The sequence below is a fragment of the Gymnoscopelus braueri genome (genome assembly GCF_963280865.1).
Source record: "Gymnoscopelus braueri genome assembly, chromosome: 7".
Taxonomy (NCBI): domain Eukaryota; kingdom Metazoa; phylum Chordata; class Actinopteri; order Myctophiformes; family Myctophidae; genus Gymnoscopelus; species Gymnoscopelus braueri.
The window spans coordinates 9,549,691-9,607,078 of NC_137608.1; the positions used below are offsets into that span (position 1 = coordinate 9,549,691).

Here is a 57,388-nt window from a genome sequence, read left to right on the forward strand (position 1 = left end):
ATCCCCAGAAGCAAAGATTTGAGCGGCCGGAAAACAAGAGCCCTTTGCTGTTAGGCATCTCAGGTGTTCCCCGTTACCGCAAATGGTTTGTGGCTTGGGTGTTCTGTCGTTCAACAGAAACTTCCTCATACCAGGCTACAGTAGGCCTACAAAAACAGTCTGTGTTGGGGCTACAACACAGACAACACAGCTACATTCACTCACTACACTCACTCACCAAAGCATGTGTCTCTTTTCAACACCATTCCTGTTGCTGTTGCTCTGTGGAGCTCAGGCGACCCACTTTTATGGAACGGTCATAACCTTTGACCCAGAGGACCCAAACCCAGATGGATCTGTCTCGGTAGGTAATTAATTCTGTTTTCATTATTTCACACTACTGTAAATGTGTTTATTTTGTGACTTCATTGTACAAACTAGAAAAAGTGCTCCTCGGAGCACAGTTCTCCGGCAGGTCATGTAGGTTATTGTGGCCTAATGGTGGTGCTATAATAGGCCAATGTGAAAAGGGTGCCATTTCTTCTTAGGCCTTTCACGGCAAATCGCACGCTGCGTTCATGATTTGAGGCATTTTGTTCAAAACAGACTTATCCTGTAAACGTTGGAAGCCAATGTTATCCAATTAGGATGGAATATGAAATATCGAACACATCCGTCTTGATCACATAACTGGAGATACTGTGTACCGATTTGTGGGATTTTTAGACAGAATCTGAAGGTGTAATAGCAAAATAATTGTTTGATGTGCCGGTGAGGTAAGAAAACCTAGGGGGCTACCTCACCATTTTACATTACGTACAAATGAATTATTTGATATAAAATAAAATAAAAAGAAACAATCAAAAAACAAAAAATATAAAAACATGTGATAAAGAAAATAGGACAAACAATAAATATAAAGTACATACGAGAATTAGAAAATCCATACGTGACAATATGGATGCCTAATCATCTAGTTACCCATTCAGGTATTCAATTTCGTATTAGGCTTCTTTTGTAGGTAGGTAGGGAGGATGTGGTACTAAGATGGAAGTGGGCATTCCATAGTGAAACACCATTATATTTTATGGCGAACTGCCCCCTGGTGGTGGTATATAGTGGGACATGTAGTTGATTTGCTTGCCTGGGTGGATAAGAATGAAATCTGGCATTTGGCTGGAAGTACTGTTTTACAGAAGTCAGCTTCCTGGTGGTGCTCTAAAAGGCAGATGTAAAAAATGCAGGGCAAAGGTTTTTCCTTGGCCTCTGGGGAGTGTGCATGCAAAGTTTCACGCAGATTGGTGCAGTTATAGGTAAAAACGCGGATTGGCCTGTTATAGCGCCACCATGAGGCTGATTTGAAAAATTTCAAGTGCCATTTCCTCAGCCTAGCTTAGTGGGAATGTCCGTGCACATTTTCATTTTGTTCAAAACGAACTAATCCTGCAAACTTTGGAAGCTAATCTTAGCCAATCAGGATGGAACATGGAAAATCGGACAGATCCGTGTTGATCACATGACTATAGAGATACTGTACATGACCGCCGTCCTCACGGACAGGGGCTCGTTGCACGCACGGAGATCAGGTAGCGTCGGGGGGGAAAAAAATAGCCGGCCGCGATCCTCCATTCCAGAGCTATGGCCGTTTGAATGTGGCTTGTAAAACAAAAAACACTTTAAAACAACAGAAATCCGAGAAAATTTTACTTTTGTAAACCCTTTAACATGGAAGCAGGGGATCTTTTTGTTGTTGTTGTGATCACATGATTTCTGGGTGTACTCTTCTTCGGTGGTGCTCGGATCATTCACAGGCTGCAGAACAGATATTGATGCTATAATATAAAATCTTAGTGATTTGCCAATTATTTGGGGACCCACTTGCAATATCCTGATGGCCCACCAATGGGCCTCGGGCCACAGGTTGGGAATCACTGATCTGACCTTCTCCCTTCTTCTCAGTTTTTTGCTGAATGAGTGAAACTTTTTAAATGTATTACTTCTGTGTCCTAACAACTTACTGTAAACAGATAGAACAGAATCAGAATCAGTTTATTGTCACATTACAGGTTTACAAGGTAAAAAAGTGGGTGAAATTTGTTTTCGTACATCGTTCCCAGTGGAGTGTTCATCATGTAATATCTAAAGTTTATGTCATCATGGTAATTATTATAATTACAGGTGGTCCTGCGGTACAAGACAGGCTCTCGTTCATGCTTAGATCCTGACACATGGGAATGCAGTAGCGGGTCGTCGTGTGGCAGTCAGACAGCCCTGGGAACGTACACGGTGCAGAGCGCCACAGAGTGGTGTCAACGAGAAGGAATCATGAAACGACTGCTTAACAGCAACGTTCCCTTCCAGATGGAGTGAGTGAAGAGGGATGCATGACACAGCAAAAAATTATTAGTCTATATAGGTTAAATCCCTGAAACAGGCAGTTTGTCCATTGAGATGTCATGTGGTAACTGATACTAGTAGATCCTGTGTTATATAATTTACGAATTTGTTTATATTTAGGTTCAAGTTTTGTTTCTCAAATGCTTTATCTGAGTCAGTATAAGAATATAAGAATTGCCCTGGACGGCTGGCATAGCGGTCCAGGCACCTAGGCTCAATGTAGCCTGACAGCGCGTCGCAGGTTTGAGTCCCGAGCCTGATGGCCTTTGCTGCATGTCACTCCTCATCTCCCCATTCAATATATATGTCACAGGGAAATTGGAGAACCAGGGAAATTGAAAACGGAGCGCTCGTTTTTAGGCGCGGGGCTTCGGGGCGAGGCGGGTCTTTTCGAGACAGGGTTTTTTACGTGAGGCTCGCGAGGAGGAATAGGAGGAGGAGGAGGAGGAGGAGGAGGAGGAGAAGGAGGACGCGGCGCCGCGAGGCGGGGCGGGGCTTTGATGCAAGGCGGCATGATGAGGAGGAGGAGGAGGAGGAGGATGAAGAGGAGGAGGAGGATGAAGAGGAGGAGGCGGCGCCGCGAGGCGGGGCCTGGATGCGAGGCGGACCTGGTTTTTGTTGTTCCCCCCACATAGCAACCAGGAAGCTACGCTAGGGGAACGCTGAACACGCGTTCACACGCACACGTGATAATAGTTATTGTCCATGACGGAGGCGCGCCAACTTAGCAGAGCTTGAGTCCGAGGAGGCACGCCCGAGCGCCTCCGGGCGCGAGTGCCCACGCCAACCGGCCGATGCTCTGCTAGTCGAATCAGCGCCGTCCGAGTTTTAAACCGATAGGGAGAGAATAGATCTTTTCATGGATCACTATCCATGTGTGTGTGTGTTTGTGTGTGTGTGTGTGTGTGTGTCAGGGATAAACTAAAACAAATGTTAAAAGCCAGAACACAGAGTATTTTCATAAAGTACTCCCCCAGTGCCAGCAATTTTCGTGTTTTTTGATTTTTATATTTTGATTTTTTTTCATGAAAATAATTTAAAGACACATAATTTAAAGGCACAGCACAAATCCGCCACTAGAGAGCAGCACATGACAGCTTGATCAGGTCGTTGGGTCACTGTCACCCTTCTTGGGAGATTAGACAGGGAAAAACATGAAAACGGATGTGACGTAGTCCCAGATTGTCTGATCGGCCAAAATTACGATGTGATACACGACGGCGATGACTGATCCTCACCCAGACCATAGATTATAGAAGAGAACCTGTCCGTTTGTCTGTTATACCGTGTGAAAAACCGTTTGTTTACCTATTTTGGACGAAAATGACCGGGGAAAAAAATCTAAAACCGGAAACGGAATCCAGGTCATGAAACCGGATGCAGATGTGGGTGAAGTAAGTGGAACTCGAAAATAACATTGAATATTAAGCAGCATAGCGCAATCAGAGATTAAACAATGAACGCGCGTCCAGCGCGTCGAACGCGTCGACGGCCAACTGGACAAAGTAGCACTTGACGCATTATCGCGTCGTCCACAGTCAAAGAGTTAACAGTCATGCTTTCAATAAACCACATTGAAAGCATGAGCGTGTGTGCGTGCGTGCGCGCGCACGTGTGTGTGTGTGTGTGTGTGGTCGGGGCCATATGTGTTAGTGCACTGTGGTTGGGAAGCCTCGTGGCTTGCATTGCCTTCAGTGTTGGTTCTACAGAATTGCTTGGGGGGGCGGTGAAAACGAGTGCTCCTTCTCCAATTTCCCTGGTTCTCCAATTTCCCTGTAACATATATATCAATAAAGTCATAAAAGCCCCCCCCCCAAAAAATATATAAATAGCCTACAGTAGGCTACAACTTTGGTTTTTAAACCAAACCCCACAACTATAACCTTATCTTCCACAGATTAGCAGGGGGCGACTGGATGACTAACATAAATGGCATTGTGAACTGGAGAGCTGTAACGCTGGTGGACCTCAGGACCAGATCTGACACTGGGAAAGCCAACAGATCTCCTCAGACCACCATCATACCGTCACTACGGTAACATAGAACTCTTCCCTTTTGTTCTTATACTCAGTAATAGCATTTATAGCCTGCCTATTATTATTATGAATCTCACTCTCTCTAATTGGGCCTGGTCGTAAATACTGTAGCCTACATAACCTGGTATGGAAGCGAGTCGCAAATACTCTATAGTGCAAATAAAGCAATTGCACTTGCCCTCTAAAATTGCACCTGCCCCCTAAAATGATGCAACCGTATTAAAAAACAGCTACATTAAAAAAAAACATGTGTTCAGTTCAGTTCATAGTGCAGAGTTCATGAGTAATCTTACAGATCAGATCACTAGTGCAATAATCACAGTTCATGGTCTAGAGTAAATCATTCTCACAGCTTCAGGGAAGAAGCTATTCTTTAGCCTGTGATTCTGGCTTTAATACTACGCGGCCTCCTGCCCAAAGGGAGAAGGGGCAAACCGACCGTGTGCTGGGTGGGGGGCATCTCTCATGATGCTGGTAGCCTTTTTCCTGCACCTGCTGGTGAAAATGTCACTGATGGCGGGTAGGCCGCTTCCAGGGATTTTCTGTGCAGAGCCGAGCAGTTTCCATGCCACACTGTGATGCAGGATGAAAGGATACTCTCCACCGCACACCTGTAGAAGGAAGTAAAGAGGTAACATAAAGACGCTGGAATCCAGGAACACTGGATGGTCCAGATCGCAGACATTGGAGGTGTGCCTGTTACCTCCTGCAACATGATGCATGTGGCCACACTTACAGAAACGTCAAACACGCAGAGAGATCTAATTACAGGTCTAAATGCATCAACTGAAAATACATAAAAATCGGTTGAATTTGCATCATGTCTATAATATACATCCAAGCAATAGATTGTTGTCTCCGCCAGGCCGAAAGGCATGGCGAGAGAGTATGTTTTGCACCCTGTCTGTCCGTCCCTCCGTCCGTCCGTGTGTGTGTGTGTGTGTGTGTGTGTCCGGTCCTGTCCGTCCGTTAGCAGCTAATCTCCGGCACCGATGGACCGGTCGCTGTGAAACTGTGCACACACACTCCCTGGATGCCAATTCAGAACCTCTGCCCCAAATTTTTCACATGGGCCTGTTATAGCGCCACCAGGAGGCCGATTTGTGCAAAACCTATTTTTTTTATATTACTCCTACAGATTTTATCCAAACGTCATTCAAGTTCAAGATCAAGTAGGTACACAGTATCTCTATAGTCATGTGATCAACACAGATCTGTCCCATTTCCCATATTCCATACTCATTGGCTAAGGTTGGCTTCCAAAGTTTGCAGGATTGGTACGTTTTGAACGAAATGCCTCAAACCATGAACGCAGCTTGCGATTTCTGTGAAATTTCACACGCACATTCCCTCTAGGCCGAGGAAGAAATGCCACACTTTTCACATTGGCCTGTTATTGCGCCACCAGCAGGTCTAATTTAGCAAAACACATTTTCGGAACAAAATGACTCAAATCATGAATGCAGTGTCCGATTGCCGTGAAAGGCCTAAGAATAAAAGGCACTCTTTTCACATTGGCCTATTATAGCGCCACCAGGAGGCCACAATAACGTACCTGACCTGGCGGAGACCTGTGCTCCGAGGAGCACTTCATCTAGTTCGACATCTTTTTCCTTTTGTTTTTATAATTGTTGAGTAATGTTGGGCACATAAATATTTTATTTGAGGTTGGGCACTATTTTAATTGATTTCGCATGAAGAATAAGGCATTCTAATAAAATATGGTTTGAGGCATATAAGTCTGCTTCTGAGCAGACATAAGTTTGAGTGTATGTGTGACGCACACAAAATGTATGGTCACATTTATGTTGTTTTATTTTGAAGATTATATTTTTGTGAAAAGAATGTTTCTCATATGCACCAGCAGGGATAAGAATGGACAATTATTCTTGGTTGAATCCAAGGTTTCAAAGTAACACTACACACAGTGGGACTCTCCTAGTGCTGCCACCACTAGGGGGCAGTGTGGCGATTATTTCTCAGAGACACATGTTGAATGGAATGACGTTGCTTCCTCATTCTGCTGAGGAAGGCTGACTGGAGAAAGATCGTCTCATTGTGTCTTAATTCTTTCATTCCTGTTTTAACAGGTTGGTACAAAACCAAAGTGTCATAAACTAAATACAGTTGTTGGTGAAGTTCTTAGTTTCGTTTTTGGGCTCTAGATCATTCTATTTTTGTCTTTAGATTAGTTTAGAAGAACAACTTTTGATTAACAGTATTATTGAATTAAAACGTTTTGTATATTCTAATGCACTTTAAGCATGCAAGCTAAAAACGTTTTTCCAGAGCCTGATTATTTTAACTCAGTCATGCACTACAAATACTTACCTGATACCTAGAATCTGATGGTTATAGCAAGATGCTAGTTATGTCCATACAGTGGGCACTTCTGTCTATGACAGACATTTAAAGGGACATTCCTTGCATTTTTGTGTTTTGGGTGAAACAGATGCAACTGATAAAAGTAACTAAAGAAATGTGGTTATTATAACTAAATGTGACACCCATTGAAATGTGATATAATGAAAAGAAAGAGTATTGTGAGAAAAGAAAGAATATTGTGACTATGTAAAAGTTTAGTGATGAGAAGAAGAAAATGACAAGATATAAAGAGAAAAGTAATACAGTCTGTGCAGTAATAAATATGCCTGGATTCTGCTGAGGAAGGCTGACTGGAGAAAGATCGTCTCATTGTGTCTTAATTCTTTCATTCCTGTTTTAACAGGCCTTACCAGGGCTTTCCAGCAGCAAACCTTATCTGCATATGGGTCTCAAATCTGGGACGTGTAACAGATTTGTGGGGGCTCGTCCGGGATCGGCGCCACCTGTTGGTCGGAGTTGGACGTCGATCTAGTGATTTCTGAACCTGTGGGCCAGGGTGCTTCATCATCAGAGCCAGCAGCTGTGAGAGTCGAGAGCGTCTGACTGTTGCCAGAGCAAGGACTTCACGAGCTGAGGGTGTCTGATTGATGTTCACGATGGCAGACGAGAGGAAGAAGCTGACCTGGACCATAAAGAAAAAGCTTTTCAACCTTTCTTCAGATGAACTGCTACAGCTTGCCAAGTGCATCTCACAAGAGCCTACTCAAGCTAAGTTGGTCAACCAGGATGAAGAGAGCTGTATTGATTATGTGTGTGCTTACATGGAGAGCGCCACTCTGCTAGAGTTAGATGATCAGGGCATATCACAGTTATTAGATATGCAAAAGATTATTGACGAAATTATTGCTATGCGTACTAAGAGTGATGTTACAACAGGAGTTGGAGCAGATGTTGATGTACATGTTGTATCTGATGCTAATGTTTTTGAGAGTGTTCACACTAACCCACATGCTGTTTCTGATGCTAATGTTTCATCACACTTATCTGAAGGTGTCCACACTGACACACATGTTGCAGATACACACTCTGACATTGCACCATTTGATTTGGCCGCTCAAACTGATGCCCTTGAATTACAAATAAGTAAGCTGATGTCTACCTATGATGATTTGCGCCAAAAAGTTAAACAGGGTGGGGCTTTACATACTCTACACACCATAACTGACACACAACCCACTGACACTCACCAGTCCCGCAGTCCACATGTCATAACATTCCCCCCTCCCAACCATAACCAACATCCCACTCACCATGCTGAAAGCATGATTTCCCTCAAAGACCTCCCTTTCCTCCAGAAGAAGGAATTCAAGGTACATGGAGGACAGATTGGCGATAATGCATCCGATATAACCTACAGCAATATCAGCAAGCAGATTGATCAAGGACTGAGAGAAATGCACACTGAGGGTGAAATCATACGAGCAGTGTTTCGCATTATAAAGCCTGGAAACTTCAAGGATATGCTCTCCAGCAAGGATGACATGACCATAAGCGAGCTGAAGAGTTTCTTACAATCCCACCTAGGAGAGAAAAGCAGTACTGAACTGTTCCAGGAACTGATAAGTGCCAAACAGCATGATCATGAATCACCGCAGCAGTTCCTCTACAGGATGATGGGGCTCAAACAAAAAGTGATCTTCATGTCAAAATAGACCGACTCTGATATCAAGTACGAAGCACAAACAGCACAGAATGTCTTCCTTCGCACAGTCTGTCAGGGCCTGAATGAGAAGCATGATGACATCAGGTGGGAGTTAAAGTCCCTCCTCTCAAACCCTACAGTCACCGATGATGCACTGCTCAGACAAGTTAACAAAACAACAAGTGAAGAGAGTGAGAGGAAACGACGCTTGGGACGCAGTACTCGCCCCAAGACAGCTCAAGCTCACAGTGGTGAAGTCACCACCAGTGAAGTGAACAAAGAAAAGCCTGCCCCTGACACAAAAGTTAAAGATGAGCTCATCCATCAGCTAAGCGCTCAAGTACAGGCTCTGACGGAAGTAGTAACCGCCCTACAGTCAAAAGCTGCAGCAAAGCCATCAACACCTGAGCCTCAGCCCCAGTCCACCTGCCAGTGTTCCAATATACCGAGCCAAAGTCGACAAGTAAGGAAAGAGAGACCATATGGCTGCCTTAATTGTGTTACAAATGGCCGTCCCAACTGCAACCACTGTTTCGCCTGTGGAGAAGATGGACACCGTGCTATCGGTTGCCTGAAGAGACCCAAGCCATCGGGAAACTCCCCCCGGTCACAGCAGAGAGACAACCTGTGACCGGCACCAGCCTTCAGTCTCATCCAGACAGAAGAAAACCAGTACCAGAGCAGTTCAATCACAATCTCGCCGCCCCTTCCCACTCATCAGCTGATGACAAGTCACCATCACAGCGAGTAGCTAAGCTAATTGGAAAGAAATGCTTATTGAAATGCAATCTAAGTGGACATGCTGTGACTGTCCTTCTAGACTCTGGGGCCCAAGTTAGTATTATTGACAAGCCATGGAAACACAAATACCTACCCCAACAGCAAGTGCGCCCTCTCAGTGAACTCATAGGAAGCAGAGAATTGGATGTCACAGCAGCCAATGGAGGACAGATCCCATACGATGGCTGGGTGGAACTCACCTTTAATCTACCTGGCAACGATGATCCAAATCTCGCCATCAGAGTACCCTTCTTGGTCAGCCGTGTGAGCCTCGGGAGGCCGATATTGGGCTTCAACGTCATTCAAGAGCTCATCCTAGGGCAGGAGGGCGAAATTGAAGTTGTTGCGGTTATTGGCAAGTTGCTGAGAGAGGCCATGCAGATTGAAAATGACCAAGCAGAGACAATTGTGAACTTGATACAGACCCAGGAATCCAACCAGCACCATGCAGTGGTGAGAGTTGGTCGTCAAGACATAGTCGTCCGCCCAGGCCATGTTGCCCGCATCAAGTGCAAGGTGCCGGCTGATTTCACCTCCTCTGTGGCACTGTTCGAGGTCAACCATCCAGACCTGAGACTGGAGGAGCTAGATATTGGTGATGGCTTGGTCGAGGTCCACCATGTCAGACAGCCCTATGTGGAGATTCCCGTGGGTAACCACACCCAACACAACGTGACATTGAACAACTTCACAATGTTGGGCAGGATCCAGTCGATCGACAAGATCGTGAAGACGGATCAGATGGATAGTGTCGAGATCAACAATGTTGACTTACCTGTTCCTGTCAATGAAGATAACAGTGACCAAAAAGAACAACCATACAAGCGGTGGTCTCCCCCTGTTGATTTAAGCCACCTAAGCAATGAACATCAAGCAGTAGCGAAACAAATGCTCTATGAGGAGTCAAGTGCGTTTGCTCAGGATGAAAATGACATGGGGTGCATTCCAAGCCTCCAAATGGGAATAACCCTGAAGGATGACATCACAGTACAGAGAACCTATGCTGCAATTCCCAAACCACTGTACAAGGAAGTTAAGGAGTACATCCAAGACTTACTGGCAAAGAAGTGGATTGTGAAGTCCAAATCTCCATACTCCGCTCCAGTGGTCTGTGTCCGCAAGAAGGATGGAAGCCTGCGGCTATGCATTGATTACAGGCTCCTGAACCAAAAGACAGTCCCAGATAGACACCCACTTCCCCGTATTCAAGACCTCATTGACACGTTGGGTGGGTACAACTTGTTCTCGATTTTGGATCAGGGAAAAGCCTATCATCAAGGCTTCATCGCAGAGGGGTCGCGACATATGACAGCATTCATCACTCCATGGGGTTTGTACGAGTGGGTGCGCATCCCCTTTGGGCTTTCGAACGCCCCAGCTGCTTTTCAGAGAAGCATGGAGGAAATGCTTGACTCCTTGAGAGACGAATGTTGCATCCCATACTTGGATGACGTCCTCTGCTACAGTAAGACATTTGAAGATCACGTTGAGTCACTGAGACAGGTGCTGAAGGCTCTCCAACGCCACGGTGTAAAGCTCAGGCCAACCAAGTGTGAGCTCTTCAGAAAAGAGGTCCGTTATGTGGGGAAGCTGGTCTCTGCTGATGGAGTGCGGCTAGACCCCAAAGACCTGGAAGCCATCCAGGCCTTGAGGAGTAAAACCCCCAACACCGTTGGAGGGGTCCGGAAGCTGCTAGGATTTTTAAGCTACTACAGAACGTACATTCAAGATTTCTCTAGAATTGCCAAGCCGATGTATGAGCTCTTACAATCCAAAAACCCTGTCACCACCATGCCTCAACCCAGACAGAAAAAGGGAAAAGGAGCCCAGCTGTCATCCAGAACCCCAATACAGTGGACTGAAGAGCACCAAAGAATCCTCGACCAGCTCATCCACACTCTGTCCAACCCACCAGTACTAGCGTACCCTGATTTCGAGCTCCCTTATGTGCTGCACACGGACGCGTCACAACAAGGTCTTGGTGCGGTGCTGTACCAGCGCCAGGGAGGGAAGCTCAGAATCATTGCATACGGGTCCAGGACGCTGACGCCTGCAGAGCGGAATTACAACCTTCATTCAGGCAAACTTGAATTCCTGGCTTTAAAGTGGGCCATATGCGAAAAGTTCAGAGACTACCTCTTCTATGCGCCCCACTTTGTTGTGTATACAGATAACAACCCATTAACCTACGTGCTGAGCACCGCTAAGCTCAATGCTGTCGGCCACCGATGGGTTGGCGAGCTAGCGGACTTCCGGTTTGAAGTCAAGTATCGACCGGGGAAGGTTAATGTGGATGCTGACACCTTGTCTAGGATGCCATTAGACATCAACAACTATGTTGACTCATGCACACAGGAGCTGTCCAGAGACATCATACTGGCAACGTGGGAAGGCAGTCATGCTGCCAAGCAGAACGATGTGGCTTATGTCGCTGTCCTGAACCTGTCACAAGATAACTCAACCTCCCCGTCACCAGAGCTACTCCCAACCATCCCCCATGATGAGCTCATTAAATCTCAACGAGATGACCCGGCCATCAGTCAAGTCATCAGGCTGAAAGAGACCGCCAACACACTGACCAATGACATGAAAAAGGGAGTTAGTGGTCTTGCAAGAAAGCTTCTACACCAATGGGAGAAACTCCATCTGGAAGATGGTCTGCTGTACCGGAGAACAAGCCAGAGGAGTCAGCTGGTCTTGCCTGACCAGTACCGAACTCTGGTGTTGAGACACCTCCATGATGATATGGGCCATATGGGGACAGAAAGGGTCTTGTGCCTAGCCAGGGACCGGTTCTACTGGCCATACATGAAGCAAGATGTTGAAGCTTATGTAACAAGGAAATGTCCCTGCATAAAGCAGAAGAAGCCTGTCTCACACATCAGAGCACCGATGGGAAGCATTACCTCTACCTCACCCCTATAGTTAGTGTCCATTGACTACCTCCACTTGGAGCCAAGCAAGGGAGGCTTTGAATACATTCTGGTTGTCATTGACCATTTTACAAGGTACGCCCAAGCCTACGCCACCAGAAATAAGTCCGGGGAGACAGCGGCAGAGAAACTCTTTGAGGATTTTATTCCACGCTTTGGGTACGCAAGTAAATTACACCACGACCAGGGAAGAGAATTTGAAAACAAACTCTTCAAGACCCTGCAACAACTCAGTGGAGTTGGTCATTCCAGGACCACACCCTACCATCCTCAGGGTAATCCTGCGGAAAGGTTCAACCGAACATTGCTCCAAATGCTCAGAACCCTGGGAGAAAAGGAGAAGGAAAGATGGAGAAACCACTTGCCGCAGGTCGTCCACGCCTATAATTGTACCAGGCATGAGGCAACAGGGTTTTCGCCTTTCTATCTAATGTATGGACGTCACCCACGCCTGCCCGTGGACATGATATTTGGCCTGGAAAATGAAGAGGAAGCCACTTCTCCAAGAGGCTATGCCGAGAAGTGGGCTCAAAGGATGAAGGAAGCTTACCGACTCGCCTCTGAGAATAGTCAACAGTCAAGTTCTCGAGGAAAGAGATACTATGACCGCCACATGAAGGGTGTTGTCCTTGAACCAGGTGACCGTGTCCTGGTACGTAATCTGAGTAAGAGAGGGGGCCCCGGTAAATTGAGATCATACTGGGAAAACACGGTCCATGTTGTGAAGGAGAGAATTGCTGATGGACCTGTTTACAGGGTTACGCCGGAAACCGGTGGTAACAGGGTCCGAACACTACACCGCAACCTGCTCCACGTGGTCAATGACTTACCTCTAGACTTACCCCCGCAACCACAACCTGGAAGGAAGAGAGACTCCCCTAGAGACCTACCTGAACCCCAACACCAGCAGAGAACAAGGAACAGACAGTCAAATTCAAGGAGACAGAATGAAGGGCCCAGCAGTGAGTCCTCAGATTCAGATGATGATGCACCACGATACTGGCTGAGAGCGCCAGTAATGAGAGACCGTGACAGTTCACAAGTACAGCCCCGCTGTGAGCCTCAGAGAAACACTAATCATGGAACATACACTCAGAGATCTGAACAAACCAGACTGCTCATACCTGAAAGAGAAACCAGAGGATATCCTATCCAGGGAGGGAGAGTGGAAATGCCTGTGGAAGAGAACAGAGAAGAGGAGCAGTTACAGGAGCAGTTACCTGCCGATACAATACCTTCAGATGATGAGCAGGAGAATGTGAACCAGCAAAGCGAAGGACCAGTAGACCCTCAGTCAATCAGTGAACAACCCACCTGTGATCAAACCAGCAGTCCACAACCACGGAGGTCCACTCGTGACAGAAGGCCTCCCCAGATGTTCACCTACGGCTCATTGGGCCAACCCTCTTACCAACCCCAAACCATGGCCAACGCAGTGGGAGCCTATGAAACGCCAATCTGGGAGATGGGTCCACATCCCATGACATACCACACCCTTTTCAACAGACTACCATATCCCATACCATACCCAATGCTACCTTACCCCTCAACCATGCCATACGGTGTACCACACTTTGTGTACTGATTGACACAGCCACAAACACCCAAACTTAAAACTGATTCTGATTCTGAACTTACACAAACATACCTACCTGGATACACTACTTACCTTGAACCTATGGGGAAACACGCACACACAACACACATACTTACCTTGCACTTACCTTTGGGTATTGAGAAGTTGATGTATTTTTGATATCTTGAATTTAGGAGTTGAATGTCTGGAGCCATTTTTCTTTTGTTGGGGAGCGTGTGACGCACACAAAATGTATGGTCACATTTATGTTGTTTTATTTTGAAGATTATATTTTTGTGAAAAGAATGTTTCTCATATGCACCAGCAGGGATAAGAATGGACAATTATTCTTGGTTGAATCCAAGGTTTCAAAGTAACACTACACACAGTGGGACTCTCCTAGTGCTGCCACCACTAGGGGGCAGTGTGGCGATTATTTCTCAGAGACACATGTTGAATGGAATGACGTTGCTTCCTCATTCTGCTGAGGAAGGCTGACTGGAGAAAGATCGTCTCATTGTGTCTTAATTCTTTCATTCCTGTTTTAACAGGTTGGTACAAAACCAAAGTGTCATAAACTAAATACAGTTGTTGGTGAAGTTCTTAGTTTCATTTGAGATCGATTTTTATGAAGTGATGTGTCCAATTTGAGTGGGTTTGTGACCCAGTCCAAACTGTTGTTTTCATGTGCTCCTAAAATGGTGGACCTGCTTTGTTTTTGTTTGTGATCAAGGCAGACTTCGTTTTTGGGCTCCAGATCATTCTATTTTTGTCTTTAGATTAGTTTAGAAGAACAACTTTTGATTAACAGTATTATTGAATTAAAACGTTTTGTATATTCTAATGCACTTTAAGCATGCAAGCTAAAAACGTTTTTCCAGAGCCTGATTATTTTAACTCAGTCATGCACTACAAATACTTACCTGATACCTAGAATCTGATGGTTATAGCAAGATGCTAGTTATGTCCATACAGTGGGCACTTCTGTCTATGACAGACATTTAAAGGGACATTCCTTGCATTTTTGTGTTTTGGGTGAAACAGATGCAACTGATAAAAGTAACTAAAGAAATGTGGTTATTATAACTAAATGTGACACCCATTGAAATGTGATATAATGAAAAGAAAGAGTATTGTGAGAAAAGAAAGAATATTGTGACTATGTAAAAGTTTAGTGATGAGAAGAAGAAAATGACAAGATATAAAGAGAAAAGTAATACAGTCTGTGCAGTAATAAATATGCCTGGATTCTGCTGAGGAAGGCTGACTGGAGAAAGATCGTCTCATTGTGTCTTAATTCTTTCATTCCTGTTTTAACAGGCCTTACCAGGGCTTTCCAGCAGTAAACCTTATCTGCATATGGGTCTCAAATCTGGGACCTGTAACATATGTCCGCCCAAATTCACGGACAAAACAATATTGATGAATCAGTCTCTGAACGTGGGGAGTTGCGGAAATGTTGCGGAAAAGTACCAAATATGTGTGGACCCGAGCTTAGTGAATGAGGCCCATTGTCTGTCTCTTTCCTTCATTCTTTTCTTTCACACTCTCTATCTTTGTCTCTCAGAATCCCTTCTAACTGTGCGAGGAACTTCAACTTGTTGGCATTCGATCCGGATGGAGACCAGGTTAGATGCAGGGTTGGTACAGGAAATGAGTGTAACCCCTGCACTCCACCTTCTGTTCTCAGCATCTCAACCGTGAGTCTATTAATTTATTGTTTATAAAAGGACTTACTCTAAAATCTAATATTAATACTAATTTTAATTAATAACTGAATGTATTTGTATTAATCTATTAACGAATCAATTAATTAATCTATTGATATATTTAGTTTGTACAGTTTTTCTCCAGCCTTGTGTCCTTTCTTCTCCCTTCTCTCTTTTTTCAGTCTTGCACTTTGTCGTATGCTGCCTCCACCAGCAACAGTCATCGCTACGTCGTCCAGTTGTATATGGAAGACTTTCCCAACCAGTCTATCACCCTCACACAAACTGATGGATCTCAGACCAGTAGAACTGCAAGCAACGCTCTCAGCAAAATACCTCTACAGTTTCTTGTCAGGGGTACAAAACTAAATCCTCAGTTCATGTACATGAACACACTCATGCAGGTCCATTTTCATAGGAGCTGCTAATAAATAACATAGATACATGACCAAACTAAATAAAACATAAATAATATGACATACAGTAACTTAATTTCCCCTTTGTGCCCAGTGGATGGAACAGTACCCAGCTGTACAGAGGGACAGTATCTACCCAGGTTCCTGTCTCCTACCCCGGCTAACAGAGCACAGCTCTACACCCCTGTTGGTCAGACTCTGGAAATCACCATCAACACAAGGGCTGCATTCTCCACGTGAGTAAAACAGAACAAGACTGAGGCCTCTAGTTTGATGGCAGTAAACTGGATCATTCAGCAATGAACCACCCAACGCAGTGTTTTCACAGTCGCTAACAAAATCTCCCATCAGCTCTGATATTCTCAAGTACAGTAAGCAAAAACTGTAATTGGTGGTGCGTAAGTAAGAACGTGCGTTGCGTGGGTGCGTGATTGTGTGTGATTTTGTGTGTCAGCACTGCAGTATTCCACTGCCAACTTACTGTACAAATTTCACTAATGACAGGCATGTCTACATTCTTGCAGCATCCAGATGAAGCCATTTGAATTGTCTTTTCTTGGCATGTGGTGTCTGAATTTCTAATGTGCCAAATTATGTAATTTTTGTTGTCCTTTAGTGTAAGTCTAAAGGGTTTCTGAACATCTGATTTACTAATTGAAGTCATTTAGTTCCCGTTTTGTTGTCCTATGATGTTTCTGAAAGTCTGAAGATGTAAATTAAGACCATCTTTGGTGGTTTTGTAGGGTGTCTAATCTGTGGTTCAGTGGACCCCACAACATGGACCTGACTGGGTCAGGACCGGGACCGTTCACCCTGAGATGGACGCCATCGCAGTCAGAGAATGGACAGCATCACCCTGTCTGCTTTGTCGCTCAGGCTACCCCGAGGTATGTCTGTGTCTATATAACCTTTTAAAATGTATTATATTGTGCTGTATTACTGTGTCATAAATTCAGTTACTATGCTACCTTTTTATTTATTTATTTAATTGTTATTTATTTGTTTTAGTTTTTAAAATATATATATTTACATATTTATTTAGTATGTATTCATCTAAAGCATTATGATAAAGCAATGTTGTTTTATCTCAACTGCTGCAACCCCATACATAGTCATAGTACATTATGTAACCTATTGTAGTATAACATTACCTTACCGCATAACATTATCTACTGTATAGACCAGATCTGAAAGTTTGAATGTTTGTAAACAAACAGGGATTTCTGGTGTAGAATATATATGGCATTTTCAAAATATAATAATAATATAGTAATAAATAAATAATAATATAAATATAATAATAATAAAGTGACCAGCACATTAGCTTTGTGTAGTTTAAAAATTATATTTCCAATAGTCAATAACAATATCATATTTAAGTTTCTTGTTCTTCCAGATATAAGGTTAATGAATAATACTGCTCCAGTGCAACGTTGATGGTGTTATCTACCCGGAATTCTTTTTTTTGGTTGTGCTGAGGTCATGATGATTCTGTCTATTCCATCACCTGGGGTCATTATGCACACGTTCTGCCTGTTGGTTGTTACTGCTGCATGGAGCTGCACATGCTTGTGTGTCATAAGTGCACTCCACAATTACCACAACACCCCAGCAAATAACCTTAATCAACTTCCACTTGCAAAAATAAACAAAGGAAATAGTTGAACTGATTAAAAAAAATGTTTCCCCTGGATTTCTTGGAAATTGTAGTTAGGCTACACTTACAAATGTACAATTTCCGCCATTACGCATTTTCTTCAAAACATTGTTATTGCTATTACTGTAATTCTACAGATTTTGTCCAAACTGTGTAACTAATGTGTAAACTTTATCTCTGGAGTCATGTGACACAAATGTCACTGTTGCAGAAACATTATGTATTTTTGTATTTTTCAACAAAAGTCATGTTTTTCAAACGTGTTTGTTTTCTCAGCGGAGCCATATATGACTCAGAGCTTCGCTGTGTCATTGTCAGTGTCTCAAATGGTACGTGAAGCCACACATGTTCACCACTGTATCATATTTCACATTCCATCAGTGAAGATCTGGTGTGAGGAGGCTCAAAATAAATGTATGTTTATTATTTCCACCTGCAGAACCTACAACCACAACCCCGACGACCACACTGCCAACTACTACACCAACTACTACACCTACTACTACACCAACTACTACACCTACTACTACACCAACTACTACACCAACTACTACACCTACTACTACACCAACTACTACACCTACTACTACACCTACTACTACACCAACTACTACACCAACTACTACACCTACTACTACACCAACTACTACACCTACCACTACACCTACCACTACACCAACTACTACACCAACTACTACACCTACTACTACACCAACTACTACACCTACTACTACACCTACTACTACACCTACTACTACACCAACTACTACACCTACTACTACACCTACTACTACACCAACGACTACACCTACTACTACACCAACTACTACACCTACCACTACACCAACTACTACACCTACCACTACACCAACTACTACAGCAACATCTCCACCCATAACAACCCCACCGGCACCCGAAACAAATGTCTCAACCAACAACCCTGGATCTCGTAAGTGTGATAAAATGATATTTTTTTCTCCCGTTTTTTTTGTGAAAAATGGAGCACAATGGAGCACTTAGTGTGGAAGTCATCTCAGTTCCTGATTCAGCTTCCACCACAGAGCCACTGGGGAAGACATCTTACCTAGGTTCTAAGAACACAGTGCATTTGGCATAGAGTGAACCCAGCGTCGACCTTGTAGAGGCTTGAGGCAATTTTTTTAATTAATGAAGCTAATTAGTTGATGTTGAACTTTGGTAGACCTTGGGTTGTATACTGTGGGTAACTGGTCATGATAACAGAGAAGGCAGTCATTACACAAGGGATACGGTTAGGTGGTCATTGTTGAAAAATAAATCCCGACAGGGTGATTATCCACAGACGCGGAATGGAGGTGGATAATCACCGCTTATTACATTATCCCACTTATTACACGGCTACTTAATAAATAAATTGACCCAAAAGTAACAACAAAACAAAATATTTCCTTGCTTACGGCAATTAAAGTATTCCTTAAGTATTGGGCTGGGCGGACACGGTCGGCTCGGAAAACAAATGAAAGTATTCCATAAGGTAGCCGGAAGACTCGCCCCAAAACACGCTCGCCCCCATTCTATATACCGCCGGATTTGCCCCGAGGCGACTGTGTTTGGGGGCGAGCGTTTTGGTATTCTTACCGTTGTTGCGCCACGGTAAACAAGGAAGTGTAGTGGATCAAATAGAATCATTTGACTGTTATTGCATCGTCTATTTCTCACTTCAAATGTTTTCAAAAACATTCTGGAGAGCAACGTGGTGACATGGTGTGTTTGTTTACATGGCTGTCATGTTGGATATGAGCAGGCTAGGTGCTCTGAGTCTTTGATTAGACAGCGGTCTGACACCTTAGTAAAACGCACCTTACAACTGTAGGTTACTTGGTACTTGTTACCTACAGCCAACACCTACAGCCAATCTAGCCGATCTACAAGCTCGCAACGCGACAGGTTCACTTCTGAGCTTGTAGATCGGCTATTGTTGGATAAGATTCCCCCAGAATAAGTTTGCAGGGGTTCAAATGTTTTAGGAGAATCAGATACTGTACCCCCTGTTTATGTTTATATTTTTTGGTAATAATTTATACTTTACTAAATGTTACTGATTGTTACATAGTATGCTTACAGTGAGTATGAAGAATAATAAGTTATATTAATTATATTTCTTTATATGACGATTGCATTATGAAGATTAAGTTAAGAGCAGTGGTTAGTAAATATAGCCTATATTTTGGGGACACATTCAGTCTATCCACTATTGCCCCCCAAAGTATTCTCTCTGTTGTATTACAGCAGCAGTATTTCATTTACTTCCTCATAAGGCTGCTCCATTTCGGGATCAGTAAATCTGTGCTCCACCGCATGGTCTACTGGGGAAGACGTGAGCGTGCGTTTAGCCATGGCTTGACCATGTCTGGCTCGACAAAGTCGCTCCTTCTCAGCCTAGGCTTGGCGTTCATGGAACAGAATAGCTATAAGCTATAGAACCCAAGGTTCTACCCACATCATCAACAATGTCATACCTGTCTGAACTAATATTTCTTCTAGGGGGCACGGTGGCACAGTCGTTAGTGCTGTTGCCTCACAGCTAGAAGGTCCTGGGTTCGATTCCCGCAGGGGGCGCTGGGGGCGTTTTCTCTCTTCCGCGTCATCAGTGCCCATACCCTAGGTGGGGTTGGCGAAAGGGCCTTTCTGTGTGGAGTTTGTATGTTCTCCCCGTGTCTCCTAGGGTAGGTACCCTCACAAAAACATGCAGTAATCCTGGTCACTATACTGCCTCCCCCTGGCCAGCCGAGGCGCCTGATGGAGGGGAAGGGAACTGGTTGGAATAACGTGTTCCTTCCACACGCTACGTCCAACCAGGGAAACTCTCCCCTGTCAGGTGACAAGAAGGTCAGTTGGCTCTCATGCATTGAAGGAGGCATGAGCTCGGCCCTGGCCTCCCTAGGTTGGCAGAGGGAAGGTAGTGCCCAGGATTACATAGACAATTGGCACTGAGTGTAAAAAATAGGGTTACAAAATCGCGGGATAAAAATGTAGTTAAATAATATTTTACCTTCATTTTGTACCTATATTTTACCTTTAGGTCACGTCATCGGTCTGAGGGTGGGGCTCTCCTCAGAGACATCTTTAACCGATGAAGACATCGAGAATATTGTGTTGCCGAAGGTACTGTAATCAAACTAACACATGATAATTTAGCAGATAAGTGTACAGTAGCAGAGTGGCTTAGAGCGTCTACCTGATGACCAAAAGCCTATTATCTCCCCAGTGGGAATTCCCCTTTAGGCTAGTGGTGAGGATGTTGACTTTCCACGCAGGAGACCCGAGAGAGAGAGAGAGAGAGAGAGAGAGGGTGTAAAATGGCTATGCAGTCTACTCTTTGTCTTTCTTCTTGTTAAGTAGAATAGATAACTTAAAGGCTAGATGGCAGCACTTTTGATTCCTGGATATGACTTGTCCTGTACTCTTTTATTGAAAAAAAATAAAAACTTGGGGCCAAACACTCCATAAAGAGAAACAGATGTGTGTGTGTGGAGGAACACTGAGCTATGCGAAGCACATAAGTGAATGAAATCATGATTCATGATTATTCATAGGGGCTTGCTGATGTAAAAATACACAAACATGTTGTGTATTTTAATTATATCTCCATTGGGACCATGGATACGTTCTAGGAGTGTGAACAATATATTCAGGGGCGGTCTTTGCACTAGGCAAGGTTAGGGGACCGCCTGGGTGCTTCATGAGATTTTCCCAAATATTTAAAAAGATATATACATAAACCCTCAAAAATCCTGTGTGAAAATGCCACAACAAGACCGCTTATTTTATAAGCTTCACTTGTGGCCCCCCTCAGTTCAGACTGCAGTGGTCTATTCTATATAGGCCACCGGCCAATTGCAAGCCGAGCTGCCCAGAACGTCACGGCATATTCTAGGAAATAAGTGCACTTCTGGTGGGTATGTGTAGTTGAAGGGTGGAGACGAGAGATAATGTTACGGAGAAAGAAAGACACAGAGAAAGTGAGAGATAGAGAGATATTTATTGGACACATTTTCAACCTATCTTCATATATTTGGTCCTCACTAATAATCATGATAAAATGGTTTAAAAAAATTCTACTGGGTCTGTCTCATAGGAGGGCTGTGGACACTTCAGAAACCCGCCTACCAGTGACATCATCGTTAGGCAGGGTTTTTTTTTTTTCAAACAAGATTTCAATTTTTATTTTTATTTTGACACGAGAACAATGGCTTCTATTCTATTATAGCATGCGAACCTTCCAGGAATAGAAAGCCTGCCGTTTCTATTAGCTCACTGGTAGGCAGGTTTCTGAACTGTCCACAGCCCTCCTCTGAGACACAGACCGTACCAAAAATGGTACCATATATCATCAGCATTAGTGAGGACCAATTATATGAAGATGGGTTGAAAATGGGTGAAGTCAGCCTTTAATGTAAATTTGCATAATTATTTCCTTGGGTTTTTGACATGCAAATCGCCATGGCAGTAGGGTATTTGATAGTTTTTTGTTGGAAGGTTAGAATGGACTCTCTCTCTCTCTAACACTCTGTCTCGCTCTCGCTCTCTCATCAATGAGAGAGTGGGAATGTTTTACACTTTTACTGTCGCTTTATGTATATTATGTCTGGATAAACTCCAGTCCCACAAACAGTGTACACATACATTCCATGCATCTAAAGTCATGAGTTTTCAACTGGTGGTCCGTGGACCACTGGTGGTCCGTGAAGGTATTGCATGTGGTCCCTGACCATGCATTTAGTAATGTAGGAAAGTGAAGATTTGTATTTTATTTTATTTTATCCATCTAGTTGAGAAACAGTATGATGTATGATGACGCATCAATGTTATCAGTTGACGCATCAATGTTATCAGTTACTGGGAAGTCGGATGTCAAGAACTTCCACAGAAATCGGAGTTAGAATCTCAAGGGAAACTGTACCGGATTGTCTGGTTGAGTCACCATTATTAGGAAATGTGCCCATAATCAATCACATGTCTCTGCTTGCTCATACAGTTGCAATGAATCAGTTAACATGAGTTTAATAAGGAAGGTTAAGAGAACAGAATAAGGGCAACCATAGGAAAGGAATAGATCAGTGGTTCTCAATCTTTTTTTTTAGCTCTGGACCACTAGCATATCTCAGTATATAATAAAAGTAATAGTAATAATTCACCTCAAATTAACAAATTGAATTAAGCCCTTAACAGTCAATATTTAATAAGCTTTTCCCCCCACACCACACTCATACCCCCACTCCCAACACAACACAAATGGTCCCCAGGTTGATTCTCAGTCCCTGGTTCATAATCAGTTGATCTAGTGATACTCTCTTTTAAAAAGTCTGGGGGGGGGGCAGACAACCGGCTTGAGGGCGGGCTTAGTGACACTGAGCCACGGGCCCATACTGCGGTTCGCCTGAGGCCTCCATATCCCTAAGTCCGCCCCTGAATATATCTGTCATTTCATGTTGTCTTTAACATCTTTAACATACTCTCTCAGAACGTCTTGCAAACTATTTGACAGGACAGTAATGGTTATGGTACTGTAATGATAATTGAAATGAAAGGTAACCGACACAAAAGTATCACATTATCAAAAACATTGTGTTTTTTTGTTTTCGTTTGTCACTTCCAGCTTAGAGAGGAACTGGTCAAACTGGGGCTGCCGGCAGACATCGTACTAAAGCTGAAAAACGTTCTAGACGAGGAGTGACAACTACAGCTACAGCACCCCCTCCTGGTCACCTCTATTTGGTCTGCCTCTCTTGGAGATACATTTTAATTTCACAATTTAAAAGCATTTTTTCACTGTAGATAAACATTGTTAAAATATATCTTTTGTTGTTGTCATTGACATGAGACTAATTCAGTATACTATTGTCATACACAATGGAAAACAGCAGAAATACCGTCGGGCTCGGTAATTGAACCCGCGACTCGCTATCAGACATTAGAGCATGTGTAAATTGCCTTAACCACTAGGCCATTGAGACAGGAATATACAGTAGGGAACTGAACTATTGGCCAACTGATGGCAAGCTTTACTTCCACATTCTTACTGTGTGTTGTTATCTTGTCTGAGCACTTAAAAACTAATTCTAAATCAACTGTAAGTTGGTTTGGGCAAATAAATGATTGAATATTGAATGTTATACAAATATTTTTCATTTACAACAATGTTTCTCTCTCTCTCTCTCTCTCTCTCTCTCTCTCTCTCTCTCTCTCAATTGCTCTACCATCTCTAACCCCCAACGCTTAAGCCTACACTATTGTTAACTATAATAGGACCCTGGGAGCAAAAGAATGACACCCTGAGTAGCTGGAAAATATCACTGGAGATGACCTAACCAATTAATTATCCAGCCTCTCTGTGTTAATGAGTGAGATCTGCTGTAGTGTTTGGGTGAAATGAAAGCCTGGATCTCCATCGATCATAACTAAACACCACAGGTTCAGTTCTCCGCAGAACAAACTAGAAGATAATCATCTGTAAACTAGCCTGCTAGCAGCAAGCTATCCTACCTCTTCCTAGTGGAATTACAAGGTAACCAGATGTTTGGGGTTTCACCAAGTTCAAGCAGCAATAAACATTTATACAGTTTACTAATTGTGGAGGGGGCTTAGATTAAAAGACCTGTCCAGGAGCACAAAACCTTTGTTTTTCTGATAGTTAACTTGGTATGTTTTCAAAATGAATCGTAAATGCATTTTAAAAGAAAGATCCTAAATGAAGATGCTTCATGCAACCGGACAGAATTTATCAACAAAGCTGAATAATACATCTATCAATCATTCATTTATCAATATATCTTTCTCAGTCCGTCCATCCGTCTGTCTGTCTGTCTGTACAGTACATCGTTTCATCATCATCATCATCTGTTTAAAGTCCGCTTTCCAGGCTCCGCTGGGTTGGACTGGGTTCTCGCTATGGCTTTCTTCCACCGGGAATGGTCCATGGCCATCTCGTGATTGATGCCGAGTGCTTTCATGTCAGCTAACAAGGTCATCTGCCAGGGGCCTGTTCCTCAAAAGGTGAATTAGAGCTAAAGCCTGGCTTTACCACCTATCCTGGCTTAATTTAGCCAGGATTAGAGCTGAGTCGGTTCCTCAAAAGGTGAATTATCTTGAAGATTAGTTTAGCCAGTTCACCCTGGCTAAGTTTAGCCTTATCCGATTCCTCAAAAGAGAATTGAAGCAAGCCTAGCCTAGCTTAGTTACCATGGCAATTTAGCTGTGAAGTTAGCCTGGTCAGGAGCAGGCTAACAGCCAAGCTTTATTAATCCAGTGCCTTGTTCTTCAAGTTTTGTGAAATAGCTGTTAGTCCAATGACTCCAATCATAAACCAATGAGTTTTTCTACACTTATTCAATTCTGAATTATATATTTATGGATTTGTATATAAATTAATTGCATATTTTTGGACAACTTGTGCATTTAATTTGTCGGCAATACTTTGCCACGCTTTCTCCCTGGATCTATATTTATTGCGGCCGTGTTTCCTTTCTTGCTTATTATAAATTTTACTTCCTTGTAAGATTCCATGAGCTGCTGCAGTGCTGCTGTTCAGCCACAGAGAAGAACGCCGCTCTGGTTTTGGGCTCCATGATTGGTCAAGTTCAAGGATTCTGCTATCGACTTTCATGGTCTTTTATAGAAATAAGTGAAGCCTGGCTTCATTATCCTGGCTCGACACAGCCTGGCTTGACAAGGCCTAGCTCGACAAAGTCGCTCCTTTTCAGCCTGGCTTGGCGTTCCAGGAACCGAATAAACCAGGCTATACGGACCCGACTTTGTCAAGCCTGGATTTGACTTAAATCCAGGCTTATTTAATTCACCTTTTGAGGAACAGGCCCCTGGTCTTCTTAGGCCGGCCTCAACATCAACATTACTTTCTTAACCCAATCATTCTCCTCCTTCCTTACAACGTGTCCATACCATCGCAGTCTGCCTCTCCTCACCACATCCACTATGGCCTCCACTCCCATCTTCTGTCTCAGCTCTGCACTGGTCTTTCTCTCCCTCAGTGATACACCGCACATCCATCTGATCATCCTCATCTCTGCTCTGTTCAGCTTCTCTTCATGCTCCACCCTCAGGGCCCATGTCTCACTTCCATACTGTATGTCATGCCACTTCTGACGCAGGCTGAGTACACTTGCCCTTTCATCTTCAGGGATGGGGCCTTGGATGTTAGGAAGGGCATGAGTTCCCTGAACTTCTGCCATCCACTTCTCACCCTTGTGGTCACCACTAGGTCCACCCCCCCCATCAGCGTTAAGCATGTCTCCCAGGTAGCAGAAACTGTCCACCACCTCATACGTCTCCCCGTCTACTACAAACCCTCTTGCTCGGCTGCATCTACCTGTGCGACTTCTCCCCTGCACCGCTTGCACTGGAATATTTCGCTGGCCACTTGCAGGCTACCTTTTACTCCACTGCACTACTGTACATGCTCCACTGTAAAGAGCCATGACCACCCTGACCAGTCCCTCCTCCACTCCAGACTTCCTCAGGGCCCACCTCACCACCTCTCTTGGCACCCTATCGAATGCTTTTTCCAGGTCAACAAAAGCATAGTACAACCTCTTCCTCTTCTCTTTATGTTTCTCTTGCATCTGTCGGGTGACAAAGATTGCATCTGTTGTACCTTTACCGGGCATGAAGCCAAACTGCATCTCATCCACATCTACCTGTGTCCTCACCCTCTTTTCCAACACCCTCTCTAGCACTTTCATTCCATGCTCCAGCAGCTTAATTGCCCTGTATGACCCGCATGCGAGTGGATCACCCTTCCCCTTGAATAGTGGCACCAGGATGCTTTTTGTCCAGTCTTCTGGAATGTGTCCCTCAGTCACGACACTGTTGCACAGGTCAGTCATCCAGTGCACACCGACATCCCCTGCCGCCTTCAGCATCTCCGCCACCACTCCAGATGGCCCAGCCGTCTTTCCCTCCTTCATGGCTTTCAGGGCCTTCACCACTTCTATTGGCATGATCGGGCAGCATTCACCCTCCACCTCGTCACATCCCGCCTCTCCATCCCAGTCATTCTCCACATTCAGCAGCCTTTCCATGTACCTTCGCCATACTTCCTTCACTCCTCTGTTGTCTGTCACGATGTTGCCATCTTCATCCCTCACACAGCTTGCACCGGTCACATCACGCCTCTCCTTCACCATCTGCTTTGCTATCTTGAAGAAGCTCTTTTGCCCTCTCTCACTCTCCAGCTCACTTGCAAATTCTTTCCTCTTGGCCTCTTGGGCCTGCCATACTGCTGTCCGAGACACCCTCTTTGCCTCTACATACCGTACTCTATCTGCCTCATCCCTAGATTTCTTCCATACTTTATGGCACCGCCTCTTCTCGTTCACTGCACTTTCAACGCTGTCATTCCACCACTTTGTCTTGCCTCACACCTTGTCCACCCACATACATCCTCTGTTACTTTGAGCAGGGCTTTCTTCATTGCCTGCCACTTTCCACCCACATCTCCTGATTTCATCGCTTCCTCCACTTCCTCAGCTCTGCTTTGCTCAATCTTCTCCCTAAACTCTGTTCGACTCTCTGCTTTCTGTAGCCTCCACACCTTCAACTTGTGGAGATGCTTTTTTGCCGCCACTTTCTTGGCTCGCAGAGTTAGATCTCCGATGACTGGGCGGTGCTGAGACACGCACTCTTCTCCAGCAATTGCGTTGACATTCCTGACCAGGACGCGGTCCTCCTTTCTGATGTAATCTATTGTGCTCTTACATCCGCCCGAACTGTATGTTACTAGTTTGGCTTCGTCCTTCTTGAAAAGTGTGTTGCACACCACCAGCTCCAGTGCATCTCCAAATTCCAGAATCCTCTCTCCCTCCATGTTCCTCAGGCCATATCCCTGACCACCATGGACTCCATCAAAGCCACCTGACTCCCTTCCCACATGTCCATTCAGGTCACCTCCAAGGATTATAGCCTCATCCTGAGGGATCCCCGACAACACCATAATGGCCTTGTCCCAGAACACATCCTTCTCATCCACACATCTGCCAACTTAAGGGGCATAGAGTGATATGACATTTGTCAGGCGCTTCCCAAGAATCATCTTCACAAAGAGGATCCGCTCATTTACCCTACTGACACTTAGCACTTGGTCTATCCACTTTTCAGTGATAAGAACTCCAACACCACCTGTCCCTTCATTGCAGCCTTGCCAGAAGAACTTGTACCTTCTACCAATCACGCCCAACATCCTTGCGCTTCCACCCTTCCATCTCGACTCCTGAACACAGCAGACATCCACCCTTCTCCTGTGCAGAGCATCGACCACCTCCCCTGACCGACACGACAGGCTACCGATGTTCCATGTAGCAACCCTGACACGCACCTCCTGCTCCTCTCTGTTCCGCTTCTGACCTCCCCGCAGTACATCGAGCCGATGGCCGTCATCTCCTGGATGTAATCCACCTGCGGCTTGGCCTCCTTCTTAATCATTCTGTTTGTCGTAGGCTGATGAGAATGCCCACGGGGTACTTAAGGCTGTACCCCACCTCTTCTGTGTTTGTCCAGCCATATGAGAATATTTGGAGCAAATTTTTACAGCCGGATGCCCTTCCTGACGCCAACCCAAAGGGATTGATTTTCTGTAGGGGTTGCCTCCCTTAGCCTATTCCTCTCCCAAGGAACCCACTAGGCAGTGGTACTATTTAACCCATAGTTGGGGGCTGGTTCGTGGGCACCAGGGCATGTCCACACACCGGTAGGCCTGCGTGCCGCACGTCTGGGGGTCAAACCTCCTCAGAGTCCCTTGTAGTTCAGCCGGGGTCCGAGATGTACCCAGTTACCGTGTGTCGCCACGAGGAGGCACTACATAGGGCTTGCTGTTAGAGAGGCTATGTACTGGCAGGGAGAGGCTTACACACTCGGCTCTCCCGTTCGCATTCTGCTAGCCAGTGGTGAGAGTTGACAGTGAGAAGTGACAGGCACTGGGCACTCCACCAACACACTAGACGCATCACAACAACCCTTCTTACGAAATCAGACACTAGTCAAGCTAGTTAACAAGAAATAAATAGCAGTCAGTAAACTGTGAACTTGGCCATCCTGAAACTACATGATATTAAAGCCTTTTTTGTTGTTGGTTTGGAGGGTTTGAAACAGACTTGTTTAATCTTCCCATCAGTTAGTTCACAATTACACCAACCTAGGGCATTTCAGCTTTATGTTTTTGCAGCCAATGTGCATTAGGCATACAAATCCAGTGTTTCTAAATCAGTGGGCCGAGTACCTCAAAGTGGGTTATGAGATCATCCGTGTCATCTCTGTTGATGATCAGGTCATCAATGGAGAACAACTGTAGTACAGTGTTATTTAAAATATGGTGGTTCTGAGGTGATGTAAAAATCAGTTTGCAATGCAGCATCAGAAGAGAACTCATTTACGGCAATTTAAATATAATGGATTAAGATGTTTTGTGCTTTCACAACTTAACCATTTACGAAATCATTTAAAGGAGAATACCGGACAAATTAAGTGTTGCCTTTGATGTCTCGTTACTCACCGACCGACGTGAAAAGTGGCGTACTTTTTTTTCCATAGATTCCCGTGTCGTCATTTTTTTTTTTGCTTGTTTCCAGAATCTGGCAACACGAGTTGCCAGGTTCTGGAAAGAAACAAGCATCCAGTGTTAACTCGTTCGCCATTGACGGTGGCCTCGCAGGAAATTTCAACGCACGTTTGACTATCATGAGACTCCACAATGACTAGGAGTAGAGAGAAAAACAACTTTGCCTCGGTTATAATAGACGAATCTCACTGACCCACGCGCTCCCATTCTGACAACGGAGGGGGTTTAAAAAATGACGACACGGGAATCTATGGAAAAAAAGTACGCCACTTTTCACGTCGGTCGGTGAGTAACGAGACATCAAAGGCAACACTTAATTTGTCCGGTATTCTCCTTTAATGCCATTGCTGGAATTCTCCCTGCTATTTGTTCTTTGCTGACACGGAACAATAACACTTACCGGACCTGCTCCAGTGCCTTTTTAACGCTCAAGGTTCCTCATGCTCAGGCAGAGTTGGGCAAAGCAGCATTCTCTGTCAGTGGGCCAACTCATGGAATGAGACAATTGGCAGTGTCATTTGAAAATTCCGTTCCTTACCATCAATTTGGTCGGTTCAGGGCAATGTTTTTTAACACTTTTACTTGAGATGTGCCAGTTTTCATCAATTTGTTTTGGTTTTTGGTTAAGCTGTTTTTAGGTACTGTTTTAAGCACTTTTGAATCTGTTGTAGTTGTCTCCGCCAGGCCGAAGGCGTGTGTGTGTGTGTGTGTGTGTGTGTGTGTGTGTGTGAGTGTGAGTGTGCGTGTGCGTGTGTGTCCATCTGTGAGCATTTCTCCAGCACCGTTGGAGACAGCAGCGAAACTGTGCACGCACACTCCCTGGATGCCAGAGCAGAACCTCTTCCCCGAATTTTTCAGATCGGCCTGTCATAGCGCCACCAGGAGGCAGATTTTTGCAAACCATTTTTTGCTAAACACACACAGAGCACTTGGGGGCGGGACTAAAGCATGACAGACAGTCAGTTTGGTTCAACCAGCAGTTGGCTTATGGAAAGTATTCTTAACCGGATTACAGTCATTCGCTGAAACTGCAGTAATATTTGTATTATTATTATGAAAAAACAGCTGAAGGTGACTGATTGCAACATTCGGCATGGCTCAATCCCCTTCAAAATGTGCGCACCTTTTTCAATACGACTAGTTTTCTAATCAATATATATATATATATATATATATATATATATATATATATATATATATATGGTTATGTCTGAGTCAGAGTCGGGGCCATGGTCCTGCCTATATATGGGCGTATCAGGATGGTTATGGTTATGTCTGAGTCAGAGTGACGTGGCCGTAGAATTTTGTAGCTCTTGTGGTTTTCTGCCCACTGTAAGAAGGATCCAATAGTGTTAATCATGTGTAAGGGGATATACTGTACAGTAAAGACAGTGTATTTGCTTTTTTTTAATTATTAGACAGGACAGCGTTAAGAGACAGGATTTGACCATGTGCACTGAGGAGGGCCACACAACAATTAAAGGTCTCCATCTGCATTAGAACTGACTGTGTCACTTTAACCCGGGACCAGACGAATCTTCCAGTGCAAAATAGTCTCCGCGAGGCTAGCGCTCCCCCACTTCTAAAAGTAGCACTACAACACTGCACACACACAGTCAAATTGGATATGTTTATATCCAATTAATTCTTACTCCACTTTGACCGCCAAGTCGTCAGTGGTGGAAAAATTACTCAAATGTTTTACTTAAGTAAAAGTAGCAATACTGCAATGTAGAAGTACTCTGTTACAAGTAATAGTCCGGAATTCAAATTTGACTTGAGTAAAAGTTCAAAAGTAGTGGTATCAAAATGTACTTAAAGTACCAAAAGTAAAGTACTAAAATGTTGGAAAATAGCAGATCTACAAGCTCACGACACGTCTTGTAGATCGGCTATTTTCAAATAGCCTTGGTATATTATACGGCTAAAGTGGTTAATGTATTTTTTATAATGTAATAATTTATATCTGCAAAGTAACTAGTAATTAAAGTTTTCAATTCATTGTAGTGGAGTAAAAGTACAATATTTGCCTCTGAGATGTAGTGGAGTAGAAGTAAAAGTATAGACAATTGGAAATACTCCAGTAAAGTAAAAGGACCTCAAGATTGTATTTAAGTAAATGGGCTTAGTTACTTTACACCACTGCAAGTCGTATGTGCCAAAACTCTTGGTACTGGTATTGATGCATGTCCTGTAAGTACGCATGTTAACATACAACTTTAACAATTCAATTAATGTTTTCCAATAACTGACATATTGTAGTATAATAAACTGTCAAAGGAGCATTTAATTTTTTACCTTTCACCTTTTCACCTTCTATTTCATTTCAGCATTCACTCATTTCTTATTAATAATAATAACGGTAAACAGAGAATAATTTTAAATGGGAATAAAATGTGAGGGTGAAATCCTCACCTTTGTAATTTTGTAATTTACAGTCTTCGTAAGTCTTTGTAATTTCTGTAAACCTGTTGTCTGTCTGTCTGTCTGTCTGTCTGTCTGTCTGTCTGTCTGTCTCTCTCTCTCTCTCTCTCTCTCTCTCTCTCTCTCTCTCTCTCTCTCTCTCTCTCAGGGTGACTCAGGTGGAGGATTGGTGTATAACGACCAGATTTTTGGTGTTCATTCTTCGAGTGGTGGAAATGTATGCATTCATGGATGTTTGCTATTACCTCGACTGGATCAAGGATACCACTGGCATACCATAGCTGTTTGTATCTCTATCATAATAACCAATACAATGATTAGAATATCATATATCATAATATCAGAGATATTATCTCTGATATCCCTATGAAGAAAACATGTTTTTCTTTACTTTATAAACATTTCCAGGGGAAAAGTGAAAACATCATCAGACTCATTCTGGTTTTAATCGAGACTTTGATACTGAAATTGCCTCTGTGTGCATAAGCTGTGGATTAAATAATTCACAATAAAGTGAACTTAAACTAATACGTTTGAATACTAAGAAGAATACCAGCAAATATAATAGGGTGCCTATGCACTTTGCGCTTGGCACTCTAGAGAATCAACAAATACAAAAACGGAGTCACTGTGTTGCATATATGTCACCGCACAATGACAATACTTTTAAGTAGAAATAGGCCTATGATCTGGGGGATTTAATGGCCAAGCAATGGAGTCGGATATCTGATGCGAACAAACCTTCCTGGATGACTAACGTTACCTGTGGGATTTAAAAAAAAATCTTTTTTTGCGTCATCCCAAAACCCCCAAAAATGTCCAAATGTGTGTGCGTCTGCATCATTTGTCCTCATTGCCTGACGTATTTACATCTATCTGCAGGCCTTTGCACCAGTGACCATAAACACATCATACTGTACCTAAGGGAAGTCATGGCTTAATTTATAGTCATGTGCTTGTGCCTGTCCTTCAGGTGGCAGGACCGTCTGACTGAGTCTCATCATCTGTTTTTACGTCTGGAGACCCCTGTCCAGGACAGACGTCAAACGTGCTTTCTCAGGAACTTGGCCCAGATATGAACATTTGATTTGGCGTTAGGAACACATTGCGACCGCATGCCCTTGCTGACGTCGACCCCAGGCAGGGATCAAACCCACAACCTTCCGCATGAAAGGTGTATGCTCTAACCGCTACACTAGGGCAGCCCGACGTTACTACACAAATGTTAGTAAAGTCCTGATGTAAACTTTTGAAGCTGGTGGTCACTAATAATAATAATAATAATAAACTTTATTTGTATAGCACCTTTCATGACATGAAATGCAGCTCAAAGTGCTTTACAGAGCAAGAATACAATTACAGTTAGAACCAATTTAACAATAAAGCAAACAAAAATAGAATAAAATAAAATAAAATGTAAGGTTCCAATCCCCTAGGGTTGGGAACCTTACAGATTTTAAAAATTATAATTTTGTGGCAAGTTTGGAGGCAGTTGGACTGCTGGTGTGCTGGCAGACTCCTGACGAACACCATGGCTAGGCCATTCTAATTATAGGTGTGGGATAAATAATAATAATTTATATAGCGTTTTTTTAAGTACTCAAAATACGTTTTTAACAATTCCGGTTCCACAACGATTCCCTTAAACGATACCAATATAATAAAAAAAAACATTATATATAATTTTGGCGTTCATTATAATTTGATAACACAAATTAAATCATACATACAGTATTGCATACATATTATTGTAGTGGGTCTCAAAGTGAGGTCCAGGGACCCTCTGGATTACGTGAGGGGGTTCCAAAAAGGCATGTAACGATTTATCGTAAATCGATTTAATAAGATTCAAAATGGTGACGATTTAAATCGTTTTCATAAAAACATACATCGCGATGCAACCAGCAGAGGGCGCAATCGAGTCAGACTCCCTGCCTTGTTCTCCGCCTACTATTTTGTCCCCTCAGGGCCACCATAGCTGCCTGCGTTCGGTCTTTTCTTCACTCACTCAACGGCAGGCTATGAACGGCAGAGTGGGGTTCACCATAGATATAGAAACCTAGATACCTCATTGGCCTCTGCAGTTCGTTGGAGCGACCTGTTTCGTATGGTGGCCGCCATATTTCCGGGGGGCACGGGCACTGGCCAATCTGTGACGCACGCGAACGTTTCCAGCTGGCCCCCCGGAAGCGGAAGCGCGCCCGCCAGACAGACGCCTCAGAGCCAGAGGAGGCGTCTACCTTTATATGTCGATGGGGTTCACGTCCTCTCAGGCTATGAAATATAAACAACTAGGCGATCGCACTGCATAAAGAGGGAAATGTGCGTCCCATGTAAACATGTTTATTTGATTGATGAATAGCCCAAACTATACCGTTTACCCCCTCCCCCGTCTGACGACGCAGTGTGTTATTCAATCTCCTGGAGGAACTCTGTAACTGCCTGACTCACCTGTAGTCTGAGTATATATTTTCTTGTATTATCAGGTGGCTTAGCTGTACTTTGCTTGCTTCAGAGTATCAGTGCTGTATATAGTTAGTGTGTTTAAAAGTAATTTGTTTAAAAGCATTAGAGCTATATTGTGAGGTGTGACCTGATTGCCCTATCAGAGGGAGTTTCAGCTGAACCAGGCCAATTGCCTTGTTGATACTAGGGGAGGAGTCTCCAGATTCTCAAGGTGTATTTAAAGTCTGTTCAGCCAAAGTCTCTCCACTGTGTTATTCAATCTCCTGGAGGAACTCTGTAACTGCCTGACTCACCTGTAGTCTGAGTATATATTTTCTTGTATTATCAGGTTGCTTAGCTGTACTTTGCTTGCTTCAGAGTATCAGTGCTGAATATAGTTAGTGTGTTTAAAAGTAATTTGTTTAAAAGCATTAGAGCTATATTGTGAGGTGTGACCTGATTGCCCTATCAGAGGGAGTTTCAGCTGAACCAGGCCAATTGCCTTGTTCATACTAGGGGCTCCAGTCCTGGCAGACAATTAGCAATCAGTTGAAGTTGTTTTAAAACACCTGCTCTGAAAGCGGTAGCTTTCAAAGCGGCTAGCCGAACAAAGGCACCGTCAATGTAGGACCTTCGACATTGAGTGCGCTCTGAAACTCTCTGATCACTACTTCATGTCCTACTCTCTCTCTCTCTCCTCTCCCCCCTCACAGCCCCTCCATACCCACATGATTTCCTCACGTCACAATCTTCGCTCACTTTCCTCCACTGATCTTTCCTCTTCTGTTCTCTCTGCTCTCCCTGCCCCTGAATCCTTTGCTCTTTTATCCCCTGATACCGCCACAGATCTTCTTTTCTCTACTCTATCCTCTTCTCTCGACCATCTCTGTCCCCTCACCACCAGGCCTGCACGCCAAACTCCACCTGCCCCCTGGTTGTCGGACTCAGTGCGGACTGAGAGACGGAGCCTGAGAGCGGCTGAGTGCAAATGGAGAAATGGCAACCTCCTGGAGGACCTTCTCACCTTCCAATCTCTCATTTCTACTTTTTCCTCCTCTCTATCAGCTGCTAAAGCTGCTTTCTTCTACACTAAAATTCAGGCTTCTGCCTCCAACCCTAAAAAACTCTTTGAAACTTTCTCCTCTCTCCTGCAACCACCACCCCCTCCTCCCTCCTCGTCCCTCCTCCCTGACGATTTCGCCAACTTCTTTGACAAGAAGGTGAACGATATCCGATCCTCCTTCCCTCCTCCCCCGGCTGGTGCCCTGCGCACTACCCACACCCGTCTGCCTGCCACCCCCCCTCTCTACCTTCATCTACTCCTCTTCCCCCCCCCCTCCCCCTCTCTATCCCACTTTTCTCCCCTCTCCCCTAACGAGGTCCTTCTCCTTGTTACCTCTAGTCGCCCCACCTCATGCTCTCTGGACCCGGTCCCATCCACTCTGCTGCAGTCTATTGCACCTGAACTTCTTCCCTTCTTAACCCACCTTATTAACACCTCTCTGACGTCTGGCTACTTTCCCTCTGCTTTCAAGACTGCCAGAGTCACCCCCCTCCTGAAGAAACCAACACTTGACCCCTCTCAGATCAAGAACTACAGACCGGTTTCCCTTCTATCCTTCCTATCTAAAACTCTCAAACGTGCTGTCTTCAAACAACTGTCCTCCTACCTCCACCAGAACAACCTCCTGGACTCCAACCAGTCTGGTGGGTCACTCGACAGAGACTGCCCTCCTGGCAGTGAGTCACTCCATGCCGCTAGAGCGAACTCTCTCTCCTCCGTCCTGATACTCCTGGACCTGTCTGCAGCGTTCGACACGGTGAACCATCAGATCCTCCTCTCCACCCTCGAGGGGATGGGTGTCTCAGGCTCTGCACTCTCCCTGTTTGCATCCTACCTGACGGGTCGCTCCCACCAGGTGATGCTGAGAGGGTCTATGTCAGAACCACACAGGCTCACTACTGGGGTTCCCCAAGGCTCGGTTCTGGGTCCTCTTCTTTTTTCTCTCTACACTACATCTCTTGGTGCTGTCATCCACTCCCATGGCTTTTCCTACCACTGCTATGCCAATGACACCCAGCTGATCCTCTCATTCCCCCCCTCTGACACACAAGTGACATTGCTGCTTGTCTGGCTGACATCTCGGAGTGGATGTCGACGAACCACCTGAAGCTCAACCTGGACAAGACCGAGCTGATGTTCCTCCCGGGGAAGGGCTGTCCGCACCGAGACATGGCCATCACCATTGATAATGCTGTGGTGACGTCAACTCGGACTGCAAAGAATCTGGGTGTGACCTTGGACGATCAACTGTCGTTCTCGGCTAACATCGCATCAGTGACACGGTCCTGTAGATTCCTCCTCTACAACATCAGGAGGATTTGCCCCTTCCTCACGGAGAAGGCAGCCCAGGTGCTCATCCAGGCTCTTGTCATCTCCCGCCTGGACTACTGCAACTCCCTCCTTGCTGGTGCTCCGGCATCAGCCATCAGACCTCTGGAGCTTGTTCAGAAAGCTGCGGCTCGTCTGGTGTTCAACCGCCCCAAGTTCTCCCACACAACTATCCTTCTCCGTTCTCTGCACTGGCTCCCCATAGCGGCTCGCATTCAGTTTAAAACCCTGGTGCTAGCCTATAGGGCAGTGAAAGGAACAGCTCCTTCTTACCTCGGGGCTATGGTCGATGCCTACACCCCTGCCCGACCACTTCGGTCTGCCACCTCGGGGCGACTGATTGCCTCGTCACTCAATGGTCCTTCTGGTCGATCGACACGGTCACAACTTTTTTCTGTTCTGGCCCCACAGTGGTGGAATGAACTTCCCACTGATGTCAGGACAGCAGAGTCACTGCCCATCTTTCGCCGCAGGCTGAAAACCCACCTCTTCAGGAAACACTACCCTTCCTCTTTGCCTGGCCTACTTGCTGTTGTACGAACTCTTGTTTTATTTTTGTATTGTTTTATTGGATCTTGTTTAGTCGATACACTTATTTGTTTTAGCTCGTGCTCATTTGATTTTGCTATTGTGTCTCATCTGTTTAAGAAAGTAGGTAGCTGATATATTGCACTTTTACCTTAGCACTAGGTATACTCTTGGTTGCTTGTTTTTGCAGGAAATGCACATAAGACTTCTGGTGATTAGTAGTTTCGTTCCCTACCTATGTTGAATGCACTTATTGTAAGTCGCTTTGGATAAAAGTGTCTGCTAAATGACTGTAATGTAATGTAATGTAATGTTAGCTGTCTGATTTAAACTCTGTAGGAAACAACTAATACAACTGATAGGCATCTAATGAAAACGGCTAATTCTGGAGTGCCTCAGTGCCGCTGTAGAGTGCAATGAATAATAATCTAATTGAATAATTTAACAATTGTATCAGACCGCTGACAACGTCAAACTCCTTTCAACACTGTCTTTCAGATATATATATTTCATTGATACTAATCAAGTAATTATTATCTAATCTTATTTGGAGCAGTTTAAAACAGTTTCCCTTATTACATAAATGTCTTATACAGAATGCTGAGAATGTAGCATAGATTAAAAAAAAACTTGTAAATCCTAAGGCTAAGCCTTAGTTTTGTTTATTTGAAGAGGTTTTCTTTATAATTTATTTCATCTGGGGTATATGTTTTAAAATTCATTTATTTCATAAGACTTATATAGTTAAAGTTATTATTTTACAAATAAAAAAGTATATGTCTTAATGTGTCAGTTAATGCATGTACCTCATGAATAAAAAGGCTTTATTTAATTTCATATATTAAAAAGAGGATAAGAGAAAAGTTTTTAAAAAAATACATGATTTTTGTAAAAGAATAATCAAGGTTTTTCAGTAATTTGTCTGGAAAATAAATGTGCTAAAGAAAACGTGAAAAATCGTATTGTGAACCTCGAATCGTGATTCGAATCGTATCGTGAGTTGAGTGAATCGTTACATGCCTAGTTCCAAATGGACCCTTACAGGACTGTAACTCGGTTCTTGAAATTAAAACCACTGACAGTGTGATAAAACCGGTTCTGGAAATGTAGTGGAACCGATTCCCTTTCCTCGATGTTGGATCCGATTCCTCTGGTTCCGGATCCCACCCCTAGTGGCCACACAGCCAGGGTGAAAAGTAGGACACCCCATTGTAACTGATCCACAGTGCAGTATTACAACTTATATGAGGATTTTGATATCTTCTACTAAACATATATAATGACAATGACACAACGCAAACAATGTTCAGTAGGCCTATCCTGAATTTATCCCTGAAAAGACATCAGATTATTAATAAATGTAACAGGAATGCATGGCTTATTAAATGAAACAATGCAGCAGGGTAATAAAACAAAATACAAAAGTACATCATGAATTAATACAATGTGACATTTAATGGATGGAAACATATTGCATACAGTACTGTATGTGAATACATGATTTCACTCCACAAGAATAATCAACAAGAATCAACAACACTATTTCTGTCACGGTCCGCTCCTCGGGCCGTGGACTTTGACTTTATTATTTAGAGCTTGAATGCCCTTATTTGGTCATGGACACTTTAGGCCGGTTAGGCCGACTTTATTATTTAGACCTTGAAGATGCCCTTTTATGGTTGTGGCCTAAAGTGCATTTTGTATGCTCTGCATACTGCGTGTTCCATTTGTATAATTGTATCTGTCATTCTGTTGCTGCCTTTTGCTGTGCTGTTCTGCACCTTTACTTTGTAGTATTGTTTCCTGTCTGCCTTGTTATCGCTTCCTGTCTTGTCTCACCAGTATGTATTTACGGGGCCAGAGCTCAGCTCTGGACCTGTATTAATGTTCCCCTCTTTTTTCTTCTGCCACTTTTTGCAGTTCTGGCTGAACCATTCTGGTCATGAAAAACTATCAAGAAATAATTCTCACAATCTTTCGTCAAAAGGTGGCGCTATAGAAAAATGCCAACTTTGAACAGGTACAACTCATGCCCTGTTTGACCTACAGCCATGAAACTTGGATACACATATGCGTCTCCTCATGCTGAACAACTTTCACCCTTTTGACCTCTGACCTTTAGATCTCCCACCATTTTGAATTATATGAAAAACTGTTAAAACCTCCTGGGATTTTTGAGTAATCTGCACGAAACGTTTTACACATGAACTTTGGACCTATGCCGACAAACAAGCAGCAAAAGATTTTCCATAAGTGAAAAAATGAAGCTTTAATGAGCCAATGAATATTGCAGTTTTATGACAATTATTCATATGCCCCTAACACATACATGCAGACTCACATTTCTTTGAAACTTTGCGGTAATGTTGAGGGTCATTCCAAATATCACTGAAACCAATCTTACTCCAATTGGTCAAAGGGGGGCGCTATAGCGATTTCTTTTAAATGCAAACTTTAAACAGGCAAAAGTCATGCCTCGTTTGGCCGACAGCCATTAAACCTGCTTACACATGTGCCTTGACTCATGAGGAACACATGTATCACGTTGACCAGTAAGCTCCGCCCTTAGATTGTCCGCAATTTTGAGCAGTTTGAAAAACACTTAAACCCAGGATTTTTCATCTATTTGCGTGAAACTGTATCATCTGTCTGATGTCCTGTATCACAGGTTCTTGTCTGTTGGTCCAATGGCTTCTCCCTTAAGCGAGTGCCTCACGACCGCAAGGTTGCCGGTTCAAGCCTCACTTGATGCAGACTCATTTAAGTTGAATTGCAAAAAACATGACTGTATCAATGAATCAGCCTGATCTCCAGAGAATACCGTAACATTGCACGGAACGAGTGCACTTCATTCCGTGGATAGTCGCCTCGGAACTCCCAAATTGCGTGCATATGTACGGCGAGTCCCACGGTGGGCGTAACCAGTCGCAACACGGAAAAACCCGGAAGCAGAGCAGTCCGCACAATAAAATTTACGATTCTGTGCCTATCGGTACATAACTCAAACGGCGCTGAGTAGGCACAGGCGAATGTCACACCGTTCAGGACGGCAACTCGGTCGCCTTAGCTCCCTCGGTGGTCCTTCACGGGGTGACAATTCGCCTGTGACTGCGCGCCTCCGAAATGGTTTTGTCACAAGGCAGCGCCGTACCATATGCACGCAATTCGGGAGTTCCGAGGCGGCTATCCACGGAATGAAGTGCACTCGTTCCGTGCAATGTTACGGTAATCTCTGGAGATCGGGTTGAATGAATACATGTGTAAACGGTTAAGATAACATGAAATGCTTATTTGAGAGTATGTTTTTTCAATGTATGACGTACTTCATTGTGAAAATAGCCGATCTACAATCTCACAACTTTTCAGATAGCAACGTTTTTTGAGCTTGTAGATCGGCTGCTTTCACTGGTTTCGGTTTCGAGGAGACATACAATTTCTCTATTGGTAAATGGTTTGTGAACGAGTGATCTTAGTGTTAGTGTTAGTGTGAATTCTTTTTTCACTGGTTGTGGTCTGTTGGTCCAATGGCGTCTCGCTTCAGCATCAGCCTCTGGATCCAAGGTCGCCAGTTCAAGCCTCAACTCTTGCTGGCTACTTTTCAATTGTATCGCACAAAACATGACTGTATCAATTAATGCATGCGCAACTGTTAAAGGTAACATGAAATGCTTCTTGGAGAGAGTATTTTTTGCAATATATGACAAAATTGTGAAAATAGCCGATCTACAATCTCACGACTTTTCAGATAGCAACGTGTTTCTGAGCTTGTAGATCGGCTGCTGTGTTATCTCTTTTTTCACAGGTCTTGTCTGTTGGTCCAATGGCTTCTCCTTAAGTGAGTGCCTCATGACTGCAAGGTTGCTGGTTCAAGCCTCACTTGATGCAGACTAATTTAAGTTGAATTGCAAAAAACATGAATGTATCAATGAATACATGTGCAAAGGGTAAAGATAACATGAAATGCTTATTTGAGAAGGTATGTTTTTGCAATGTATGACATACTTCATTCTGAAAATAGCCGATCTACAATCTCAAAACTTTTCAGATAGCAACGTGTTTCTGAGCTTGTAGATCGGCTGCTTTCACTGGTTCACTTTTATCTTCAACAGACAACCTCAGCCTGGACAAAGCTATAGCACTATAGGTAGTGTTGCAGCCTGTCAATCTGAAGGTTGAGGGTTTGATTCCTTTTAATGGCAATAGGTTGAGACGTCCAATCAATCCATTCTGCTTCCATCTCTCTCTCTCTTCAATCTATTCCGTTTCCATGTCTCTCTCTCTCTCTCATTCACTGGCCCCGTATTATTGCTGCTTGCAGCTATATTTGTGATTGTTCTCCACCTGTGTCCTGTTGTGCTGTCCTTGTTTTGACATCCCCATTTTAAGGGAAGTTTGAGTTGGAAAATAAACCTCCAGAACTGATTCCTGCCTTGTGTCGTACTGCATTTGGGTCCACTGAACTCGCACCCTGACAATTTCAAGAGCTACATTATGGAAAGGCCCTTTGACAAAAGCAATAACATGAGATCTGGTCTTATTTTAGAAGATGTCCAGTACAGTATGTTGTCGGGGTACTTCCTAGGCATTTCCTCCACAGAGTTTCAGTAGCAGTTTCTTATAGTCTCCTGAAGTGTCACCCTGCCAGACAAGACACAATAAAACATTCAGAATTAAAGCTGCAAGCAGCGATGAACGGGGCCCTCAACGTTCTGTCCAAGATACAAGTCTTGGAGGCTACATAGCTTAAGCAAATGAAACGAAACCTAAAAAAAGGTTTAAAAAAAAAAGTTCGAAAAAAAAAAGTCCACCCATAAATTTTGGACTCGGTAGCATGCTGCCATTTGGAGTTATAGCTGTTTAAAGGCCGGCCAATAGGAAGACAGAGGGGGCGGAGCTTCAGAAATTACAGCTCGTCCCTATTGGTGGTCTTAGTCCACATACCAAATTTGGACTCGGTAGCATGCTGCGAACCGAAGTTATGGCTGTTTAAAGCCAAGCCAATAGGAATTGTAGACCGGCTATTCTCACTTCCTGTTTGGCGTTGAAGTTTGACGCTTTGCCACGGTCACGCCGTTTTACGAAAACTCTAGTTTTTTATAACTTTTCATCGTTAACGTCTTTTGTGTACTCTGAGAGAATTTGAGCCGGATCCGACAATCCGCCTAGGAGGAGTTCGTTGAAGTTCAACGCGTTAAAATAGCGTGAAATGCACAAAAACGCCACTATCAATTAAAAATGTCCGACTTCCTGTTTGGTTTTGGTCATTGCTCCAAGAGACTTTTTCGTAAGTCGGGACATGATACAGTTGTGTACCGATTTTTATACATGTAGGTGAAACCGTGTTGTCGGGCACAAAGTTTTGTAGGGGGCGCTATTGAGCCATTAGGCCACGCCCACTTTCTTCTTTTTTTAATACGTAATTTTTCGCCACTGGTAATGTGTGTGCAATGTTGCGTAACTTTTGGAGTACGTATTGCCCCTCAAAAACGTGATTCATTTGTGCAAAGAATAATCATTGCAGTTTCAATAGGGCTTCGCACTACTGTGCAGTGCTCGGGCCTTAATAATAACTAGTCCATGCCCGGGGATGTGCGCACTGAAAGCGGACTTTGGTTATGCACTGTGTACATCGTATGATGCTTAAACTTTTGGAGAGGAGGCTGCCACTGTCATGTGCATGGAATATACATTTTTATTGGTGAACAGTCGTACCCGTATAGCCTACCATAGAAGGTAAAAAGTAATTTATTTTTCATAAACTCAAACTTATTTTACTCCTGATAGCAAATGCTAATTGAGGACAAGTCTCTCTCACTCTCAAACATGTAAACATTGAATATTGACAATTTGGGGGGAATTGAGTCACACTTCTTTTAAAGAAACCATCAGAATGAATTAAAATGATGATAAATAATTTTGTTGTGTTAAAATGGCTATTTCTGAGGATATCATGAAGCCTCGTTCCAATAAAGAAATGTAAAGGGGACGTCTTAGAAATCGCACTGCAACCCTGTCCACTGCTAGCTATATTTGGCACACCATCAAATTCTTTACAATTCTCGAATCGAAAGTTAGATATTATTGCTTTTGCAACTCTCTTGGCAAGAAGAAGAATATTACTAGCTTGGAAATCTCCAAAACCACCCTCTCACTCAATTTGGCTAAACGATGTGATGTACTTTTTAAGCCTAGAAAAAATTAAATTCTCTCTTAGAGGAACCACTGAAGGCTTCTATGAATCATGGAGACCTTTCATTGAATACTTTAATAAACAGACCGCTCCAGACTAGAACGCTCTGGGGCCAGCGAGTGTAGCGGACAGTGGATTTCAGTGTCTCTCCCTTTAGTGCGGCCGCGTAGCACGAGAATCGTTCAATTTTGTGAAGAAAGCGCCAAATTTGGCAGAAGTGTTGATTGACATATTGGAAACAAAACTGGATATTGGGACATCACAAATTCTCACCCTGGTGGGCGTGGCAGCCATTTTTCAAAATGGCCACCAGCGGTTGATCAAATCCTCCTAATTTTTGTCCTAGCAGGCTAAAATGTTGCGTGATGTATGTGAGTATGAAGGTGTGTGGGTGTGTTCATGCTAATTACCTAAAAGGGGGCGTTGCAATGGGAGTGGCCTAGTTAGCAGCAATATTTTTGGGAGAATTGTTCAAATAGTGATACAAGTTGGAAATTTGGTACAAATCATCTTTGGAGATCACGCTTCGATTTAGAAAACCGGGCCACTCCTAAATCAAAGATGACAGCCATTTTTTTTCAAGATGGCCGCCAACTGTTTTTGCATTTCTGCATATCTTTTAATTATTCACCAAAATAGCACTCCCATAGTATGTTTTTGAACATTTTCAAACAGGAGTTACCATTTATAACATCTAAATTAAAACATTTCAAAAACACGCCATACAACTGTGCTCACAGTCAAACTCAAGGACAAAATCTCATGACTTCTTAACATGTATAAATGTTTTCCCATCTAGTTCTGTGTCTTCCTCTGTGACTCCAGCCACCTGCATGTCGTCTCTCACCGCATCCTTAAACCGCCGCTTTGGCATTTGGCCTTTCGTCAGTGCCATCGTTTCCAAGCCGTACAGCATCATGGCTGGTCCCCCTACCGTCCTATACATCTTCCCTCTCACTGGTATCCTTCTGTTACAAATAACTCCTGCATACAGAAAAACATCACATGGATGCACCTGGGACATATCAGTGTTGTAGCCTGGGGTCGATGGGTGTTTCGGGTCTCAACATGGGTTTGGGTACGCAACATACACCCTCGCCGAGGTGACCCAGGCCGGGGTTTGTCAAGCGCCCTACTTACATCCCAGTAGCTACCCACGGTCAGTCCTCTTAGGGCAAGACAGGGCCTCTCAGGCCGCTTATCAGGGGCTACTCTGCCAGGACTGGGGGAGAGCGGAGGATCTGGCATGTGGAGGGACTAGGCTCTGTGGATGGTCTCCTGGCCGGGCTCCTCCTTCGTCTAACCAGGTCCAGGACCTGAGCGTTGCACCAGACTCCCCTGTTCCAAACATTTCATTCTGGCGTGATGGTTTCTTGGGCCGTGGTGGTACTACAGGCTCCACTTGCAGCATGCTTGAATAGCCCTCCTTAAAGGCCTCACCATGGATTTGTTGGGCTCCTTCCTCACGGAAGACACAGGCTAGGGCGCTAACCCATATTGCTCCCGGATGCTGTCTACATTCCGGCAGTCAACCGTCTCTCCAGTGGTCACCAAACTATTCCTGGTTGTCACATAGTCTATTCCTATGAGCCACTATGCATAGAATAACACCGACACTGTCCTCCATCCGTTCCCTCAAAGTACTCCTTCCATTTTCTCAACACACTGTCTTCGGTTGCTAGAACATTTACAACCATCCTTCATCACCTTAACCTCTTGCTCATCCTTCCCATCTCACTACCTGTCTAGCCAATCGGTGCAGGTCCCTTTCTCCCTCCTTGGTGTCCAACCTTTCATACAACTTCTCATACTCTTTTCCTTAACCCTCACCACTTTTCTCTCCGCCTTACCCCTTATCTCTTTGTACTCCTCCCTACTTTCTTCATCTCTCTGGCTGCCTTTCTTATCTCCTCCCTGAGCTCCACAGAGCATTGTTCTTTCTTCATCTTCATACCTAACATCAGCTCCCATTACCTACCACAGGACTCAAGCCATGCTACTCGATATGCTGAGTTGGCACCTTCACAATGGTAACTCCTATTTGAAAATGTTCAAAACATACTATGGGAGTGCTTTTTGGTGATTTGGTAATTTACCTCAAAGAATTATAGTCAAAATTATGCAGAAATGCAAAAACAGTCAAATTTTGGCAGCCATCTTGAAAAAAAAAATGGCTGCCATCTTTGATTTATGACTGGCCCGGTGTCCTAAATCGAAGTGTGATCTCCAAAGATGATTTGTACCAAATTTCTCGCTTGTATCACCATTTGAACAATTCTCCCAAAATATTGCTGTTAACTAGGCCACTCCCATTGCAACGCCCCCTTTTAGGCAATTAGCATGAGCACACCCACACACCTTCATATTCACATACTTGAGCAACATTTCAGCCTACTAGGACAAAAACTAGGAAGATTTGATCAACTGCTGGTGGCCATTTTGAAAAATGGCTGCCACGCCCACCAGGGTGAGAATTTGTGATGTCCCAATATCCAGTTTTGTTCCCAATATATCAATCAACACTTCTGCCAAATTTGGCGCTTTCTTCATAAAATTGAACGATTAGGCTGATTTCTCGTGCCACGCCGCCCCACTACTTGGGTGTACACGACACAATGACAATGGCTGTGACCCATGATGTGACCTTTTTTTTTTTGTACTTAATCTCAGTTACGTCGTTGTTTTGTCTTTTCTGTTTATTTGTTGTTTTTTGTTTGGGGGGGATTGCATGTCGTGTTTTTGTTTGTCTTGTGATGTGTAGAAAAAAAGAAAACAAGGACGGATGACATACAATAGATGTCATTGTGACTGGAGAGCTAGGACGTGGCTTCTGCGTTCATGATCTGAGAAGGATCCTGGAGGAAAGACACAGAAGTAGTGCTGTCAAAGTTAACGCGTTATTGACACATTAACGCATGAGCGAATTAACCGCGAGGTGTGAATGAGCTGCACGCAAAGTTGTGTGTCCTCTCTCTCTCTCTCTAGTTACTGTAGTTACTAGTTACTTTTCAGATATAAATGATGATATTATGAAACATACATTAACCACTTTAGCCCTATTTTATACATAGGCTATTTGAAAATAGCCGATCTACAAGCGACGCGTTGTGAGCTTGTTGATCTGCTATTTTCAAACATTTTTGTACTTTTACTTTTGGTACTTTAAGTACATTCTGATACCAATACTTTTGTACTTTTACTCAAGTACATTTTTAATGCATTGGAGTAGTGATACTTTTACTTAAGTAAAACATTTGAGTACTTTTTCCACCACTGATTAATAATAGCTCCGATAATATATAATATTTGTCAACTGTGATCTGCATGGACTCTCGGTTAGACACCGTTGTACTGGAGAAGTATAACTCTCGGTTGGACACCGTTGTACTGGAGAAGTATAACTCTCGGTTAGACACCGTTGTACTGGAGAAGTAGAACTCTCGGTTAGACACCGTTGTACTGGAGAAGTATAACTCTCGGTTAGACACCGTTGTACTGGAGAAGTAAAAATTGGGGCCTGTGCCCTGGTACATATGAAACGGGGGTCCTTAAAATTAAAGAGCCAGAATCACTGGCCTAGATAGTCATTTAGGCTAATGACCACATAGTAGACTATGTCTTCCTAGCTTACCAATCACAGCATTCAAGTAACACAAATCTACAGGTTGATAATGTTTTATTTGTTCTTACAAAATTGTGGCCACAAGTAGCCTATGTTATATCAAGTTATTGTTATGATGGTTATATGAACATTACAGGTCCACAGAAGGAACCCACGACAACATAGGCAACATAGTTATAATGTAACCATATTGTAACAGTACTTCTTTTATATTGCTAAGTCATTTGTATCTTAATTAAAGAGTACTTTAAAAGTTTTCATCGTACTTTCATTTTTAGACCACAAATATTATGGTGGTCCCTGGCACTAACCTCGTGGTTGGACATACAGTCAGTGGAAAAAGCATGCACATTTTTTACTTTAGTAAAAGTATCAATACTGCAATGTAGAAAATGTAAAATGACTATGTTATAAGTAAATGTCCGGCATTAAAAATGTGCTTGAGTAAAAGTACAAAAACCTTGGTATCTAAATGTAAGAAAATAGGCTACTCATTATGCAGAATATCCCATTGCACAAGTTGTCAAATGTGTGACATCTTTTGAAAATAGCAGATCTACAAGATCTGTGAGCTTGTAGATCGGCTATTTTAGAATGGACGAAATGTTTATAGGGGTGAAGTGGTTAATGTAAGTTTTGTAATAATAATCGAAATCTACAAAGTAGTACTGAAGTTGTCAAATAAAAAAAGGTAGGCCTACTGCCACATAACACTACAGGCCTTCACATAATGAACATAGGCCTACTGTAGTGTGCACATAACACTATAAATAGCAAGGTTAACATTAGGCTAGGACTGTAGTAGTTCAGATGACACCTTGTCAAAACAACTATACAGGAAAAAAGCAACATCACTGTGGGTGGAAACACGATCGCATCGTCCGCCACGGCGCCACCAGCGTCATGGCCGAACTTCAACCTGTTTTTTGCACTTTCTCCATTACAACCCGTACATCTACATAAACGTTCAGGTTTCAAATATAAAGTGCGTACCCCATGGCCATGGATGTTACAATTATATACGGGCCGTCAGAAGTACACGTGTCTTCCGTATTGTTCAATGAAAAGCATTCTAATTCGATCAATGGCCTCTTTCTCCGAATTTTCTCCATGCTTTCAACTAAGCAACCCTAGCGGTTGGGGGGTGTATTGCACTCTGATACATTGTAACTGTATGAGGAAATGGCCCTCGATCGGATTAAAATGCTTTTTATTGAACAACACGGAATAAACGGATACTGTTGAGGAACCGTACATCATTATAACATCCGTGGCCACGAGGTAAATACTTTATATTTGAAATCTGAACGTTTATGTAGATGTAGGGCCGTAAATGGAGAAAGTGCAAACACCAGGTTGAAGTTCATCAATTTCAATTCAATCTTTATTTCAGACTCAGGGTCCATACAACAAAACAGGATGACAATCACACAGTAAAAGCAATAAAATAATAAAAAGAAAATAAAACACTCGGCTCGTCAGGGCTAGGACCCTGGTCGGCTGGACTAGACGAGATAACGGTGAGACCTCCACCGCCACCGGACCGGGGACCCCAGTCGGGCAGCACAAGCGGCCCCCCGGCTCATGGGACCCCCACCGGTGCCGATGCCAAGACTAGAGCGTCAAGCGTCCACGACGCTGACGCCACCTCCCGCCGCTGCTGCTGCGATGGGGGCTTGTCCCCACCGCAGCATGCTAGCAGCGGCCCTCCCTCCCCCCCCCCCCTGCCAGCGAGGAGTCGATGGCTCTTCACGATGACGACATGGCGGAGGACGGGGAAGATTTCCTGGAGCTCCCGTCGTACCAGGACACCCAGGAGGTGTCCACGACGAGCCCCGGACGGGGAGAACCTCCCGCAGCCACCGAGGAAGAGATCCTCGAACCTGTGGCGGCTGGTTTCAACGAATGGCTAGCCTCACTAAGCAACAGGTTGTTAGCAGCGCTGTTCTAGCTTAGCTTGCTAGGACAACACCAGCTCGTTAGCCTCTTCAGAGCCGGCGTCTGTACCACGAAGAACGAGGCTACAATCGGGTGCTTTGAGACACATAAAGGGTTTTTCATAAGAGTATGTTGAACTGTTTATGCTGTTTCCACTGTTCTGTGTTTTGTTCTGTTCCATTAAAATTTCCCAAAATACACAAGCACACTATCCAGCCCCGGTCAGGAGGTCACGACGCTAGGGGTCCCTGGGGGTCCCCGGGCGTCGATGCCCTCCTCTATAAGCCCATTGTGCCTATCAGGCCTGCCTTCACAGCATGATAGACAATAATGGGATACTTCTCTGCCTGTTTTCGACAACTGTCGGGGTGCATCAATGCATAGGGATCACTAGGTGGTCCCCGTGTTGATAACCACCCCTTATAAGCCCAAAGCGCTTGGAAAGTCCCTTGGTGACTTTCCAAACGCTGCTGGGATGAATACTGTGCATGATATGAACAAGACAAAGGTAATAAACCCATTGCTAATTCTATACACCAGTGTACATGGGTCACGCCAAAAATTTCCAATTCTACCATCCATCCGGCAGAGGGCGCCAGAGGCCCACTGTGGGAAGGAAGGTTTGCAAGATGGCGGCGCGGGTCGAAGGTCACCCCAATATTTACAACCTGCCAAGCACCGTGTCACGCCAGCCTCTGGAGGGCGACAGAGTGCTTCCTTCGGTGGAGGTGGCTCCGTCGCTTCCTTTAGCCAGGCCAAGAAGCCTAGACAAGATGGCGACGGACTTTGTAAACACAAGGGAGCAGCGTGGAATGCTTCCGTACTCAGTCACGTGACCCCCACGCTTGCACGGGCCCCGTGGGTTAGGTGTCGACGTCACCTGTTTCCATGGAAACGGATGTCAACGTCTCTTCACTCTTGGTGAGTTAGCCGTGACTATTACTAGCTATGGTATGCTAGGTTGGCATAGCCTCCAGTCAGGCTGCTGTTGTTTTCACTTAGTGGCTGACTAGCCTCACTAACATCGACACAGTTAAAGAGCAGTGTTGTTTTGGTGCAGTGCTTAGACAGTCCCCTAAAACAACACGTGGTGGCCATAGCTCTCCTTCGTTCTTGGTTAGCCAAACAACTACAGGTAGCAGCTAAAGGCTAAAGGCGACCTGTAGCTAGGCTAGACTAGACCAGGCTAAGCTTACAGGCTAAGCTAGTTAGCCCTTTGTCTACACTACCACGATGGAGGCTCAGGTTCACTGGGTGCCTTGAGACAAACATAAAGGGTTTTCATAAGAGTATGTTAAACTGTTTATGTTGTTTTACACTGTCTTTGTGCTTTATTTTGTTGCATTAAAAATGTACTAAAATACACAAGCACATTATCCAGCCCCGGCCAGGAGGTCACGACGCTAGGGATCCCAGGGGGTCCCTGGGCGTCGAAGGCCTCCTCTATGAGCCCATAGAGTCAGGCTGATGTTGTTTCACTTAGCGGCTGACTAGCCTCACTAACATCGACACAGTTAAAGAGCAGTGTTGTTTTGGTGCAGCACTTAGCCAGTCCCCTAAAACAACGCTGCGGTGGGCATAGCTCTCCTTCGTTCTTGGTTAGCCAAACAGCTACAGGTAGCAGCTAAAGGCTAAAAGCGACCTGTAGCTAGGCTAGACTAGACCAGGCTAAGCTTACAAACTAAGCTAGTTAGCCCTTTGTCTACACTACCACGATGGAGGCTCAGGTTCATTGAGTGCTTTGAGACACACATAAAGGGTTTTCATAAGAGTATGTTAAACTTTTTATGTTGTTTTACACTGTCTCTGTGCTTTATTTTGTTCCTTTAAAAATGTCTTAAAATAAACAAGCACGTAATCCAGCCCCGGTCAGGAGGTCACGACGCTAGGGGTCCCAGGGGGTCCCTGGGCGTCGATGGCCTCCTCTATGAGCCCTTTGTGCCTGACAGGCCTGTTTCACAGCATGGCAGACACTAACGGTCTCTAATGGACGCCACAGTACGAGTCCGCTGGACCGCGTGGCGACGTCATCGGTCCCCGTGGAAATGTGCACGTTGCCCACGGGACTGATAACAGCAGCGCCCCCTCCCGACTCGCTCGCTCGGTGAGCAGCTTTTGGGAGGGTTGCAATCCGAATCTGTTTTTATCCCAGTACATCAGCGTTGCACTGTGTTTACTGGTTAAGCTCAGTACGGCAGTGACACACTGTGGTTGTACTGGCCAGGCTCCCCTGAACAACAACAACACATTGTGGTTGAACTGGTGTGTTTTCCACATGCCTTGTGTTACTTCCTATGTCAGACGAGTGTGTCTCTCTCATGCGGAAGATAAAAGCAGCCACGACTCTAAGAGAGAAGGTTCTCTCTCTCTCTCTTGAGCATGAGCGTTACCAGAGAAATATCTACGAATCAGAACCGACTGGGTTTCTGTTCAAAGCTTTTTCTGGTGAGAAAAAGGGGGGGGGGGCGTACGGCCCTTTCTGAATCTGAAGGGCCTCAACAAGTATCCATTTCTTGGTTGACGACCGTAAAAGCTGTTGCAAAACGGTACATCAGGGGCACTGATGGGCGGGCATCAACCTCTAGGTTGCTTGCCTCCACGTTCCAGTCTGGCCTCCACACAGAGAATTCCTGCACTTCGGCTACAAAGGGGAGTGTACGAGTACACGGTTTTTCCCTTTGGTATGTCATTGAGCCTGCGAGTGCTCGTGCAGTGTACCAATGCGGCCATAGCTCCACTGCGGCGACAGGGGATCGGTCTGTCGACTTAACTTCGACGACTGGTTAATTGCTGGCTCAGAGGAGGAGGTGGCACGGCACACAGCCGTGGCCCTCTCCCACCTGACGTCGCTATGTTCACAATCAACGTCCAGAAGAGCGTTCTGGTTCCATCTCAGCGGACCACCTTCTGGGGGATCTCGCTGGACTCGAACACGCTCAGAACGCGGCTGTCCAAGGGCAGGTTAGACAGCGTCTTAGCTTGTGTGAGGTCTTTTCGCGTAGGGCGTCAAGTCACTTACAAACTAGGCATGCAGGCGGTGAGTCTCATGGCTTCAGTCATTCACCTAATCCGCTTGGGCAGGTTCTACATGAGACCTGTATAGAGGTGGCAGCGGGCTCTTCGGATCCCACTCACCTCAGGCTTTCAGCAAGTGGTGGTGTTTCCAGGGTGTCGTGGAGACACTCGGATCGTGGTCGCAGGTGGCTTTTCTGTCCCAGGGGGTCAGTATAGGCGCTGTGATATCACAGAAGGTCATCACCACGGACGCCAGCCTCACAGGGTTTTTCCTCGCTCTCAAACAGTTCGGTGCTCGGTTTCCGGGTTGTTCTGTCTCGATCAGAACGTACAACACCGCAACCATGTGCTATGTCAACAAGCAGGAAGGTTTGGCCTCCCTGGTGTTGGACGGATTGGCGTGCGAGATGGCGCTGTGATGCGACTCACGTCTCGCGTCCATTCAGGCGTTCCAGGTGCCGAGCCTCCTGAACGAACTGCTTTATGCTTTCCCACCAATAGAGCTGATCCTCCCCATGTGGGGGAGGGTCAGGCTCCGAGGGTTGTTGATGTTGCTGGTGGCCCCAGCATGGGACACGTAGAGGTCAGGAGATAACTCCTCTCCTTCACGACGTGCCTTGGGCCCTCCTTGTCGGCAGGGACTTGCTGCGGCAGGGAGGGGGGACGCCCTCAGGACCTAGACCTATGGGTCTGGCCCGTGAGAGGGTGAATTTGAGCTCGTGTGGCCTTCCCCCTGACGTGATGGCTACCATCCAGGGCGCAAGGGCCGTGTCCACGAGGAATGCTTACGAGGTCAGATGGGGGTTGGAACAGTCACCAGTGGTGGTGGCTTTCCAGGCCTCGATGTGTAGCATTCTTACTTTCTGCAGGGAAGGCTAAATCAGGGTTTATCCTTCTCGACGGTGAAAGTGTATTTGGCTGCCATTTCGGCTTGCCACCTAGGTTTCGACGATGGCAAGACGGTGGGTCAGCATAACTTCGTGCGCCGATTTATGAACGGCGCCAGAAGGGCTAGACCGGTCAACAGGCCACTGTTCCCAGTCTGGGAGTTGACGGTGGTGCTGGAGGCACTGTGCCGTCACCCGTTCGAGCCTTTTGAGTCTATGGACCTGAAGGTCATTAGTCTAAAAACGGTCCTTTTGGTGGCCCTGTCCACGGCTAAACGGGTCAGTGACTTGCATGCGCTCTCGGTGAGCCCGGAGTGCATGAATTTTCTGAACAACGACAGGAGGGTTTTGCTTAAACCAAACCTGGCGTTCGTTACAAAGACCGGGGTGGTGGCCCCAGATCCGGTTGAATTGGTGGCTTTTCATCCGCCTCCCTTCGCTTCGGCAGAGGACAGGCGGTTACATTGCCTCTGCCCGGTGAGAGCTTGAAGCTCTATTGCCAGAGGACGGCGGCCAGTCGCTCATCGACACAACTCTTTGTCTCTTTTGGCGTGGGGGTTCAGAGGAAGGCGGTCACCAAAGCGACGCTTTCTAGATGGATCCGTGATGCCATTAAGCTGGCTTATGTGAGTAGTGGTGTCCCTGTCCCGGGGGGTCTGAGGGCCCACTCTACTAGAGGCATGGCTACGTCCTGGGCTCTCTACAGGGGAGCTTCGATCCAGGAGATTTGTGCGGCTGCAAATTGGTCGTCACCGTCGACTTTTGCGGCCTTTTACAGTCTGGACGTGGCGGCGTCATCAATGGCGCACGCTGTCCTGGGTGTGGCTGCTGCCTCCAGGTCAGTGGAGGATAGGGAGTAGGCTTGGGGCCTTTTCTCCATATCTTCCGACTTCCTCTTTAGGTTCCTTGGGACCAGCAGGGCTGTGTCTTGGGGATAGGGCCCTGCTCCTCATTATTATGAGGCGGACTGTGTCTGCCTGTTAGTAAATAGGGCAGACTCTAGAGTCTGTCAGGGCCTACTCTTGTTATCTATCCCGCACCCCAGCCCGGTGGGCTGGGGGGGCGCCCAGGGGCCGTGAGGTCGTGGACCTATGGCCTGGGGGTCTTAGGTCACGTCCGGGGGGGACGTGACCTAGGAGCTGAGGGGCGTGCGGGGTTGTCAGGGTTGTGTGGCTCATTACCTCAAGGGGGGTTTATGAATCCCATAGTGAGTAGTAAACGGAGAACCGTGGTAAAACTAGAGGTTACGAATGTAACCCCGGTTTTAGTAGGTTCGGAGTTTACTACTCACCAGACACCCCTTTCTGTGCGCATTTGGCATGCAGAGAGGAGAATGTTAAGAGGAAGAGCCTACGTCACGAGGGAGCTTTATACTCCCGGGTCTTCCGGACTCGTGACATACCCTTAGCCAATCAGTATTGGCACCGGGAGCGTGTGTGTTGCTCTGTCTCATAGCCTGAGGGCGCTGATATCCCATAGTGAGTAGTAAACTCCGAACCTACTAAAACCGGGGTTACATTCGTAACCTCTAGTTTACAAACAGCTGGCTGGCACTGTGCCATCTTGGTACTTTCACCAGCAACCGTAGAGCATCATTATATGCAACTTTTAGTTTTCGCATGCTGCTGGCTTTGTAGTTACTCCATAAGTGAGCCGTATACAATGGTGTACAGAAGGCTTTAAAGAGTGATACCTTGACATGTACAGAGCATTTGTGAAATTTCCGTATTAGTGTGTTTGCCTGGGCATACAATTTGCATCTTTGTCTATGGATGTCTTTGTCATCAGAGAGATCATCGGATATACAGTGTCCAAGGTACTTAATCTCACTGCACACAAGTAGTATGTTGCTACTGAGAATAAAATTAGGAAATACTGCCTTTTTATCATCTTTACTTCGCACAATCATGATGCTACTCTTCTTGGCATTATACTTAATATTAAAATCAATGCCATACTGGGAGCAAACCCTGAGAAGCTGTTGTAAGCCTGCACTGTACGGGGAAAAGATAATTAAATCATCCGCATACATAAGGTGGTTGACTACAGCATCACCTATGACACATCCAGTTTTACTCTGGTTCAGTTTCCTAGACAGACCATCCATGTATAAATTAAACAATAGAGGAGATAAAATCCCCCCTTGCTTGACACCATTACTAACATAGAAATGTTCGGACACAGTACCTCCCCACTTCACCTGCATAGTCTGATGTGCATACCAAAAGGCTAGTATCCTTATAATGTACTTGGGTACCCCTCTTTGGCACATTTTGTCAAATAATTTGAAATGATTCAACCGGTCAAATGCTCTAGAAGCATCAATAAAACACAGAAACATGGTGGAATTGTGACTTCTATATTTTGCTATAATGTCCTTTAAAGAAAAAATACACATATCAGTGCCGTGTTTCCTTTTAAAGCCAAACTGGTTGTCAGCTGTGGTAATATACCTATCCAGTCTGTCCAACAGGATTTTCTCCAATACTTTGGAGAGAATACTAGCTAAAGCAATGGGTCTGTAATTATCAATGCTATTTATTTTCCCAGCTTTGTCCTTAATAACTGGCACAAGTAGTACAGATAACATGGAATCTGGTAAGATACCATGGTTAAGGAAACCAGTAATACATAGAGCAAGCATAGGAGCGAGCTTCAGACTGGCATATTTTAAGTGTTCAGCTGAGATGTGATCCGGGCCACAAGCTTTGTTATTTTCTAGCTTCATTATAGTGTTGTAGACTTCCTCAGCTCTAACTGTCACATTTTCAGTGGGGTCAACCTTTTCCACCAGAAAAGAGTCACTCTTAACACAGTTGAACAACTCATAATAGTGTTGCCGCCACATCAATGACGGTCGTAAGATCAGTAGTAAATCCATTGTCAGACAAACCAAAATACGAAAATATCTCTGGCAAACACAATAACGCACACACACACACACACACACACACACACACACACACACACACACACACACACACACACACACACACACACACACACACACACACACACACACACACACACACACATACACACACTCGCGCGCCACGAGGGAGGCGGCATGTTGTGGAACGCTGTGTGGAACCTCATCCAGGAGTATAACAGGAGGATAGATTCCATAGCCCGAAGGGACAGTCATGTGTTTGATTGGTTGTTGTTGGTTGTCAGGGCAATATCACAACCAATCGGTGGACGGACATTTAATTATGACTTGTTTCAGACCCTTTTTTAGCAAACCCGCCCCCTTTTTCCAACAGACCAACCAGACTTACCCAACCCCGCCCCTTTTTCACCGACGCCCCGCCTCTCTTTAAATAGCTTCAGAGGTTAACTCCCCCTTTTGGCCATTTGCCCGTTTTCTGCGTGTTAGACTGGATTCTCCAGTCAAAAATGGGGGTGACGTTATATGCAATGACTGTCTATGCAATGACTTTTGACATACTATTGAATTATCCCCAATAAAAAAGTTTTTTTTTTTTTTTTTTTTCACCTAACCCCTGCTCATTATGCTAAGGTGGGATGGCTGAACGTAGAGGACAGAGTACAGCAACTTGCAATGGGCCTGGTTTTCAAGATACTCAAGGGACCAGTGCCCATGGACCTGACAAACTACTTCAAAAGAGTGAGAAACGCTCACAGGCACAACACCAGAGGGAGCTCCAGTGATCTCATTCCCCCCAGATTCGGCACAAACATGGGGATGCATTTGTTCTACTATTATGCCACCAAAATGTGGAATGCCCTACCACCAGCCATCAAAAAGTTTGACTCCGTACCCTCCTTCAAAACCACCATAAAAGCGCACCTGTCTGCAATTTGCAACTGGACCTAGACAAGTGTTCTAGCTTGCCAAATGAAATGACACCCCACTGTTTTTCTGTAAATATACTTTTAATGCTCCTGGTATTGATGATTTATTGTATGGTATTATATGTGTTTATATGTCTTGATGAATGGAATACATAGGACCACAATGGAAATAAACCCTCAGGGCTTTTTGTTATCCTTTTAGCATTATTGTATAAACTGTACCTCTGTACTTTTTGCAAACTGTTAAATTATTAAATCAATCAATCAATCAAACAATGGCAGTAGTAGTGATGCGCCGGTCGGGTTTTTTCATGACCCGCCCCGCCCCGCCCCGCCACGGAACCGAACCCGCCTCAACCCACGCCGCAAAACGATATATATAAATCAACGACTCGACCCGCCCCGCGACCCGCGGTGAAAAATAATAAGATAATCATGAGTGAGTGTGAGTGAACTGCTGTGCGACACCGTAGCCTACATCACACATCAGTATAAACAAATTAATATATGTTTTGGCTCCAGCAACCTTAATATGCAAAACCTACAGCTTGTGTTTAGTTTTGTTAATGTTATATGAATGATGGCGCAAGGGAGGTTGATTACTTGCCTTAGTTGCCTGCAATGTGTATGTGTGTCACCAACTTTTGACACTAACACTTTATCCATTGCAGACAGACAGTCACTGTGCTTGCTTGTATCCACGACCCATACAAATTCTGGTTTTGACGGGTTTTATTATCGTCAAGTGGGTCCATATTCTATCACTTCGGGACCCCGGTTCTGTTTATCATTATACCCGAGCGAACCACCCGTACGCAGCGCTGATTAGGAGGAGATGCAGCTGTGTAAAGCTTCATTTGTGCTTCGCCGTATGGCGGTGTTGTTGCGTATCGAAAATAGCAGACATACAAGCTCACAACGCGGCGCGTTGCGACGTGTTGTGAGCTTGTAGGTCTGATATTTTCAACGCGCAACACCATGGTACGAAGAATAGGCTGATCTATCGGATAAC

At 44.6% G+C, this 57,388-nt stretch overlaps 1 protein-coding gene across 1 annotated transcript; it reads left to right on the forward strand.

The window, feature by feature from the left end:
• Positions 1–223: 223 nt before the first annotated feature.
• On the forward strand, positions 224–23,262 carry LOC308088694 (uncharacterized protein; the record flags this gene model as incomplete). Its single annotated transcript, XM_080433244.1, has 11 exons — positions 224–343; positions 2,158–2,345; positions 4,274–4,411; positions 15,297–15,429; positions 15,621–15,795; positions 15,949–16,090; positions 16,598–16,741; positions 17,788–17,840; positions 17,951–18,460; positions 20,573–20,655; positions 23,150–23,262. 11 exons carry the CDS (start codon positions 224–226, stop codon positions 23,225–23,227), a joined length of 1,764 nt encoding a protein of 587 aa, XP_080289370.1. The 3' UTR covers positions 23,228–23,262.
• Positions 23,263–57,388: the final 34,126 nt, after the last annotated feature.